Genomic DNA, 63,098 nt, shown 5'->3' with positions numbered 1-63,098 from the left:
ATTTCTGCTCCATGTTGTACGCGGTGGATTCAGTCGTGATTTTTACTTATGCCTCTGTGTTCTCTTTTCGAGTGGAAGCTCCTAGGGGAAAAGTGTCAAGACATTCTAACTTTCCTCATGTGGCCCCAGCACCATGTCAACGCAGGACAGCGCATAATAAATACCGTCTGATGCTGTTCTGCCCTTACGTTTGTAGCCCCGGCCCCTGTCTAAGATGCAACGTCGCTCACTGAAGCACTCTCGCTGAGGGTTGGGTCCAGAGAATACAGGGCTCTGGAAAACGCTGTAAAAGCTCTCTTCTTTAATAAGGACCCCATTGTCCTGTGATGGATGCTGTAAAATCTGGAACCGGACGGTGTGTTCGTAGCCATGTGGGCCCGTTAACAGCGTCTGGTCCTGTGGTAACGTACTTCATATCCAAAGTGCAAAAGCGAAAGCATTTATTACAAATAACATGAGGTGACCCTGGAGTAAACACAGCTGTGCCCTTGTGATGTCTTGTCAGTGGTGCTCCCTCAGTAGATTAAAGAAACCCGTGTTTTATGGAGCCGTCACTTATTCTGTATATAGACAGGAGGCTGTTTTGCCATCAACCCGGAGCTCACTGCATATAAGGTTTCAGGCCCAGGAATGATATGAAGCTGAGATGCTTCATATAAAACATTTATGCTTGCATGTTCTAATATTTTCAATAGGGGACGAGGGTCAGTTCCTATTTGTTCCTAAATGATTTACACAATGCTTCAGGCCTGCACAACTTGTAGCTGCCCTTGTGATTTCTTACAGACTCCTCCATGCGCGCCCAGCGTCCCCCCCTACAGCTGGGCTGGTGGGATGGCGTGAGACTTTATCTAGGAAGGTTTGGACCCAGCTCTGTCATCCACTAGCTGTGGGGCTTGGGACTATTCCTTTAACTCACTGAGCCTTATTTTTCTCATCCTTAAATGTGGGAAAATGAGCTCTGCTTCCTGGAATTGTGCTGAATTAGATTGGTAGCCCCCAAATTAGGGGGCAGAGTGGGAAGAGAGTGGTAGTACGCAGTAAGACCCATTAAGCTGTTGGAAAAAAATTAGAATATATAAAAATATTATTATATTTACATATTGTGTTATAGCAATATTAATAAATATAAATTTTTGCTAAATGTATACATTTAAAATTATGCAAGGATTATATATTATACAGTTGACCCTTCAATAACAGGTTTAAACTGTGAGGGTCCACCTATATGTGGATTTTTTGCAACCAAATGCAGATGGAAAATACAGTATTTGGGGTATGCAAAACCTGTGTATAAGAAGAGCCAACTTTTCACACATGTGGGTTCTGCAGGGCCAACTGCAGGACTTGAGTATGTGAGGATTTGGGTATACTCGGGGAGTCCTGGAACCAATCCTGACGTATACCAAGGGACAGTTGTATATGCATATGTAGGAGTGTGTGTGTGTGTATAAAACCTTTGCATGGTTTTATATATATAGCATAGTAGTATACACATAATTTATAAGTAAGAACTACACACATATTGGGGTGAACTGGCAGGACCACTGAATGGCTAGTTCTAAACTTGCACTGCAGTTTGTGGTGGCGAACCAATGACCATGTGGCCGTTTTCTCACAAGATTTCCATCACTTCTCCAACCGCTTTCTCCTCATTGGTCAGAATTAGATCCAGAGAAACTATATCTTTCTTTGTTTTTTCTGCCTTCTACAAACTGAGATGCTCAAGAACTTTCTGCAACAATGAAGAGGATGATCCTGACTAAGGACTTCCCTCCTCAGGGATTAGGGAGGAGACTTCCCTAATAAGGTGGGTGATGTGTCCATATTCCACACAACAACTGGATTTTTGTAGAAAAAGCTGTCACTGAAATGAAACCAAATTCTTGAAGGTTTTTTTTATACATGAACTTGGTTGCCTCTCTCCTCCATTCCAAAAGAAAAAAAATCATATTAATATAACTTACTGAAATAATGCAGTTTTACTGTCACAAGTTCAGGGCCACTGAGTGTTTCCCTTGTGTTTGGGGGCCCACTATGTGCCAGGCGTGTTGCTAGACCCTGGGAATTCATAAATCTCCTCTACCCATCCCTGCCCTTGGGGCGCTCACAGTGGAGTGAGGAAGATGGAAGAGTCAACAAATGTCTTAGCCTGTTTTCTGTTGCTTGTAAGAGAATATCTGAAATTGGGTAATTTATAAAGAAAAGGAAATTTGTTTCTTATAGTTATGAAGGCTGAGAAGTCCCAGGTCAAAGAGCCACATCTGGCAAGAGCCTTCTTGCTGGTGGGAAATCTCTGAAGAGTCCCGAGATGGTGCAGAGCTCACATGGTGCTAATGTGCTCAGGTCTCTCTTCTTTTAAAGCCACCAGTCCCCTTCCATGATAACCCATTAATCCACTAATCCTTTAATTCATTAATCCCTAAGGGCAGCCTTCGTGTTCCAATCACCTTGCAAAGGCCCCACCTCTCAATACTGCCACACTGGGCATTCAGTTCCAACATGACTTTGGAGGGGACATTCCAACCACAGCAACAAAGAATCACAGAACATGTGTCAAGCCATGAAACACGTGTAGAGTTATGAGCACAAGTAATCTGCCTGGGAATCCAGAGGCGGCTTCTCAGAGGCTTTAGCTTCCTAAAGAGTGAGTTGAATTTTGGCAGATAAGGAAGAGCAGGGTGGATGGGAGCTGGGCACTGAGGACAGGGGATCCTCATCATGAAGGTGTGGAGGTGTGGAAGAGACGGGAGGATGGTGGGGTGCATCATTCCGAAGGACGAGTTCTAGAATAGAAGGTGTTGGGGAAGTGTCAGGAGGTGACCTGGTAAGTTAAGCAAGGAGCAGTTGTAAAGAGCTGTGTATGATCTGACTTTATTTTATAAGCAAAGGAGAGGGATTGAAGACTTGTAAGTAGGAGACAGGAGTGACCATGTAGTGGTCTACCCGACCAAGGACTAAACAGGTATTTTCTCCTTTTTCATCAACAAGAAACGTGTCAGAAAACAACATTGGGTTTATCAAGGTAGTCTTCCCGTGTGTGTAACCTGAGGACTATTGTGGCCTCCCTAAGAAATAGAGATATGAGGCCCCTCAGGAAGCCTCCATTTGAAAAGGCCCAAATGCCCTGGCACCACTGAAGATAGCCGGCGCTGGACGCAAGGCAGGGGCCGAGGGAGAGAGGGGTGCAGAGGCAGAGGAGGTCCCGTGTGTGTTTGGAGAGGTGGCCCTGCTGCTTAAGGGAAGAGAGTGGGGAGAGATCTCAGTGGTCAGGGGCTGGTAAAGCAACAAGTCCTGCTCACAACTCCTGGACTGGCCTATAGGCCAGGAGGAATTGGCTGTGCATGTGAAATGAAAGGATAATTCTTGCAAAAGGCCTCATTCAGGTGTCTGTGAAAATCGCGAGAACAGAAGACCCTTTCAGACAGGCTTTCAAGGCCAGGAGCTACTCAGTGTCAGGGGATCCTTCGCATCAGCAGGGCCAAGAAGGAGAATTGACCTGGTCTGAGCTTCGCCTTTGAGACAATTACAAGCTACTTCTCATGACATATAATGGGGATAGCATGAACATCAGCAGCTGAGGGACGTGGTGTGTGGAGGAGTGAAAGAATTGGGGTAGACTAATTTTTTTTATTATTTCAATCTCTTTGTTATTAATTAACTTCTCTGATAGGCTTCTGAATTCCTTCTCTGCATTGTCTTAAAGTTCACTGAATTTTTTCAGGACAGCTATTTTGAATTCTTTGTCTGTAGGATCATCTGTCTCCATCACTCCAGGATTGGTCACTGGTACCTTATTTAGTTCATTTGGTGAGGTCATGTCTTCCTGGATATTCATTTTTCTTTTTTTCTTTTTCTTTTTTTTTTTTTTGAGACAGAATCTTGCTCTGTTGCCCAGGCTAGAGTGCTGTGGCATCAGCCTAGCTCACAGCAACCTCAAACTCCTGGGCTTAAGCGATCCTCCTTGCCTCAGCTTCCTGAGTAGCCAGGACTTCAGGCATGTGCCACCACGCCTGGCTAATTTTTTCTATTTTTAGTTGCCCAGCTAATTTCTTTCTATTTTTAGTAGAGACGGGATCTCACTCTTGCTGAGGCTGGTCTTGAACTCCTGACCTCAAGCGATCCTCCCACTTTGGCCTCCCAGAGTGCTAGGATTACAGGTGTGAGCCACCGCGCCTGGCCTTCCTGGATGTTCTTAATGCTTGTGGATGTTCGTTGATGTCTGGGCATTGAAGAGTTAGTTATTTATTTTAATCTTCACAGTGTGGGCTTATTTGAACCTGTCCTTCTTGAGAAGGCTTTCTAGATACTCAAAGGAAATTGAGTGCTGTGGTCTAAGTCTCTGGTCACTGCAGCCATGTCAGTATTGGAGGTGCCCCAAACCCAGTAATGCTGTGACTCTTGCAGACTCCTGGTGGTACCACCTTGGTGAGCTGATTTTTGGTTCTTCTGAAGGTGTTTGCTTACGTGGATATTTGCTGAATTAGGTGTTCGTGCAGAGGGACGATCACTGGAAGGTTCTATTTGGCCATCTTGCTCCGTCTCCCCCACCCCCAGTATAAAACTTTTTAAAAACCACTTTCTTGAGATATAGTTGACATATCACAGAATTCATTCATTTAAAGTGTACAATTCAGTGGCTTTCAGTTTATAGAGTTGTGCAACCAGTACCACAATCAATTTTAGAACATTTTCATAACCTCAAAAAGAAACCTCACCTCCCTCAGCCATCACCTCCCTCAGCCAAGATCTCCATCCCCTTCTGCTTTAAACAACCATTAACCTGCTTTCTGTCTTTGTAGATTTGCCTATTCTGGACATTTCATATAAATGAAATCATACAATTTGTGGTCTTTTGTGGCTGGCTTCTATCACTTAGCATAACGTTGTCTAAAGTCATCCATGTTGTAGCATCTATCAGTACTTCATTTCTTTTTTGTGGCTGAATAATATTCCATTGAAAGGATGTGCCATTTTTATTATCCATTCATTGGTTGAACACGTAGTTTTTTTCTACTTTTTGGCTATTATGAACAATACTATTATACTATGAACATTTGTGTACAAGCTTTGTGTGGATGTATGTTTTTATTTCTCTTGGGGGTATACCTAGCAGTGGAATTGCTGGAACATATGGTATACCTACATTTAATATTGTGAGGAACTGCCAGACTGTTTTCCAAAGCAATGGCACCATTTTACATTCCCACCAGCAGTGTACAAGAGGAACCTATTCATTTTAATGTCAAATTCCCCTCTGGATAGAAGGACTGGCTCTTGGCCCTTACTCCTGAGGGAAGAGCCAGGCAGTGGTTACAGTGGCAGCCTTTGCTTTCAGCCCTGCTTGGAACTTTAGAGTAGCTAGGCCACCCCTTTTGTTTCAGGCAGCCTTGACCTCTGGGACATCGGAATGTAATGCTTATTTTCCTCTTTCTTAGGAGTGTTTTTAGGAGAGAAATTCTTTGGGATCCTTGGAATGGAATGGTAGGATTTTATGAGGTCTGTTGGTGGTGGTTGCCACAACAAAATGAATAGCTGTAATACTTAAAATTATTGAACGTTAGCCCTGGAACGGATGGTAAAGAGACTATCTGGCCCAGGCATGGGGAGCAAGCAGCAGCTCACAGAACATCTGATCAATTGTAGGTGCTCAGGTTTAGGGAGCTCTGTGCAGGCTCAGGAAAAGGACTGTGATTGATTAGCCATGTCTGTCCTGGTGACAGGAGGACATCAGTGGTGGCACATATGCTACCTACTTGCTCTCCCTGATTGAAGCCAGCCATGGTACCCCTGAGGAAATGAGGTGAGGAAGCACCCAAGGTCACATAGCTGGCTAATGACAGAGTTGGAACAAGAATCACTGCTATGGTTTTTTCTCTGCACCGCATTGCCCCGAGTTCTGAAAAGTGCCTCATAAGGGAACTGTTTGGGGAGAGGAATAGGGCAACCCAGTCAGGTCAGTTTCTATCCTGCTGTGTTCAGACAGTTCTCATCAGCCTGCGGGACTCACTCCATCAGGGTAACTAGTTAATGATTATAAAGGCTTGGTAAATGCTAACTAATAAACAGGGGCCATTTCCACCTGCTGAACCCTCATATTTCCAGCGTCCGTGTGGAACGCCCTTTGCAGTCCACAACCCTGATGCATTTGGACATTGGGACGCTTGAGGGGAATGGGTTTGGACTAAAGAAGTTAAGCCCCTTTTAATCTGAAAGGGAACAACTGTGTGTGTGCGTGTGTGTGTGTGTGCGTGTGTGTGCACGTGTATTTATTCTCCACTTGAACAAAGAGAAAAGAAGTTCCATATTCAGCCCTTAGATCAATGAAACTTCATTTTCCCAGAAATAGTAAGGACCAAAGTCATTCTGGGAGAGAAAAATGATTGTTCTAGAGGGGAGAAATGAATATTGCCTATAAAAGATAGCTATTTTTTGATGGTTGCCCAATATTTTAAATGTATTTAATACCATTGAACTGTATAGGTGGCTAAAATGGTAAATTTTATGTTATGTGTATTTTACCACAATAAAAATTCTGGGGAAGAATAATCATTTTTTTAAATCCTCAAATCTGTTTGAATTTCATTAGGATGTGAAATATGCCTGAGTTTCTCCTTTTCCACTTTATTAATGAATGAAACTACATACCAACAAAAAGTTACATAAAACTCAGAGACCTCTTGTAGCTAGTTCCTTTTATTTCTTTTAAATGGTACGGTATAAAAATAAAAAATAATACAAAAAATGATCTTCCTTTTTCCCTTATCCCTCTATTTTTTTCCCTTCGCATCGTCACTTGAGCACCTACTATATGCCCTCCGTTGTGCTGTGATTCCAGTGAGATTCAAGTGAGCGAGTCACAGTCCCTGCCCCAGAGGAGCTCACAGTCAGTGGGGTCTCTGCTTGTTCCCTGCTCAGGGGACAGCCACAGGCTGCACCACAGCCCAGAGCAGGAGGCAGAGACCAACTGCCTCTGAGGAAAGGTAAGGTGGGGGTGGGGAGGAAGGCTCTGGAAGACAAGCACATGGCCACTGGGCAGAGAAGCAAGAGAAAAGCATTCCAGGGTCAGGATGCACATAGGCATGGAAGAAGGTTCCAGAACAGCAAAATGTTGACAATCTGATGCATAAAGTGGATGTGGAGGAGGGACATTGGAGGAGCATACGGATCTCTCTCCCAGGCCCCAGGAGGGAGCCTGGCTCCATATCCCTTCTGAGAAGACTTCTGGTTTTTTCATTAAACTGTCAAAACTAAACTATGAATGCAGGCCAGTGAGTATGTGCGTGTGTGTGCATGTGTGTGTGTTTGTGTGCACATGTATGAGAGAGAGAGAGAGAAACAGAGAGAGAGGAGCTTGTGATGAATACATTTGTTAAAAATTGGAATTCATGTCTAACTGTTCCCTCAGATCTCCTGTTGCCTAAGATATCATTTATTTAATTTGACAAGCTCATGACATCAACCTCAAAGGTGAAGACTGCCTCTGTCAGCCAGAGATTTGTTTAAACCTTTCGTGAGCGACATCATTATATTTTTCAGATTACGCCGTCTCTTGGATGACAATGGGATGTGTAAATTTTCCACCAACAGCACCCTGTCACTGTCCCCTCTGTCTGCCCCAAACCCACTTCCCTCTCAGGTCAGTGAGTGTCCCCTGGCTCTAGTGGGCAGGATTTGGGAACTTACCAATGAAGCAAGTGACAAGCCTGAGCAGGGTGGTGGGAAGGAAATAGTCTTCGAGTCACTGAATGTCATGAGTGTTCGGCATGGGTTCCTTCTGTTATCCACCTATCTCCTCCCTTTTTTTTTTTGAGATACAATTTCCATACCATAAAATTCACTCGTAAAAGTATATAATTCAGTGTTTTTTAGTATGTTCACAGAGTTGTACAACCATCACTGCAATCAATTTTGGAACATTTTCATCACCCAAAAAAGAAATCACATATCCATCAGCAGTCCAACCCCCTGACCCTTGACCCTAGGCAATCACTAATCTACTTTCTGTTTCTGTAGCTTTGTCTGTTCTGGACATTTCTTATAAATGGAATCATATACTATGTGATTCTTTGTGATTGGCTTCTTTCACTTAACGCCTTCAAGATTCATCTACATTGTAGCACCTATCAGTACTTCATTCCTTTTTGTGGCTGAATAATATTCCACTGTGTGAATAGACCACATTTTATATACGTATTCATTCTTTGGTGGACATTTGGGCTGTTTTCACTTTGGGCTGTTATGAATAATGCTGCTATGAACATTCATGTACAGGTTTTCATGTGGCCCTGTGCTTTCATCTCTCTTGGTTATAGGTGAAGTGGAATTGCCGACTTACACGCTAACTGTGTTTGACATTTTGGAGAACTGCCAAACTGTTTTTCCATATACCCTTAAAGTCTGAATTAAAAGGTAATTTTAAAACTTCAAAACATATAGCTTCCCTCTAACAGCTGTACACACCAATCTGGGCTCCTCCATGGTCATGTGTTTATTTTATTAACAGGACATCATACTTTTACCTGCTCACCTCAGAGTTGGAGCATCCTGGGACCTGGGCTGGCCTAAGCCTAAAGGGGCGCCATCCTTCTCCCAGGAGAATCTCAGGATAGTATCTCAGTCTCGTGAAAGAACAGTTTTCTTCCTGTTGATGGAAGGCTTGATCAGTCTCTTAAGTGCTGCCCTCGCCTTCCCCCCATACATTGACCAATGTCTACAGGATCAATTAGGTTAAGGGAAAAGGCCTAGATAGTTCTGGGGGTTCTAATTCCCACAGCAATACAGGCAAGAAAGGACCAAGTGAGACACTCGTCATGACCAGAAGGCATAGGCAATACTTCCTGGACTGGCTGGGTGCCAGCAGCCCAGACTGCAGAGGGCAGTGGGATGAAGAAGGGTGTCACTGAGCCAGGCAGCAAGCGGTGGGGGAGAGCCTGGCCTGCCGAGCTGATTGCCCACCTACTACATACCAGCTGGTCTAAGTCTGGCTCCTTATTTAACCTCACCTTTACAGAGAAGGGCTCAAGAACACTTGCCTAGTGCCTCACAGCAGCAGAAGGCAAAACTGAGCTGAAGACAGAGTAGGTCCAAGTCCCCAGATTGGCCTCAGTCCCAAGTCACCCTCCCCACAATCCGGAGCCTAGATGCAGGGCACAGGCTCGGCTCCATTTACCTGGACATCCATTCCATGTCATTTGGTGGCCTTCAAACACCAACACCTAGCCCTGCCCAGCAGAGCAGCGTCACTGCTATTTTGGAGGCAGTCATATATTTTTAATGACCTGCAAAATCTCCCTGTGAGAAGGGAGGGGGAGTTGAAATTACAGCCAAGCAATTTGAATTGCAAATCAAGTTATTCTCCCTCCTGCCCTCCAAGAATATGCAGAAATAAATGCCTCCTAATGAACCCTGGGGGGCTGAGGCTTTGATATGAATTCTGCTGGAGGCGGAAAGAGTTCTAGCCAGACTGAGACCCAGCATGAAGTTGGAGCAGGAGGGCCAGGGCAGTCCCTTTCAGCACAAGGGAGAAAGGAAATTGGATTATCTTGCTAGCAGTTGGTGTTTTTCTATTGCCTAGAATGGCAGGCTCCCTTCCTTAGATGGGGGGAATTCGATTTAGCCCTATTTGACCAGTGGGTGCCTCACCCCTCTCCACCTTCTCTTCCCTGGTCTCATGAGCCCTCACTCCCGGGGCTACAGAGAGCAGGAGCTCCAAAGCCTTTGTCTTTCCCAGGACCTAAGAAGACCTGTTAAAGATAGATGGATGGAAGGATGGATAGATACATAGACAACGTTTCTATCTGAAGTCAGGTAACCTTTGGTTCTGGCTGCCACCCGGAAGACGCCAGCCCTCCCCCTCCCCTTGGCCTCCAGGGTCTGTGTTTATTCAGCACAGGCAAGTGTGTGCTTGCAGGGCTGAGCTGTGTGGGGCTGGGTAGAGAGCCTGGTGTGGGTCTGAGGGCATGTGGATGTGGTTTTGTGTGGGTTGAGAGTGTGTGGTAATAATGGTTTGTGAGGACTTGTGAAAGACAGGGGTGGGGAGGCCTGCTCGCTGCCCCCCTCGGGCAGTGTGGGAGGACGGGCAGAAGCCCAGCGTGGACAAAGGGAAGAAGTTCCCAGCTCCCCGTGGGCGATGCCTCTGGGCTACCTCCTTGCCCTAACCTTTCCTACTGATCAAGGTTTCTCCTCCTCCCCTGATACCCCTTCTTGAGAGGAGCCTGGGAGCCCAGCAAAGCCCCTGCATGGAAAGGAGGGCTTGCGTCGAGAGGCAGGGTCTCTTGGTGATTGTGCAAGTGGGTGCATCCATCAAACACCTGGATTCAAAACCCAAATCCACTGATGAGGATGAGTGGAACAGACTCTTCTATCCCTCTACCTCCTCACTTGTGAGCTGGGGATAGTGAAGGACCAATCCTACTGGCTAACACTTCTTATGTGCTAATAAACGTAAGTTAGTATTGGGGCGAATGGATTAGTAACTACTCAGCACTCTAGGGTCCCATCATTGCAACCAGTGTTGCACAAGATGACTTGGCCTTCTTAAGGCCTCTGTCTGCAGGACAGTGGGCAGAGCCTGGGGGTCAGGGGCCCGCCCCAGGGAATGACAACGATGGGCCCTGGGCCCGTGATGGCACAATATACATAGGTTTGGGGAACTTGTCTGCACCAGGATGACCCTAAGAAATAAAGAGACAGAGAAAGGGGGACTATTAGAGATTTCTTTTTAAAAATCCTATTAATCAAATGCAATTAGGAGCACTGATTGGATGCTGATTTAAATGAATGAAATATAAAAGATATTTATGGAACCATGAAGAAAATTTGAACATCAAGTCAATATTAGATAATTTTAAGGAATTATTTTTTTTTTTAATAAAAATAATTGTATTTACTTAGAAGCATTCAGAATGTCAACAAAACAGCTGCAACTTTTTTTTTGCAATTACAGAGTGGTATTCAGTTAACAGAACAACAATTATTTCGTATAAGCTGCATCAGAGACAACTGAAGATGAAAAAACTACCATCCCCATATATAACTAATTTGTGCTGTGCACCAACAAGAACCTGCTTTAAATTTCCATGCCAATTTACAACCCCCATACTGTACCAGGCAAGGTTAGTGGCTATTGAAAATACCAGCAGGACAGGGCTAGCTAAAGACACATTCGGTAGTGTGTTAACTATACAAAAAAAGACACTGTACAGTTTAAAAACAAATCTTACACAGCCTTACATTTCAATTTTTTTCTTTAAAAGGAGTGAGTTGTGTACAGGGGGGTTAAATGCTTTATCGACAAGAAAAAAAAACTGCGCTAGAACCAACTTATTCATCATCATCATCTTCTTCATCTTCATCTTCTTCATCTTCCTCCTCCTCTTCATCCTCTTCATCTTCTTCATCTTCCTCCTCTTCCTTCTTTTTCTTGCTTTTTTCAGCCTTGACAACTCCCTTTTTTGCTGCATCAGGCTTTCCTTTAGCTCGGTATGCAGCAATATCCTTTTCATACTTTTCCTTCAGCTTTGCAGCCTTCTTTTCATAAGGCTGCTTGTCGTCTGCAGCAGTGTTATTCCACATCTCTCCCAGTTTCTTTGCAACATCACCAATGGATAGGCCAGGATGTTCTCCTTTGATTTTAGGGCGATACTCAGAACAAAACAAGAAAAAGGCCGAAGGAGGCCTCTTGGGTGCATTGGGATCCTTGAACTTCTTTTTTGTTTCCCCTTTAGGAGGGATATAGGTTTTCATTTCTCTTTCGTAACGGGCCTTGTCCGCCTTTGCCATATCTTCAAACTTTCCTTTCTCTTTAGCAGACATGGTCTTCCACCTCTCTGAGCACTTCTTAGAAAATTCTGAGAAGTTGACTGAAGCATCTGGGTGCTGCTTCTTGTGCTCCTCCCAGCAAGTTTGCACAAAGAATGCGTATGATGACATTTTGCCTCTCGACTTCTTAGGATCTCCCTTGCCCATGTTTAGTTATTTTTCCTCAGCGAGGCACAGAGTCGCCCAGTGCCCGTCCGGCTCTCACTTGCCCCGGCGCTGTCTCTATGGAGCTCAATGTACTGCCAATTTTAAGGAATTATTGTTAACATTTTTAGATGTGATAATGGTATTGTGGTTATGTTAAAAGACCAGATAGTCTTTATTTATCTCTTAGAAAATATACTGAAATATTTATGGGTGAAATGATACAATGTTTTGGGTTTAATTTAAAACAATCTAGCTGGTGGGGGCAGTTTGGGGAACAGGGAGAAGCAGATTAAACAAGATTGGCAAGGTGATGGTTCAAGGCGTTCCGTTATACCATTTTCTCTAATTTTGTATGCTTGGCCATTTCCATCATTAAACTACTAAAGAGGGGGAAAAAAAAAGCGCCCTCTGGAGCCGCCCCTTAGAGGGTGTCTTCTGCCCTCCCACAATGTCACCAGGGCAGCACTCGGGCCCTTGGACCGAGGGAAGGGCCACAGCTGAGCAGCGCTTTCTAAGCCCTATAAATCAACAAGCACAGCTGAAGCCATTTAGTAGGAAGCTTGTTAATAAGAAAAATCTGGTTTAAATGGGTCATTTTATTGGAGAGAGGGAGCGGAAGATGATGGAGAACAGGGCCCCCTGGCAATGAGGAGGTTTGTAAGTGGTGCCAAGCTCTCCCTCACAGGAAGAGTTGGATTGTGTTAACTCTGTCGTGCCTCAACCCTTCTCCAGGAGGATGGGGAACCCAAGGTGGGTGCAACCGGATCGGGGATGGGCCCAGAGAACGTGCAGGGGAGAGCACCCCTCGGGTAATCTACCCACTGTAGATGTGTGGGTCCTTCGAGGGGCAGCAGGGAGCTTTTGGATTCTAGGGAGACCACATCCGGGATACAGCACAGACTCCATGCACGACCCAGGGCAGAAAAATGAACAGTCAACCTGACAGTCAAGAAGTTTTCCAGTAGGGTGGGTAACTTGAGCCACAGAGAGAAGGAAGACCTCCTGAAAAGATGGGACTGTGAAGGAGAATCTTAGTGGGAAAAGAACCCAAGAAGGACTCTGAAAAAAAAAATAATGTAGCCAAACCAAGGTGAGGACAGTGGTGGATAAAATGCACTGGCAAGGGTTTTTGGTGATAGTTGTCTTGGAGGGTCATGAGACTCAGCTTCCTCAGCCCAAGGGCTAAGAAGACCCGAGCACCTGAGTTGAGGGATTGGGTAATGACAGACCAAGGCAAGGAGCCCTGGAGGAACTAATTTAACTTGCCAGTGACTGGGGACCACTGCAGGGGTCACACGAGGAACACTGAATTTGTAGTCAAAAGACCCAAGTTCCAGCTTTGCCATTTCCTAGTGGTAAAACTGTGGGCAATCAGTTCCTTGAACTACCTCATCCTGTTTGCCTGTTGACTAACGGGATGAACAATAGCCATTTCACGGCAATGCTATAGAGCCCTGTTTGTGCAATAAAAAATACACAGGATTTGGAGCCAAGTTGCCCTGGAGCCTTAAGTGCAGGCCTCACCAATCATGAACACTGTGACTTCAAGCCTCTGAGCCTCTATTTCCTCATCTGAAAAATGGGAGAGGAACACCAGACTCTAGCACAAAGGTGGAAGGAGAAAATGTAAATAATCATCTCAGCACAGTGCCTGGAACATGGTAAATACCCAATAAATGTTAGCAATTAGGATTATTGATAGAAAATATAAGAACATCAATGAGGGTAAGTGTGGGAAGTCAATAAAAGAATGGCACGGAGAAAGCACTCTGGGGTTAGAGAAGGAAGCTCAGATCTTTCTAGACTTCTGGTCAAGGTGGTACCTTCCTCATCTCAGCATTTAGCTTTTGTACTTTTTCTCTTTTCCACTGGAGGACAGGGACTGCCTAGTTTTAACGCAGGTGCCCTTCTGCTTTGACATGCAATGGACGCACTAGTGTCTATTAGGTCAGTCAAGACTGCGAGTTGATTGAGATCTTTCTCCATACAGGAAAATGTACAGAAACTACAGCATGGGCATGATGCGAGGTTTAGGAGAAGAGAAAGGGAGCTTAGAAGTTGGGAAAATAAAGGCAGAATTGTTGTTTTTAATCTTGTGTTTAACTGAGCAGCTTCAGCAAAAATTTTAATATGAACAGTGATTTGTAGGCCAAGACTCTTAGCACAGAAGCAAAAAAAGAAAGAGTCCTATTTGCATTATTAATACTCATGGATATATATGGATCTTTAAATAAGGGCATGCAGACAGTCATCCTTCCCAGAGTTTGTACCTTGCGGTTGCTGAAGAGACAGTTATGACACTACCCTTGCTAAATTAGACCTTGTCCACTTCACCCACATTTGTTCTCAGCCTCTGCCACGGTAACACCCTTCCCTCCCCCGGCCCTGCTCGCGCCCTGGCTGGCCCCCAACTCTCCCACGGAGCAGGAGGCGACCCCAGCCGGATCGCGGGATGTTTTCCTTCCCGTCTGACCCGTTGGTCCCCGTATGGTAGACGCCCAGGGTGTGAAACTGCACACCTACAAAGTAGGCCTTCTGCTTTGGGAGACCTCAAGAGGAAACCAACAGTCCCTCCATTTCCTGTGGATGAAGGATTATGTGATTGAAACAAATCACCCCCTCATTCTTCTTCCCAAGTCACACATGCCCAGTGGCTGAGAGTTAAATGAGCAGGAGACACCACATCAAGGCTGGGCTGAGACCCCAGAGTTTAAAAACAGTGGGCCCCATCCCTACATTTCCCTCCTGCTCGGTCCTCCTCTGGGGAAGGCAGTGGGCCAGACCCATCCCCTGTGTGCAGAAAGGGTTAATTCTTTCTCAGGTCAGTTTTACTACAGGCACTTGCTTGGTTCCTATTATTTTTCTTCCACTTTCTTCTCTTCTCTTGCAAGCCGATTAAAAGCTCTTTGGGTTTGAAGGGGTTTGTGTCACAAGAGCTCTGCCATGCCGGCTGGGGGCCAGGCAGGAAATATGTATCGCATTGAAATGGGACAACACAGGCCAGGGTGCCTGGAAGGGCCCAGAGGGCTTTTTACATGGAGATGAGCTGCCACTTGGCTCCTTCTGTAGCTAATCACCACTCTTGTTGAAATATTACTACTTCTGTTACAACCACTAATGCCCCAAATGAGGAACAGGTGCTTTGGGGTAACAGCAACTACAGAATGGTCACTTTTCACTTGGGATCTCCTTGCCCTCCCAGTGAAGAGCCAGGGAACCCCAGTTTGATTTCTGCCTCTGTTCGCTGAGTGGGAGCAGTGCCAGGAACTGTCTCCTCTTTAAACCAGAGCTTCCCTGATGATGTTTTTGGGGTGCAGAACCTGAAAAGAGACTTACAGGAAAGTAAGTGCAAAGAACATGAGCCCCAGAGTCACTCAGCCTGAGTTTGAGTCTTAGCTCCCCGCCTCAGTAGCCATGTGACCTTGGACCATTACCTGCTCTCTCTGAGCTCCTTTCCTCATCAAAGAAATGGATATACAAATAATATTGGGGTTGCCAAGAGGGCTCAAGGTAATGTGGCTAGGTGGTTAGCACCCAGCAGGGGCTCCCGGATGAAAGCTATCATTGTCGATCTTGGTGTCTCATGCCCTTCATAGGCTGATCCGCTTCACACAGCCACTGCCCTCAGCAAGGTAACTAGCTATGATTTACACCTCTCCTCACTGGCACGGGGTCCTGGGAAACCAAGTAGAGATCACAGCAATGACAATGACCAACCTTTGCATTCCCCTTCCTAGTGTATAAAGCACAAACACCCACACCCCACTATTTAATCCTCAGACCTACTTTGCAGAGAATATGTGTATCATTATGTTTTTTTTTTGTTTTTTTTTTTTTGTTTTTTCAGAAGAGAAAGCTAAGCATAAGAGAGAGTAAGCAAGGTGCCCAAAGTCATATAATTCACAAATGGCAGATCTGGGACTGAAGTTTGATGTTCTTTCTCCCACTCCAAACAGCACCTTGCCCAGGCCTAGAGTCTATTCCTCATTTTCCCCAAACAATGCTACCATCTCCAGAGGGCCCAGCTCTTTGCTAGGGAATTCACTAACTTGTCTGTGAAAATGTAGAAGCAGCTGTCAAAGGATTTCCCAACTCAGGTAAAATATTTGTATTTTGGTGGGTGTCTTCTGTTGACCAGGCCTTTATCCAAAGGGTTCAATGGGTATTTTCAGGTCATGTGTGGTAAATTACATCAACCCAGAGGGCTATTGCTTTTCCTTCTATGTATAAGATTTGGCACACACCTTGAGGCTATGGCCATAAGAGATAAAGGGGAGACATCACAAAATTGTAAAGTTGTCAGCAATCTTTAATTCAGTAGAGTGCAGCCCAGTGACTGGGCCATGGCATCCTACACTTAAGCCCATCTTCTCACCCAGCTAGACTCTGCCACCTGCTCTGGGCCAAGGGGGACCGGTTTAAACTTTCTGGGATGAGCTGAGGGAATATTGAGCTTTTCAGTGACATCCGTGTCTCCTTTGATCTTAAGAACCCAGTGAGGTTGTGTGTGGTAGGTACCATTTTCCCTTCCTAGAGGAGAATGCTAAGAGGTTCAGAAGGCTGAACTCAGGTGCCCAAGATCCCAGACCAGAGAGCAGTGGTGTCCAGACCAATCTCATCCAAGTAGTGCCTCTTCTACTTCTTCCTGCAGACCCTGCACTTCCTGGATAGTGAATGAAGAAACCACACGTTTATCCTCCAGAAGGCTAGGCACTGGCCAGTCCTTGATTCTACAGATGGGACAGTGAATCACGGAGACTGGTGGAACCCACAGGGACCACCCTGACTACCACCACATTGCATTCAGGTGTGGACCCTGGAACTCCACTGTGACATGGGTTTAGAGAGGGCCCAGGGACAAATCCCTCCCCAAATGGAAACTGTGCGAAGCCCTATCTGCCTTTATAGGGAGAAGGGAAGGAAGATAAGGGGTTAACCTACTTATACCCTCTAAGAATGCAAAGGGTTAACTGTGGTTACCATTTTTCCCTAGGACAAGGCAAGAGATTACGGTTTTAAGGCATAGCAGGAAGATTCAGCATAGACGTTAAAAGGAGCTTTCTGACCATGAGGGCCACAAAAAGCTGAAGTAGACTCATACGAAAGGAGAGGAAGCTGGTGCTTTAAAATTTATGGGGAAAAGGTTAGCTGCTGAGTAGGATAGGGTAGCCCATCATGGAGATGAGGAGATTGGAGTCTACACAAACTGCTAGAAGACACCATATAAACAGAAAGTATATCTACACTTATTTTTAATTGAATAATCATTGTTTCCAATTTGGGATGACTTCAACAATGGTTCTTCTTGTATTTCTATTTTGGCTCTCTAGGGGAAATTTGAAGTTTCCTGGTAATATATCATTTTAACCACAGTTTTCCTGAGGCAGTAAGTTTATATGGGAAAATAGTTCACTCTGAATCTTAAAAAAATTTTTTCTATGGTATAATTTGCCATCACACTAAACACACATGTCATTATCTCATAAGCTTATAATTGCTGACTCCTCTAACCCTGACATCTCCAGAACAGGTAGTTCTCCTTCAAAGAACACATCATTGCAATGCCAATACAAAATTTAAGTGCCCTTGTATGACAGGTAGAGAAGTGGGAGGGTAGGGGAAGGAACTGACACCAGGAATAGAGAAATAAAGGACACTGTGACTCTGGACCTCGATGTACTCTCCTGTCCTTCAGATATGCAGATGAGGGTGCAGACGTGTTCCCAGAGGGCATGTGCTCCACACCCTTTCTGGTAGGTGATGGGTTTACATGGGTCCAGCCCTCTCCCCTGTGTTTATGAGATGGCTCCCAGAGGAGCGAGTGTATCTGCGAGGCTAAATCACCAGCCTGCAGGGCTAAACGTGCAGCTACTTTACCCTTAGCTAGCCAGACAGCACAACAATGTAGAAACTGACCGAATCATCCATCATGACTACGTTACAGAATAGAGCAGCACTTCCCAACCTTTCTCACGTTGTGGCACAAAGAGAAAATGATAATACAACATAAGACACCCCAGGATAAACAAATGAGGTTGTTTGCAACTAACCAAGTGGCTCCAGCCACTCCAGGCCTTGCCTGGACACCCAGTGGCTGACGGGCCAATGCTTCGTGCCATCTATTGGGAGGTCTGGAGCAGCGCGGGCGGGAGGGGGCTCTGGAGCCAGATGGCTTGCATTTGAGTTCTGTTCACTCCCTTATGACCTTGGGAGTTACTTAATCTCTCCTTGCCTCAGTTTCCTCACAGATGGAATGGATCAATGATAGTACCTTTTTCAAGGGGCTGTTCTGGGGATTAAATGAGTTAATCCATGTCAAGTGCTCAGAACTGTCTGGCACAGAACGTGCACTGGATAAATGGCCACTGCTGCCGCGGCTGTGTTGACTCCCAGGGCCTGCTTCCCAGAGGGGAGAGCGAGTGTAAACCATGCTGTGCTCCAAATCCAGCCAGACACCGTAGTCAGATGATTCATTGCTTTCTCCAGATCTGTTCCTCTTCTGTTCTTCTCTCGCACTCTCTCTCTCTCACCTTCCTTAATGTGGCTGTGGACACCTAGAGGCAATAGTAAAAGAGGAAAGAGAATTGATCTGGGAGCAGGCATTCACATCCCAATTCCAGTTCTGCTCACTAGTGGTTCCTGCTGGGTAAGTCAACCCACCTCTGACTCAAGCGCCTCATGGGTCGAGCAGTTGGCCAGATGCCTGCAAAGGTCTCTTTCTGCTCTGATGTTCATGGCTGTTCTGTGTTGCAGAAGTACATGCCATAGGGTGTGTTTGTGTGTGTGTGTGGTGGTGGCTGGTGCCTGAAACCACAGCACTGATGTCCAGGACAATTAACACAAATCAAGTTAATGGTTAATGTTTTCTGTGAATCAAAACTCGCCAACACATCCCCCGTTGCAGTAAGAACACACCTTCGATTTGCCGATGTTGCCCTCCAATTGCTGCATTCTAAATTGGAGCCTTTTCCACCTAAAGAATAAATCCATATAAATATGTCTCCTAGGTAACATCTTGTTAGCTTTGTTACTTAAAGCTCTTGAAAATAATAAAACTGCCTTACTTTTTTAAAATAGTAATTCAAACATCTCGCTTAGGCCTCCCACCCGGCTAGCCTGAATTAGTAAAGTATGTTCATTTCTGCTCACATGAGGACATTGGATAAATATATACAGACTTATATTCATCCATAAAAATACATTTTAAAATGCCATTTCCCAGCATCTGGGGTTATTCTTTCCTAACTCTATTTTATTTAGAGGTAGTTATAACATGTACATCCTTTTTTTCTTTTTCTGTGAAGCGGGGTGGGGGGGCGGTTGTAAGGAGGGGTGCTCAGTTTCCTTGTTTGTGTTTGTTGAGACGGAGTCTCACTCTGCTGCCCTGGGTAAAGTGCAGTGGCATCATCATAGCTCACTTCAACCTCCTACTCTTGGGCTCTAAGCGATCCTTCTGCCTCAGCCTCCTGAGTAGCTGGGACTACAGGCGTAAGCCACAATGCCCGGCTGGGTTTTTTTTTTTTGCTTTCTTTTTGGTAAAGACAGGGTCTCATTCTTGCTCAGGCTAGTCTTGAACTCCTGAGTTCAAGCAGTCCTCCCCCCTCGGCCTCCCAGAGTGCTAGGATTACAGGTGTGAGCCACCCAGCCCATGTACATCCTTCTTGCTATTAAAAATTAATACTTGGCCGGGCGCGGTGGCTCACGCCTGTAATCCTAGCCCTCTGGGAGGCCGAGGCGGGTGGATCGCTCAAGGTCAGGAGTTCGAGACCAGCCTGAGCGAGACCCCGTCTCTACTAAAAATAGAAATAAATTATCTGGCCAACTAAAATATATATAGAAAAAAAAAAAATTAGCCAGGCATGGTGGTGCATGCCTGTAGTCCCAGCTACTTGGGAGGCTGAGGCAGGAGGATCGCTTGAGCCCAGGAGTTTGAGGTTGCTGTGAGCTAGGCTGATGCCACGGCACTCACTCTAGCTCAGGCAACAAAGTGAGACTCTGTCTCAAAAAAATTAAAAAAATAAAATAAATAAAATAAAATAAAATAAAAATTAATACTTTAGCCCAAATAGTCACTCATAAACAACAGCCAGAGCAACATCTCTATTTAGTCCTGATCCTGGTGAGAACTCTTTCCCACCTTCATGGTTTGAGGAGAATTTTCTCTCCATTTCTTTCTCCCCCGTCCTCCAGAGAGGATGGTCCTCTGAAGCCGTTTCTCACACCTCCTGGAAACCAGCTGTGGTACTCTTGCAGTCACTCAAGAATGTCCTGGCACAGCCAGGAAGGGAGCTAAGGCAGAGCTGTGTGGCCTGAAGGATTTGGCAGAACAAAGCCCCAGCAATGAGGACCCTGCGGTTTCATGTTGTTTTCACTGACATAATGCCCTTCCTCTGCGAATCCCAGCCCAGGCCTATGTGAGACACACTTTCCCGGAGCCTGGACACCTACCACAGGCTCACATGACTACCCGGCGAGTAGGGCATAGTCTTTGAAGCTTTGGAGAGAGCTCTGACCTGCCCCCTAGGGATGGATGGACCGACAGCCTGGAGTAGAGCCAGCCAACAACTGGGCATCCTCACCGGCTTCATGTGTCAGGCTGCAGGGGCCCAGGGCCAGCAGCAGTGGCACTGAGTCTGCATCCTGGATGGGGACAGGAGGACAAGATGAATGTGGCCAGGACTTTTGTTGCCTGCTGCCTTTGACAAATGACAACAGTTAGGAGAATGAGTTCACCAGAAAAAAAAAATACAACTCACAGTGCAGCCATGGAGCCCTTTGAGCAGAAGTGCATCTCCCTGGTGGCACAGCCATTGTCAGGGCAGAGAGAAACAGGCCCCTGAGGGTGGCCTGGACCCGCCAGGCTTCCCCATGACTTGGTGCCTGTGGCAGGCCGAATAAAGGCCCCTGAAGCTACCCAGGTCCTCATCCCTGGAACTGGTGAATGTTACCTCATATGGCAAAAGGGATGCGGTAGATGTGATTAAGCCAAGGATCTTGAAATGGGGAGATTATCCTGGCTTCGTCTGGGTGGGACCTACGTGTAACCACGAGTATCCTTATAAGAGGAAAACAGAGGGAGATCTGACTACAGAGGAGATGGTCATATGAGGCCGAGGTAGAGCTTGGAGTGATGCACTTTGAAAATGGAGGAAGAGGCCAGGAGCCAAGGAACACAGGCAGCCACTAGAAACAGAAAAAGACAAGGAAGCAGATTCTCCTCCAGAGCCTCCCGAAGGAACCAGCCCTGCTGACACCTTGACTTTAGCCCAGTGAAACTGATTCCAGACTTCCATCTCCAGAACTGTAAGAGTATAAATTTGTATTGCAATGAGTCACTAAGTTTGTAGTCATTTGTTCCAGCAGCCTTCGGTAATGCAGACAGTTCCCAAGTGCGGGAGGTGCCCCACTTGCAGGGCCTCCCTCAGTGGCAGACAGACTCTGAGGGACAAAGGGAGCCCGGTGCCCTCTGGGCAGATCTGCCCACAGACCTGCATCTTTGGCCAGTGCCGGAAGTGGTCAGGGCAGGGATAGGGGAGGAAATAGACATTTATTGAGCACTTACTATATGCTTCACAGTTCAATACTCTTATTTAACAACCCTCACAGCAACCTTGTAAGACACATGTGAGCACTCCATTTTCTGATGGAAGATAGTGAGCTCAGAGACTTCTGGCCACCTGCCCAAGGTCACACAGTTGGTCAGAAGCAGTTCCCCCGGGGAAGTTTATCTGTGGCTTCCCTCCAACCCTGCCCTGTGTACCCCTTCCTTAGGAATCCTCCAAAGTGAGAGATTGGGTGAGGCAGTTACTATGGCTACAGTTCCAAGGAGTTCACTCATTCATTCACTAAACATTTAGCCAGCACCTCCCAAGTGTGAGCCCCTGTGCAGTGGGGAAAGGGCCCATCCTGCCGCAGGTCACACACAAGCCAGGAACAGACTTTTACAAGACAAGCTCTGTCAGCATTTCCCTCTAAAAGTCCACAGCCCACCTTGGATAAGCACAGAGCACAGAGGCCTACGCACAGTCACAATGAGAATTATTTTATTTTACCAAGGAGGAGCTAAAGCTTGGCCTTGTTGGTAACTTGTTGGGACAGAAGGAAAAGGGACTGGCCTTCTTCAGGCAGAGGGCGATGCTTCTGGCTTTCCAGGAGGTGTGCGCAAGTTCGCACTGGGCCCCAACACTCTCAGTCTCCTCCCTGCACACCAAGGGCGAGTACTGGTTAGTGCATGGCCGGTGTGTGAGTGCAGGCTCTGGCCTGTAGAGCAGTTCTGCCAACCTTCATCCAGGGTTTATCTTGGACTTTGCTTCTCACACCTCACCCTCTGTGGAGGCAAGAGCAGGACCTACTGCTTGCGGCTTTGTCAGCCGCTCTGTATCTGGGTAACAGGAAGGCACCCCTAGCTTTTGACTGGGTGTCCCTTTTTTATGTCCTCTCCCAGCAATGATGCTGACTTTGTGTCCCATTTGGCTTTCTATTGTTGGCTGTTTCGGAGAGGATGCTTTTAGTTGCAAATAATGAAAAATTCAATGCAAACTGACTCAAATAATCAAGGTGTTTATATGAGCATCCTCTACCAGGGGTGGGGAACCTGCAGCCTTCTGGATCCTTGAGTGCAGCCTTTTGACTGAATCCAAATTTTACAGAACAAATCCTTTTGTTAAAGGGATTTGTTCTGTGAAGTCTGGATTCGGTCGAGGGGCTGCACTTAGGGACCTGGAGGGCCACATGTGGCCTTGAGGCCTCAGGTTCCCCACCTCTGCCAGCTAAACTAAAAGTCTAGGAGTAGGGCTGGCCTCTGGGGAGGACTGTTCTAGTGCCCAAACAGGGCGACCAGGCTGGGTTTTTTTCTCTCCATTTCTCAGCTTCATTTCCTTATCAGGCTCCACCCACATGAGGTTCTCTGCTCAGGACCCAAGAGCGCTGCCAGCAGTCCCCAAAACCGAGTCTTGGCCCAGTTGGGCAGACCAGGGTGGTGGTCCCGCCTGGGAGCCAATCAGGAAGGCCAGGAGAAACAGCACTGATCGGTTTTTGTTTTGTTTTTTTAGCACCGACCATGTGGTCCCTGCCTCCCACTGGGGGAAAAAGGATGACTTCCTACAGGACTTGGGAGTATGGTTAGGAAGGGGAAGGGGAGAATGGATAGATATCGGAGAGCCAATCAATAAATGTCTACTAAATATCTCAAAACCCAGAGGGTTTTGTTGTTGTTTTGATCTTAAATGAACAAATTTTCTCCCCTTCTTACGACTTCCTCGGAGTGAATAATCTTGCAGGGGCTTCCTTAATTGGGTACTTAGGATATCTCACACTCCTGAACACTCTGCTGAACAGATTTCTTCATTAGGCTTCGGGAGCTTGAGATGCCAGCTCTTCCCTGTGTTTTCTGTCTGTGCTTCCCCTAAAGGAACCAGGGCTGCAATATTGCCCTTGATTAATCACAGGCTAATTATCTAGTTTGTGGATTATCACAACCCCTCCTTTTCTTTCCACATCCTGCTGCCTTTTAGCCACCCCCCTGCTCATTAACAAGCTGCCTGAAAGGAGGAGACGGGGTGGGGGTGGAGTGGAGTATGTAGAACTCCAAATCAGTCCATTTAGCTCCTTACCAACCCTGGCAAAAATTTTTGGGGAGGAAATTGGAAGGGAATGGTGGTTTGAGATGATCTTGAATTTCCATTATCTGTGATTACCTGATTGACTCCTGCCCCACACCCCTCCCCCTATCCCCATCCTCCTTAGAGATGTTGAAAACAGCTGAATCCAGAAAAGGCACTTTCCTAGACACACAGACATTTCGATGGTTTCATTCCTGTTCTCTCATTTCCTAGGTATGTCAAATAACTTTTTATAAAAACCTTTTCTAAAAAATTAAGACAACTGTTTTTGAGACCTGTTGATAACAGCTCAACCCCACTGTCCAAGCTGAGAACTCAGATCCCGCCTCTCAGTTTCCCAGTGGGTAGGAGTCAGAGAAGCACAAAAGCCCTTGCTACGTCAGGGGGTTGGGGACAGGGTGGATACACACATCCCTCCCAGCAAGCCGAAGTGCTTACATCACCTTCACTGAGCAGTGATCACTATTTCCACCCACCACCCACATTGAACTAGATTCCCCCTAACTCTGGCATAGGCTAGACAGGAATTGGTAATGACCTCCTAAGTTTTTGATCTCCTTAGTAGAATTCAAACAAAAAGGAAAGGATATCATTTCTAATTTTTAGAGAGCGATGTTTTACTCCAACATCTAAAAACAAAGTCCATTTCCCTATAGGTTTGCCTTTCTCCTCACCATACCTGGTGGAACAGAGACCTCCACCTCAGCTACTAGGCGAGAGCAGTCAGGGTGGTTATTAGAGAAACGCAGCTCTTTCATGGCGTCCTATGAGAGCAGCTGAGAGGCTTTAGGTTTAATAACGAACCTGGGCTGGGCGTGGCCGCTCATGCCTGTAATCCCAACACTTTGGGAGGCCAAGGAGGGAGGATCCCTTGAGCCCGGGAGTTTGAGGCTGCAGTGAATTATGATGATGCCACTGCTCTCTAGTCTGGGCAACAGAGCGAGACTCTGTCTCAAAAAAAAAAAAAAAAAGTAGGGGTTAGGGGCTGGCACTTCCTTTCACCAGCAACATGGCCTGGCCTAAGTGACCTGCATGTTTAGAGGTAGAGAGTTAAGTTAAGCATTGACAACCTCTCCCAGCAGTGTTTAGAAGGGTCATAAGCAACCTGTCCCCCCGGCAATGCTGGCAATGACTGTTCTCATGGCAGCATCATGCAGTGCTGGGCTGAAAAACAGAAAAACTGGGCTCCAGATCCCACTCTGCTCCTAGCCCTGTGGCCCACGGAGGCAAGTAACAGGGTTTCTGAGCTTTAGTTCTCTCCTCTGGAAATGTGAACCTCAACAAACCTCACAGGGTGGTTTTGAGGATCAGATGCACTGCAGTAGTCTCCCTCACCGACTGTTTGGCTTTCCGTGGTGTCAGTTACCCACAGTCAACCATGGTCTGAAAATATTAAATAGAAAGTTCTGGAAATAAACAATTTACAATTTAAATTGCACACTGTTCTGAATAGCATTATGAAACCTCCCGCCACCTTGCACCCTCCTTCCCAGGACGTGAATCATCCCTTTGTCCAGCGTCTCCACACAGTACGTGCCCCCTGCCTGTCAGTCACTTGCCCCAGTAATAGGCACCAGGCACTGTGCTAAGGACTGTACATGCACAACATTAGACGATCCTTATCTGTAGGTGATATCAGAATAATAGTTGTTGCTGTTATTATTACCCCATTTTTACAAGGAAAGAAACTGAAGCCCAGAAAAGATTAGTAAATGTAACTTTCCCCAAGTCATATAGCTAATAAGAGACAGTGCCAGATCTCAAAACAAGCGGGACTGCCTGCATCATCTAACCACTGCGCTTTCCTGCCTCTCCACTCCCTTTCCCAGAAGGCCCTCGGGGGACAGTCAGGCCTGCCTTTTCTAGAGAGGCAAAGCTGTGGAAAGGCTAGAGCTTCCTTCCTGGATCTGGGTGCTCCCTCCTTAGAGTGGTGTGGTTCTCTGAGCCCCATAAGTTTCACTCCGGACCTGTAGATGACAGTCTGCTCCCCACGACCAACAGGTTCACAGATAAACTGATGCCCAGGAGGGAAGCAGACCCTTCCATCAGCCAGGTCTCAGAAACCTGAGGATTAATTGCCCTGCAAGCAGCTTGTTAGAGGCTGTGTTGGCAGATGAGGAGAGCAGCAAAAGAACCAGCCAATTAAGCAGCCAATGGTGCTGAACTAAATGTGACCTCGGACTTAATTGTGGATGTTGTTTCTCAGCAGTTTCTCACCAGTCTGGGTTTGGGGGAAAGAAAGAGAAGAGTGAGGGGAGGGTGAGTGTCAAGGGGAGGGTCCTGTCTGTAGGGGCGCAAGACTCCCATTTCTTTCTTAAGGGGACAGTAGCATCAAAGATTCAGGGATTTCCGGCACAGGAAAGTTGAGGACAGGTGGCCTTCTCTCTGCTGTATCCCCGGGGCAGCAGGCAGGTGGAAGGCCTGGGCTTAGATGACAAAGGGACAGGTCCTTGTCAGTTGAGTGAAACATTTCCAGACAGGCTGGAGACCCAGACTCAGGGTCACGTCTCTAATGGGGAGGAGGAGACCCAGCTAGAGGCAGGAGCTGGCCTACACTTTACAGAGAGCTCACACAGTTTCAGAAAGTTTTCTTTCCTCTCTACTCCTGCCACCAGCTTGGTGATTAGGGAGCCCTAGGTCCCATCCGTACTCTGTCAGTAAAGTACTTGGAGCACCATGTCCAGGTTGTGGGCCTGGAGAATAGTGGGACTGGGGGCTCAGATGGAGATGGGGACAGTAACGCCTCCATATCTAGGGGGACCAGCCAATCCGGCTGCTTCCCACCGCCTTTGTGCAGCTGTGGGGGTGTGCTGCTTGGACCTCCCCTCGAGAAACAACCCGCCGCTCAGCTGCAGTGAGCTGACAGCCTTCAGGACCCAGCCCAGCGCTGAGGCCACGTCTTCCCGGGGAGCCCCAGCCAATGACTGGGTGTGGCGGGGTGGGAAGCAGGGTGGGGTGTGAGGGCCGAGTGTCTCTGCCAGCGTGGAGCTCCCCATGGGGTCAGCTGAGAGTTCGTCAGATCCGCAATGTGTTCTGAGACTCTCCCTACCCAGTGCTGCTTCCTCACCCGTTTATCTTTCACGGGCATTACCCCCAACGGACCTCTCACACTTGACTCTGTCTTAGCGTCTGCTTCCCAGGGATGGGGTTTAGGACACGCTACCCCAAAATGTGGCACCTTGGCACTTGAGGAAACAGCAGGAAGCAGGTCATAAAGCCTAGGAAGGTCACTCTCACCTTCCTTTTCACCCTTCGCCCCTGAAGCAGGTCGTAAGACTCTTCTCAGAGAGGTGCCTGCCCTGTACCTGGGGGAAAAGAAAATCCTTATCTCTGAAGACGCAGAGACACAGAGGAGAATCTGACCAGACAGGCCTTGCTAAGGTCCCCCCAGTTTATTACCATTAGATCAGACCACCCTTGTCCAATCATCCTTCTCCATGACTCCACCTCTTCATCAAACTTAGCATAAAATATACAAGTTTGCCTGTTTCTTTTGGTCTTCATTTCCTTATGAAGACTCTCATGTCACATAAAGCTTATCTTAAATGAATTTGTCTGCTTCTCTCCTGTTAATCTGTCTTTGGTTATAGTGTCTTCAGCTATGAACCCAGCAATGGGTGAAGAAAGAAATCTGTTCCTCCCTTGCACAGAACGCCCAACTCACACAGCCTCCTCCTGGGGGTGTGTCCCAAACCCAAACGGCTGTTTCTTTCTCCCCTGCTTCTCAGCCCTATTCGGATTCCACACAGATGTCCCCTCCCTGCTTACTCTTTCCTGTGTCCTACCGAGCAGGCAGTGTGTGGCCTGGGGCTCAGCCAATCAGTGCCTGCCACGTCTTCTCCCAAATCCCAGACACAGAAAATCAAATAGGTGCCAAAACTTGGGCACTTCTAGTCAACAAAGGGGTAAACATCACAAGCTGGAGAAAGTGTTTTTAGCTTTTAAAGGCGAGACTCGGAGTTTGCAGTCATCGGACAAAGCAGACATTGACTGAGTGCCTCCACAGTAAGTAAGGCACAAAGGTAAGGCGAGGAGCCTGACTTTGGAGGAGACAGCACTGTGCGGACGAGGGTAGGTGCTGCGGACACATGGAGAGTAGGAAGCACCAGAGGTACAACAGGCCAGGGAACCCAGAGCAGCGAGAGAGTAACTCAGCTTGTGAGGACCCTAGGAGGACTTCTTAATACGTGCATTTGGGTTTGGCCCTAAAAGACAGGAAGGGTGGGGCATTATAAACAGAGAGGGGGCAGAGATTCAGGGTCAGGAGAGGACAGGAGGACTCAGGGCACAGTAAACAGCCCAGCGTGCCTGGAGCACATGGTGTTTTGAAGACAAAGTTAGAACGATAAGGTATATTTAAATAATGGAGGACCTTGAATGCCTAGGATATTTGAATTTTATTCTGTTTGTACTGGGGAGCCATGAAGATATGCCAACAGAGGGGTGATATGATCAGATCAGGGTTTTAGAAATATAGGTTGTTGGCAGGACAAAGGGATAGAGCTTGGAGATGGGCAGAACAGTTAAAGGCTATTCCATCAGTGAGAACAAGAATGATGAGGGCCTGACTGGGTCAGAGAAGTGGCCAGCCATGGTAAAGAGGAAAAGGATTGGAAATTTATTGCAGAGAAGAATAACCAACGAGATTGGATATGGGGCAAGCAGTTGAAGAGAAGACACAGGAGTCACGAGTCTGAATGATCTACTGAAGGACCTCAGAACAGGGTTGAGGGTTGAGGGTGGGAGGAAGAGTATGGGTTGGCACTCACTGAGACTGAGATGAAAACAGTTGGGCCTGGAGTTCTGGAGTCTTGGAGAAGGACCAGATCAAAGACACAATTCTGGAAGTCATTCCCACTGTCATCTTCACACTTCTGGTTCAGGTGCTGGAAAGGAGACAGAGAAAGAGAAAAGAGAAGAGAATCCAAGACCAGCTCATGTCCAGTAAATGGGACAGCCTCCAAGTACTGGAGCATGAGTCCAGAGTGACTGACATGAGACCACCGGAGTGCAGTGGGGCAGAAGCTCTGAAAAAAGCTCCAACTGGAGGGCATGGTCGGCAATATCAGACGTTATAGGAAGTCACGAGGGATGTGGACCCTTGACAGGCTGCCACGTGAAGAGCACGGGTGGGGGTGGCCTTGGACAGAGTAGCTGCAGCAGAGAGCTGCCGGCAGAAGACAGCTTAGCTGGGTCGAGGCCTGAGCTGAAGGCAGGAAAATGAGGTAGCAAGTGCTGACCCCTCTTGTAAATAGTTTGTTGAGGACAAAAGGAGAGGCGTCAGTCTTAAGTTTATGTAATAACAAGTTCCAAAGAGTTATTTATCTAAGAGCATAATTTTTTTTAACCTTTTATTTAAAAATAATTTCAAACATGCAGAAAAGTTGCAAGAATATAAATTGTACATAGAACACCCATCTACTTTTTACCCAGACTCATATTTTGCCCATTTGTTTCGTCATCTAGTCTCTTGCTGTCTCTGTTCTATATAGATACATACACATACATATGCAAATATATGATTATACATAGCTCTACATGTATATATATTTACATATATATGTAAAATATTTCTCTGAACCATCTGAGAATAAGTACAGTTGACCCTTGAACAACACAGGGGTTAGGGGCATCGACCCTCTACATAGTCAAAAATCTGCTTGTAACTTTTGCCTCCCCCAAAACGTACTTACTAATAGCCTACTGCTGATTGGAAACCTTACTGACAACATAAACAGTCGATGAACACATTATTTGTACACTATATTTATTATATACTGTATTCTTACAATAAAGTAAGCTAGAGGAAAAGTGTTGTCAAGAAAATCATAGGAAAATGTGTTTACTGCTCATTAACTGGAAGTGGATCCTCACGAAGGTCTGCATCCTCGTCGTGTTCATGCTGAGTAGACTGAGGAGCAGGAGGAAGAGGAGGGCTTGGTCTTGCTGTCTCAGGGGTAGGAGGGGGAAAGGAGGTGGAGAGGAGGCAGGAGAGTCAGGCACACTTGATGTAACTTTTATTGAAAAGAATCCACATATAAGTGGACCCACACAGTCCAAACCTGTGTTGTTCAAAGGTCAACTGTATATACTTCATGACCCGAAAAAATGTCAGTGTGTATTTACTAAGAATAAAGAGATTCTCTTACATAACTACAGTGTATTATCAACTTTATTAAATTTAACATTGTTACAGTCTTTTTTTCAATTGACCCAATAATGTTCTTTATAGTAAAGGAGAGAAAAAGTAACATATTTTCCTTACTCATCACAAGGTTCATGGCCAAGGCCTTTATAACAAAAACATTAACAAGAGGAAAGCATACAAATTTATTTAATGTAAGTCTTATGTGACAAGAAAGCTTTCATAAATGATGACCCAAAGGAACAGGGAAACCTGTGTGTTTTTATGCTTGGGTCTGATGAAGAGATGGTGGCCGTGGAGAAGTATGATTGATAAGGGGAGTATGATGTCATGGTAATAAGCTGGAAGGAAACTTAGCAAGGCTTGTTTGTTCAGATCCTTTTCCATGTCCCTGTGTCTTCAGAAATAAGGACATTTCTTTCCTCCAGGTATAGACCTCTCAAATGCAGGTCTCGTGGCCTTCCCCAGAGAAAGGCCAGGGAATTCTTTTACGGCTTGCTTCAGGGGAGAAGGGCAGGAGAAGGTCAGAAAGACTTTCCTCTTTCTGCTGTTTTCTCAAATTCCAAGATGCCATATTTTGGGGTAGTGTGTCCTGAACCCCATCAATGGCATTTCCCTGACAAACAGCAGTGAGTGTACAAGCTGGTCTTTCTTCCTAGGTTCTTAGCAGTTGTAGCCCCTGGGGTTGGTGGGCAGGGGCATGGAGGGGGAGCTTCTTCATTAGCAGCCACTTAAACCATATATCAGTTGCCAATGGCCCTAGTTCCTGAGAACAAGCACAGGATATGGGTCTACCTAGGAGGTGAGCAGACATCACAAAGCAGAATTGTGAATAGGTTAAGCTAGGCTGAACTTCCTGTCTGCTAAACTCAGGCGTGTTGATTGGAAGAACTTTCTCTTTCCCTTGCCAGATTTACACACACACACACACACACACACACACACACACACACACACAAATTGTCACTCTCCTTAGGCTTGTTCAGCAGAGTAAACAGCACTTTCCTTTACATTGGTCCTGTATTCTCTTTAGGCAAGGTTGCATTTCAGAGTCTGTGTTAGTACATCCATATCAATGAAAATGGACCCTCCCTGGAATCCAAAGCCATCCCAAGGACTTTATCATTTGCTTAAAGGAACATCCCGTTGAACCCCTTCTAGAAGGATGGTTGTTTCCCCACCATCCCTGGCCATGAGAAAGGTGTAAGGTTTTCATCCTTCTTAAGGCTGTTTACTTCCTAAACTGTTTATTTCTAACTCTGAGCCAGAATATACCTGGTACTTTATCCACTACAGATATAAAAATCAACCTGAAAGGAGACACAAACAGGGGTGTTTCTGACCTAAATACAGTTAGTAGGATTATTGGGCAATACAGAAGTTTGTTGTCCTTAACATCTGTCTTTCTGATCTTGGCAATCCCCCTATCTCAGTTGATATGCTTCTTTTTACCTGATGACAATTATACACGTATCCCATTGTATTTCCTATCTTGCCTTGGCTGCCAGAAAGCTCAGAGTTAAATTTAGTATTCAATTACAACAAATATATTACCACAGATTTTTCTTCTATTTACATCTCCATATTATATCTCTATGTGTCCCTATGTGTAGCTCTCTATTTACATATGGTTTTATTTACATGTGTTTTTAATATTAAATGTCCTAAAATCATTTTTGGAAGCAAATGGGGTGTGCCTCATAAATAGGAAGTTCCTCTCAGAACACTTGTCTCATGCGGCTACTTATTTACTCACCCGTTCCATATATAAAAGCAAGTCCAAGACATTTTCTCCCGTGACTGTAACTACCTTTCCCGGTCCCAACTATAAATGGCCTTGACACAGAAGACAATTTGTTAAAATAGAAACGTCTCTCTTTGGATTACATCCCGAGTCTTGGTGTTTATTTAATTTCTTCTGAGGAATTTGGGTCTGATGCTGACAGAAGCCAAAGAGAATGCTGGTCCGGAGATGATGATTTTTGTAAGAGAGGAGAGAAAAACCTGACCTGGGGAGGGAGGTGCTCCCCCAGCCACACCAGAGAACGGGGCGCAGGGCAGCGGGCAGCGTTCCTCACGCGTGACCTTCGCTTTAGCAGTGTGGACTCCTTATTGATCGCTGGCTCAGGCCTAAAGAGTGGGGCCAAGAACAAGGACAGACAGGTCTGTGAGGAACTTTCCAGCCGTTTCCTCTGTGGCAGAGAAAACATCCAGAGTCAGGGAAGACACTCTGATGGCTGGTTCTGGAACTGCCACTTGCACTTGCAAGCTAGGATCCCCAAACTTTCCCCGTGCTTTTAAGATAAGCTAGAGAACTTATAAAAGAGATCTGTTAGTGGGGTCATGAGTAAGAATAATAACATCTGACACTTGTATGAACCAGCCAGATGCCACGTGCTGCTCTAAGCACTTACACACATGCCCACACGTATACACACAAGTATATATCTATCCATAACGTAGGCAGATCAATATTATCCCCATTTTACAGAGAAGGAAACTGAGTCCCAGAGAGGGTAATTTGCCTAGAGTTACACACCAAATAAATGACAGAAGTGGCCCGTGTACTTCAGAAGTCTGGCTTCAAAGTCACATCTTTCACATGGCCCCGCCCCAGGTGAGCAGCAGGATACAGACCATCTGAGTCTCAGGTAAGATACGATACTGGTTCCAAGCCCCTGAGAAGCCCAGAGAAGACCTGCTCAGCCCATTGTCTTCACCATGGCCAGAAATGATAAAAAATGTGCAGATTGAGAATCTAGTTATGTCTCTTTTGAAGAATCTCAGAAACATTGCCCTTCAAACTTCTAAGAATCAGGTGAGGAGGCTTCAGAACACTTATTCACTCAAAACACATTTATGAGGGGCCTATTGCATGCCGGTTCTAGAAGTATAATGACTCAGACCCGGTGGGCCCTGCACTCAGGACACTGCTAGTCCCACGACATGAGGAAAGGGAGAGGAGAGGGAAGGACGCTTCTCCCAGCATGGGAAGGCCTGAGCTGTGGTCCTGTCCTGCCATTAACCGGCTCGTGGCCTCACTTGATTCCTCTGGACCTCAGCTTCTAGAGCTGAAAGTGAGGAGTGGGAGGAAGAGGACAGGACCTGCACTTCTGGCTCTAAAATTTGATTCTGGTGGTGGTTGCTGTTAATGCTTTTAACTAACATTTACAAACATCTTCTTTGTGCCAGGCATTGAGACAGGTGCTGTCACATACATCTCTAAGTTTTCAAACAAGTGTCAAAGACAAAATATACCAGACAATTAAGATTTTTTCTTTGTTTGTTTTTAAGAGAGAGTCTCACTCTGTTGCCTGGGCTAGAGTGCCGTGGCATCAGCCCAGCTGACAGCAACCTCAAACTCCCGGGCTTAAGCAATCCTCCTGCCTCGGCCTCCCAAGTAGCTGGGACTACAGGCATTTGCCACCATGCCTGGCTAATTACTTTTTTCTCGCTCTTGCTCAGGCTGGTCTCGAAGTCCTGAGCTCAAACGATCCACCTGCCTCGGCCTCTCAGAGTGCTAGGATTACAGGCGTGAGCCACTGTGCCCGGCCCCAAGAAGATGATTTTATTCAGGCTGTTGTAACAAGGAGAATGTTCATTAATGAAAAAAGAGTTAAAAATATACCACTCTTCCCTTTCACAGGGAGGTGCCCAAGGCTAAGAAGGAAGCCAAAGCCACAGCAAAGGTTTTGAAGGCCAAGAAGGCAGTGCTGAAAAGGGACCCACAGCCACCAAAAAGATCTGCAGTCACATTCCGGCAGCCCAAGACACCACACCACGCCTCCAGAGGCAGCCCCAATGTCCTCAGAAGAGCGCCCCCAGGAGAAACAAGCTTGACCACTATGCCATCCTCATCTGACCGCTGAGTCTGCCATGAAGAAGACAGAAGACAACCACAGCCTCGTGTTCATTGTGGATGTCAAGGTCAACAGGCACCAGATCAAACAGGCTGTGAAGATGCCTATGACATTGATGTGACCAAGGTCAACACCCTGATCAGGCTGAAGGAGAGAAGACACAGGAGACTGGCTTCTGACTATGATACTTAGGATGTTGCCAAGAAAACTAGAATCATCTAAACTGAGTCCAGCAGGCTAATTCTAAGAATGTATCTTTTCACCATAAATAAATAAATAAATACCTGCAGATGTGAGCTCACTCTGACCTTCCTTCTGTTTCTTAAAAGCAGAAGATGAAATTCTCACGTTGAAAGACGCCCTCCCTATACTAGGAGAGCAACATTCTTATTATCAAGGTCGAACAGTGAAGACCTTATTAAAATAACTCTCATCTTTAGCTTCCCCACATAATGTAGCTGCTTTTTCACAACTTACTATTCTTTGTCCAATTCAGTATAGAAGTAATTGACACTGGCTGCTTCTTTGGGTCTTCATTTCCTTAGGAAGTCTCCCATGCCACGTAAAACTTGTATTAAATAACTTTGTATGCTGTTCTCCTGTTGATCTGTCTTATGTCAATTTAATTCTCAGGCCCAGGCCAAAAAAAAAAATTCCTGACAGCGTAGAGGTAAAATTTTTGTCTCCCCATATAGTATCAAAGAAAAGGAAGGGGACCTGGGGTTTTACAGAGGCAGGTGGGCAAGGGAGTCACGTGGAAGGATTATCTTAGAATATTCAACAGCAGGGTCCTTTGCAGTTACTCATTTCCAGAGCACAAAAGGTTGGGGAATGAGGATTTCTTAATTGTTGCTGTTTTCCAAGAACACAGGGCTTAGGTAAAGTTCAATGTTGTCACAGGGGACAGACGCATATTTCCAGGGTCACAAATGGATAACCAGGAGTATCTAAAACCACAGCATAAACATGGAAAGCCTTCCCAAAATATTCTAGTATTCAAGTATTTTTACTTGAAAGTGTGGGGGCAGAATCATTATTTTATGTAAAACAAACACTTAAAGAAAAGAATGAAAATATTTATGATTTTAAAGATAAAATCTTCAAAGGAATTTCTAGTTCCCTAGGGCTAAATTTCTAGCTCTGCCTCTCTTAACTATTTGGGGGTACCTATGTACCCCCAAAAGTTTTAGAAGCACTGATCACTTATTCTGTTGAATTTTCATAACGACTCTTTGATATACATATGCTTTTTATCAAAGCTTCATGGGGACGATGTCATCTTTTATGTCATGTTTTGTTTCTTCGTGTGCCTCCTTAACTGTCTTTTTTCTAACCTCAGAATTGGTTGGTTTTTTTTTTTCTTTTGCTGCAGAAGTTTTTAAGCTAGTACAGAGAGTTCCTGTATACCCTCACCTGCACTCCCAGTTGCCATTAAACTTAACATCTTACATAACCACAGCATATTTGTCAAAATTAATAACATTAACATTGGCCATCGCTATTAACTAAACTACAGACTTAAATTCCACCAGTGTCTCCACCGATGTCCTTTTACGGTTCCAGAATCCAATCAGGGATTCCACTTTGCACTTAACATAAATGCCTTTTGATCGACTGAAAGAACCTTTCGTGAGACCTACTAAGCACCAGGTATTGCCCCATATCCTGGGGAAGCCAAGAAACCAACAGTCCTGGGTTTATGAACATACAAAGAAACGCCAAGGGGCACGTGGCTTGTCTGCTCCGTGCCACAGCGGTGTGAGGAGAGGCCCCTGCACTGGTGGCAGCCCCAGCTCCCCAAGTCCGGGCAGCGTTCTGAGCCCGGACGAGACCCCCACCGGTCTCCCGAGGTGGGCTGCCCCTCTGGAGCCAGGGCTGGAAGGTTAGCACCTTTGAAATCAGATAAAGGGCGTCAAGCCACAGCTGTGTTTGTTTTATAAATTAAAGGGCAAATCACTAAAATGATTGTTTTCCTGAAAACAAAGAGATTAAATAGGTCTCCCTTCTCCCCTGCTGCCTCCCTGCTTCTTTTCCAATTTGTCCCAAAGGACTCCAGCTTCGCGTTAAATAGCTCCGTGCCAATCTCGGGCCTGGGCCGGCTCCATAACAATTATAATCTCTTATCTGAACCTGCCGAATTCTTTCCAGTATTAACCGCCATTCAGATTCAGATGGCGAGGAGGAGAGTCATTGAGCCTGTTCCTTAACCTTGGGGGCCCTCAAGGTGATTCTCAAACTTTCCTTAGGTACTTTTCCCTCGCCCTTTTCTGTGGAAGGGTTGGAATGATCGGTGTATGCTGGAAATTTAAGATTTTAATACAGGGAGTGGGGCAGGAGGGGAGAGGACAAAATAAGCTGTGAGAACTCCCTAGAAAAGCACCTGGCCTTCACTAAGTACTTAGTAAACGTTAGTGACCATTATTATATTTAAGAGGCCTGTGAGAGGCATTTGTTCTTAATTTGGAAGACAATGGGGAACCGTGAGTGTTTTTAGGAAGATGAAGTAGTTGGATGGAGCGGTGATCCTGAGGAGCTTACAAACTAGTAGAGGCTTAAGTCCTGCACACATCAGAAGACATAAAGAAGTGAATAAAGCAAGTGCCTAAGAACAGTGTACAGTCGCGCTACCTGCGTGATGCCATTTCACCCGCACATCAGGCCTATCTGGTAACCATTATTTTATCCCCAATTTATGGATGGAGAAACTGATTAAGGAAGATGTCCAAGGCTGCACAGCTAGAAGCAGCCCCACAGGGTGGTTTTGACCCTTCCCTGCCTCCCGGAGAGACAGGGAGGGTCCTCCCCTCCCACCCACTCCACACACAGCTCCAGCAGGGCAGCGCTGGAGGTACTGGTGTCTCTCTGTGAAACTGGGAGCAAGTTTAAGAGCAAAGTCCACGTCCTCTCCTCTGTGTGCCTCAAATGGCTAGCACAGAGCCTGACTGTGTAGAATCTCAATAAAAAGTGCGTTAAATACACGAAGGGACACGAATCCCAGGCATCCCTGCCTACAAACGCCCTCCATCTATTGACTGATCTCATGCTTCTATTTCCTCTTCTGGGACAAAAGGGTGAACCTGTGATCTATTTAACCAAAACATAATGGACAATTAGCAATGGGAACTCTAAAACGCTCAGAGAATGCAAAAATGCAGCCAATGTAATTGTATCAGTTCCCTGAGCTCTGTAATGGAAGAAGATCCTTAATTTTTTTAATGGGAAAATAAAGAGTTTTCCTCTTCAAACTAGCATGGAGGAGAGGTTGTATTCCATGAGAAAATGCTGAGGTAGCCCAGGACACAGGCTGAGGATAAACTTTAGGCTTGGAGGTTTCTAGGGATGATCTGGAAAGACAGTGGGCTATGAGGGCATTCCCGTGCCCACATGAGACTTTCAGAATGGAGGTAAACCTTACCCCCTGCCTCTTTCCCAAAAAAGAAACAGAAAGTGACACAATATTAACACAACAAAACTTGTAGCATAGCAGTGTACAAGAGAAAATGAACTCCCTCAATCAAGACTAAAAAAATGGACTCTTCCAGTCTGCATGTGGAGCCAGCATTGAGCCCCTGCAGGCCTCTGAATTGTCCACCAAAAAAATCCTTAGGCAGAAATTATAATAATAAACTACACTTTTGATTCGAAATTGGACATTCCGTATTTAATGACCTAACAGACAATGAGGAAAATGACTAAGGCCACTTTGTATGGCTAAATGGCATCAAAGCCCTGCGTTTGAAAAGTACTAAGTGGGTTCAAAGTGAAAAACCAACCAGCCCTCAGAAAAGTCCAAAGAAAGAGACTGAGGAGGGCCAGCCTTCCCTGGGGACAGGTGGCCCTGCTGGCAGCTGGGTGGGAGCTGGCTGGGGTGGGAGGGAGCCAGTCCTTCTTCCTTTCCACCCGACATGTGATCCCCTTCCTGCAGTCTATATTATTTAATGAAGCAGAACTTCCCTTTCCCCTAAAATTGAGATCAAGCTGGGCCATTTCTGGTTCCCACAGGTGTGTGCAGGTTTGAGCCACTCTGGCTGCTGGGAAGGCTTCGGGTGGGGGTGCTGAGGGAACACAGGCTGGGGGGCAGCTGAGGCTGAGGGGCTGCTCTGCTGTGCCCCAGGAGAAGCCCCTCTCTAGTTCACCCTATCGCAGTTGCCTACTGCCCAACAGGTTGGTTTTAGCTGAGCACTTAACATTTGTTTGCTTCTCAGCTTATCTCATGCTGACTTTTTAAAAATGAAAAATATCAAACATACAAAAAAGTAGAGAGGATAATACAATGAACCCCCATATACACCTCACCCGGATTCAACAATCATCAGAGTTTTGCCACATCTGCTCTATTTGTCCCTTTTTCCTTTTTTATCTTTGCTGAAATGTTTTATTTAAAACAAAGTCAAGATATGCTATTTCTACTCTACTTTTTCGTTTGTTTGTTTGTTTGTTTTGTTTTTTAGAGACAAGGTCTTACTCTGTCACCGAAGCTGGAGCACAATGGCATGATCACAGCTCACCGCAACCTCAAACTCCTGGGCTCAGGCAATCCTTTTGCCTCAGCCTTCGAGTAGTTGGGACTATAGGCGCGCACCATCACACCCAGCTAATTTTTTATTTTTATTTTTTATAGAGACGGGGTCTCACTATGTCCACCTAGGCTAGTTCTGGCCTCCAGTGATCCTCCTGCCTTGGCCTCCCAAAGTGCTGGGATTACAGGTGTGAGCCATCACACCCAGCCTACCCCGTAGGTTCAATATGCATCTCCAAAAAATTTACAGACATTTTCTTACATGACCATGACACTATTATCATGCCCAACAGAATAAATAATCCCTTGGTGTTCTCTGATGCTCAGCATCTCCCTTTGACTATAGGAAATGATACCTCGTGGTTAGAATCAGGGCTAAGGAAAAGCCTCCCCCGGTGCTGTTTAAGAATGGAATAGGCCTGGTTCATTCATACTAGCCCAGGTTCATTCATACTAGCCCAGGTTCATTCTCCAAGCTTCAACTCAGCATCTTTGCCTAGGATTTTGCAGGGTGGACATTTCCCATAAACATCTACCTTTTATGTCACGCAGACATGGTATTATTCTTCCATTTCCCAACCCCAAGCCAGCCTCCAAAACAAGAACTTGGGCTTTTCAGCTACAGGAGTGTCCTCAAACTGTAGAGTATATTAGAATCACCTGGAAGGCTTGTTAAATTGCAGATTTCTGGGCCCCACCCCCAGAGTTTCCAATGCAGTAAGTCTGGGGCAGGCCTGAGAATTTGCATTTCTGACAAATTCCAGATGATGAGGATTCTGCTAGGCCAGGGACTATACTTGGAGAGCCACTAAACTATTAGGTCATTAAATATGAAATGTCCAATTTCAAATCAAAAGTGTAGTTTATTGTATCTCAAACAAGAAGCAGTACAAGTAATGAAAGTGTGCGCCTAAACTATCAACACAGTTTTGCCATCTTAACAGTAGCTTATGCCAGCAGCAAAGAAGCCTGGAGAGTGAGTGACAATGAAATCGTGAAAGGTGTTTTCCACAGCTTGTTGACAATTCAATATTTTTCCTTGCAAGAAGTGGTCCAAAGCCTGAAAGAAGTGGTCAGTTGGTGCAAGGTCTGTGAATACAGTGAATGACAGAGAGTTTCCAAGTCCAGCTGCTGTAGTTTGAGCAGCGTTGTTTGTACAACATGTGGTCAAGCATTGTCTTGCAAGAGGATTGGCCTGTCTCTATTGACCAATCTTGATGGCTTAATCACAAGCATCCTCATCATTTCATCCAATTGGTAGCAGCAGACACCTGCTGTAATCAATTGACCAGGTTTCACAAAGCTGTAGTGGATAATACTAGCACTGGACCACCAAACAGACATTAGGTTTTTCTGATGAATGTTTGGTTTTGGATTGTGTTTCAGCATTTCATCTTTATCCAACCATTGTGCCAAACGCTTGCATTTGTCAGAAAGAATCTATTTTTCATCACACGTAACAATATGGTGTACAAATGGTTCATCCTAATGTTGTGACAGCAAATAAAGGGAAGCTTCAAGATGATTTCTCTTTTGATGCTCCTTTAATTCATGCAGAACTCATCTATCCAGCTTCTTTACCAATTTCTTGCCAATTTGTTTCAAATGGTCCAATATTGTTGGAATAGTAACACCAAACCTTGCTGCTAATTTACACGTAGATTGAGATGGATTCACTTCCACTATAGCTTTTAGCTCATCATTATCCACCTTGGTCTCAGGTCACCCATGTGGCTCATTTTCAAGACTAAAATCACCACAATGGAACTTCTCAAACCATCCAGTACTGTGTGTTCATTAGCCACATCCTTCCCAAACACTTCATTGATATTTCGAGCTGTCTGTGCTGCATTAGTTCCACAACAGAACTCATATCTGAAAATAACACGAATTTTTGACTTATTCATGGTTTCACAAAAATTGCTCTAAAAATTTTTTTTGAAAGATAATCACAAGCCACAGCATAAGTTTGCAAGACTAAGGATGTACCTTCACCATAAACGTAAAACAAGAAGTGTCAAAGTGAAATGTCAGAGATATCAACTGTCATACTTAGTACTTAAGAGAATCGGCCATTTAATACTTAATAACTTAATACACTAACCCATACAAATGGGTCTCTTTTGGACCAATCTGGAGCCTGCACTGCTGAGGCTGTTTAACACCTGCGCACGGTTTCAGTACCACCCTCGGCTCGGGGCCACCTGAGTGGCGGTGGGTGCTGGGGACCCCTTCATTGTCCCAGCATTACTCTCAGTGCTGACATACTTGGGCCTTGATATATCAGTTCCCACTAATGAGGTTTCTGTTGCTTTGTTACCCAGTGACTGGGACCCAGCTTTGCTCTCCCAGGACGGGGCTCCTTGCCTGGTACCCCATTCCCTGAGGGACCAGAGTTCTCATCCTCCAACCTCAGTCTCCTCCAGTCAAGTAGCCTCACACCAGACCCTTGACTGACCTTCTCCTGTCCCCACAGGGGCATCTCCAACACTTATGAGACGTCCTTTCCTACCAGCTGCCCCAAGCAGCACCGTTTTCTAATTCACAAAAGGTGCTGTGCCAGGCCCTAGTCTGGTCTCTGCCGGTGGCTCACTCACCTTGACTCCAGGCTGAGCCTGGGCCTCTGGATAAGGAGTCCCGTCTGGCTTCCACCCGCCTGCTCACTCCCCTGCCCCTCCCACCTCCGACACTTTTCTGAGCCTGCAGTGCCGGTGCTTCCAGGCAGGCCCCTTCCCAGCCTGGCCCCCAGCGGGGCCGCCCACCCCTGGTCCTGTCAAGGCCCAGGCCTGAGCCAGGGGCGCTTCCTGAAAACCCACAGCTGCATCCACTGCCTGGCTATGACTTAAAGTGAGATTGGCAGAGGCCGGAAGGAGTTGAACCAAGTTGTCTCCATCTTATCTGCCCCTAAAATGTAAGTACATTCAAGAACCAGATCCCAGAGCTTATTAAAATTAAAGCCAACGCATGAAGGTTCATGAACCAAACGGCCCCTCCCGGGCAGGTCTGGTGGCTCTCCCTAGATTGGGAAACTTGCTCCAGGACACGCCTCACCCCAGCCGCCCTGGCTTTGTTGCCCAGAGCTGCGGCTGCCCCGAAGCAATGCTAGGCTGGTTTTCCTGACTTCTCGTTGCTCTTGGGCCTCTTTCTGCTCCAAAGTTGACCAGCCAGCTGGTCAGCCAAAGCTACTACCCCTACTAGCCCCGAGAAGGGGATCTATGGACAAAGACTGAAAAATCAGGTGTGAGGGCCCCAGCTTGGGAGAGGGATGGGTGGGCACATTCATCCATCCATTCAGCAAACACTCACTGGGGCCTAGGAGGGCCGGGAACTGTTCTGGACACTGGGAACACCACAGCGACCAAATGACAAAATCCTCATCCTTGTGGAGGGTACATGCCCAGTGGAAGAGACAGACATAGCAAATAAATTAGTGGAAATAAGTAGTAAAATAAGACTCTAACATAATACTATAGTAGGGTCCAAAAACCTCAGCAGTGCAAAATGTGGGTTATTGTGAGATTAACAAAATGTGGGGTTGAACACACTTCAATGGCCAGATTTTCTCTTTGCTCGAGTTATTGTTGGTGTGCTATTACAGGGCCCTGCTGTATATTAAATAATTTAAGAAGAAAATTCTAAGAAAAGAACTAAAGCAAAACAGGAGGATATAAAATGTTGGGGGTGGAGGTGAATCAAATATTAAATAGCTTGATTTATATAATAAGTGGAATGTCTCACTAACAAAGCAACCTGGGGTGGAGGTTACGTCCCCCTGTTGAGAAACCCGGAAACACCGAGGCACTGGAAGGTGCAGAAAATAAAGGTGGGGGAGAGGGACTCTCTAGAGAGCCTGCAGCAAAGGGAGTGGAGTGAAGAGACCAGACTCAGATCCTCTAGCAACTGATGATGTACTTTCTGGCCTCCCTGCAGAGAGAAGGCAGAGGACACTCCAGAGAGGTGGAAGAAGACAGGAGATGACTCAGAGGTGAGAGGAAGCAAAGTATTTTCCAAGGATAAATTTTCTTGCTTGGATCATTGAAGAGCAAGAGTTATGTTGAGCCAGATAAAAGGACTAGGGCATGAAAAGCATGAAAATACAAGATCAAGAAGAACAGTTTTATGTTGGGCAAGAGGCCCTTGGATGCCATCGCAGGCTTGGAGATGCGGGGAGCCCCCCCATCTGCTCTGGAGCCCTCCTGTGCTGCGCAGAAGCCCTAGGCCAGAGCTGGCAAGGCTGCCAGGGCCAGCGGGCAGGAATCGCGGGCTGCTCTGGCTCCTTTGTCTCTCCAAAGACGTGTAGAAGGCACAGAGGTTTCCTCAACTCCTGAGCAGCTCTGGTTCCTGTGCATTCTTCCTCCTTTAACCATACGATGAGCACACGGGCCCAGAGGAGCCAGGAATGAATTAGCCATTCGGCTCACTTCAGCATTAGCAGAAGCCACGGAGGGTCCTGAGCAGGTAGGTGTGGGCTGCGTGTCTGGGGAGGGCCAGACGACAGGGCCACACGCACGTGTGCCCTGCCCTCCTGGAGCCAGCGAGTGCCCTGCTATCACTGATGGCCAACAAGGGACATCGTGGTTAAGGCTGCTGGGCAGTGGAGGCTGGCGTTCAGACCACCGGGGAATAAAATGCTCCACTCTTCTTTGGAGGAAAATAGGAAGGTAGATTCATTTCCTCTTTCATTGTTACTACGCTTGCTTGCTTATGGCAGAGCCACAGGCTCCAAGGAGAGACTGCTTCAAACCACTGCTTCCTTTTCTAGGTCTCCGCACCCCCACCCATCACGGCATGTGTGTGGGCCCCGCCCCCACCCCACGCAAACCTTCACTCCTAACCAGCTAGGCCTAAAATCCTGCTGTCTCTCTTTCCTGCGGGGTCTCCTGCTGTGTCATCTTTCCACGGTATGCTGTGGAAACCCCCTCCGTTGTCCTTCCAGAGGCTTCAGTTCCCCCTCACCTTAACCCAACGCTGCACAGGCCAGTCGACATCCTGCCTCTTGCTGCCCTTCCTACCGAATCCTCCCCTGCTCCCAGGGTGCTCAATGCAAAGGGGACAGAAAGAGCACGACAAGTCTGTGCCGTTTGGTCATGCCAGTCAAGTCCTTACCATCTGGTCACACCACTTTCTCCAGGTCCCTGCCAGTTTCTGGTTCACATTTTCCCCCTTTTTCCTGTGATCCTCCTTGATGACCTCAACTTTCATGTCAATGACCTGTCCAACACCCTGACTGCCCTCTGCTGGGCCCTCCCCATCACTGATGACCTCTGTCCCACAATATAGTGACCACAGCTGGACCACATTACACGGTTCTGCCTCCTCTCCAAGACTCCAAGAGTGGGTGCAGACTCCAACCTGCTCACACCTCTTGAGCCAGTTCTTTGTTGTCATTCCTTGACCCTTTATAACTCAGCCTATTGTCCCTCTTTGGTCTATGTTTTCAATACACAGACACACAGACACACCATGCCTTCCCTCCTGGGTCCCCTCCTTCCCTACCAATTAGCACTGCTGGGCCAGGCGCGGTGGCTCATGCCTGTAATCCTAGCACTCTGGGAGGCCGAGGCAGGTGTATCGCTTGAGGTCAGGAGTTTGAGACCAGCTTCAGCAAGAGCGAGACCCCATCTGTACTAAAAAAAATAGAAAGAAATTATCTGGGCAACTAAAAATATATAGAAAAAAAATTAGCCGGGCATGGTAGCACATGCCTGTAGTCCCAGCTACTCGGGAGGCTGAGGCAGGAGGATTGCTTGAGCCCAGGAGTTTGAAGTTTCTGTGAGCTAGGCTGACGCCATGGCACTCTAGCCCGGGCAACAGAGTCAGACTCTGTGTCAAAAAAAAAAAAAAAAAAATTAGCACTGCTGAGCCAAAGGAAGGAAATATTTGCAAAATGACCTTCCCTTCCATGGTGGTAACTACATGTATTGTGCACTTACTATAGGCTAGATAGTTCTAAGTATTTTGTGTGGATTATCTCCTTTAATCCTCACAGTAACCCATGAGGTAAGTACAGTTATTACCCCCATTTTACATATAAGGAAACACAAAGCACAGAAAGGGAACGTATCTTGCCCAGGGTCATGCAGCTGGAGGCAGGATTCAAACCCAGAATCCCATATGCATTCCTGCCATCATCATCAGGTTTGCTCTCACTCACCCCCCAAGTCGCACAGAACAGGTGTTGGTCTGCTAAGATTTTAAAGACAGTGTTCCTGTACCTAGAAAGTTCTTATGATTCATTCTGACCTGTTTGGTGCCTCCTACAGTGGAGAAACTCACTGAAGTTCATGAAGTGAGCTCCAAGTGTAAAATAGCTGAAAAGAGGGAAGCATAGATTAAAATTGTAAGCCGGCATACTTAAAAAAAATTTTTTTTGTTCTTCTTTAAACTTTGAACTTGTTTTGTTCTTCTTTAGACTGTGGATAACACTGTAATCTATACTCATTCAGATGCAAATGTCTAATTGTATTTACATTCATATTTTTGAAAAATCAATACTTGGAATAAACAGCCATGCAAATATTATCAGAAATTTCTTAAAGTCCTAATTCAGATTCTTTTTTTTAATTTATACTTTTTATGTGGAATTTTTAAAATTTATTTTTAACTGACTGACAAATAATAATTGTGTATGGTTATTCAGTTCAATATGATGTTTTGATCTATGCATACATTGTAGAAACTTTCAATCAAGCTAACATATCCATCACCTTATCAATTTATCATTTTTTGCGATGAGAATGGAATGTTAAAAACCTATTCTTTTAGCAATTTTGAAATATACAGTACATTATTATTAACTGTGGTCACCATGCAATGCAATAGATTACTAAAACCAACTCAGATTCTTAATGTGATAACAGACGATGTGATGTGTTCTGTGTCTCTAAGAACTGATCCCTGGAACAAGATAGCCATGGATAAAAAACCCACTGTTACCATAAACATATAAATATGGGTTTTCATGCTGAGGCAAAGGCTACCTGAGAATTGTTTTGGCTGTGGTTTACCAGGTAGTTGTCATTCCCACTTGCCTTATGGAACAATGGCATAATGACATGTAGAGACTGTATCATCACACTGAAAAAGCCCCTCAGCCACTGTCTGCAAAATAGGCTTTGAATTGGCAAAGTAGATACATGTCTAAACATCAGCTTTGTCTCACAAGCTAATTCCTCCAACATCAAGGCAATAACTATTAAACAGCAGCTGCTCCAGGTGACAGGGGACCGGTGTGGCTGATTCCTAGCATATCTCTGTGACTTGGTCAAAGACAAGAACCAAAACCAAACAAAACAAAACCAAAAAACCCACAAAAACCTTCCAAGATATTCTAAGGGTAAACTCAAGAAATATGAGGAATGTGATAAGAGGTGGCTTAGCACCCTTTCGAGCACCACAGAGTAAGGACAAGGCACATTACTGTGTGTGCATCGACAAAAGGAAGCGAAAGAGCCACCCAAGCAGCAGATTGTGAATCAAAACTCAAGTTCCAGAGATTGTGGCAGCTGCATCTTTAGCAAAAGCTGTCAATCCCAGATTGGCTTCAATCGTCATTGAAGAACAGATGTTTTTTAGGAGTCAAGTATCTGAAGGCAATTAACTAATACTAACTCACTGGGCCACTGAAAGCATGTCTGCTTGGCAAACAGTAAGTGCTTCCCAAAAGGGTGGTGGCAGAGTACAATGGAAAATGAGCTGGATGCCAGAGAGGATGTGGGGAGACTGGGTTTCCCACCCATTGCCAGGGAGTGTGGATGCCACAACATTTTTGGCAAGAATCAGGCAGTGCAGATTAAAACTTAAAATTCATATGCCCCTGGTACCAGCAGTCCCACTCTGGGTACTGTATCCTACAGGAATAAAAACACTCGGGCAATGGTATGTGTGCAAGGCTATTTATTGCAGTGCTGCGTGCAGGAGCAAAAACCGGAAACAACCTGAAGGTCTCTCAGTACAGGAATGACATTATAGAATGTGAGATGGCCGTCTGCTGACTGTCCACTCAACATCATCTGTCCCCTCCTTCCTTACAAACAGAAGCTCGATTCTGCTTAGGTATCCATTTGTCACAAAAGGAGACCTGCAGGCCCAGCTCCAGGGGAAAACCTGTGTTAATCTAAAGTGAAGTAGGCTTGAACTGTACTGGTCCCACCACCTCCAAGCTATATCACCTGGCTGTCACTGCATCTGCCTGGGTCCCAGTTTTCTCAGCTGCAAAATGCTCATTCCACACTTGCCCCGCCTGCATGGTTGTAGAGTAGGACTAAAACAATATTTTAGTTTGTTTGATGGTGACTTGTTTTTTGCTCTTAGCTAACAGCCAAATTCCGCTTCTGTACACAAAGCTTGCTTGCTTATTGCTTGATTACGATAAAGAGCTAAAACCATGCTCAAATGCAGTTAAAAAAAAGAAAAAAACCGCACCGCAGGTGGCTTCCTGATAGGGAGGCCGGCTGTGCAGGGCGAGTGTCCTTGGGGAGAGAATCTCCTGGGAGGGAATCTCTTGGGAAAGAGTCTCTTATCAAAAATAACTAGCAACAGACTCCAGCAAAAAGAAGTATAAAAGCTTTGTTTTTACCCCAGGGCGGGGTCCTGGTTCGTAAAGAGACCACTGCGTTGGTGCTCTGGGACCTGGACCCTAGCTCGAGCTAGTCAAAATAAAACTCCTTTGCCTCTGCAGCCTCAGTGACTCTGTCTTTCTGTTCCCAGGGCTGAGGGGAACCGGCTCTAACATGGTAAGGTTTTTATGATGTAAAAACGTTTTGAAAATGCTTTCTAAGCATTCTACCAATTTAAACAAGGATGGGTTTTGGAAGTCGGCATCTGTGTGCGGATGTTGTGTCTGCATTCCCTTCCAGGCCGCCTCCTCGGCGGTCCTGCGCACACCCCGCGTGGCAGCCGGCTCCCACTGCCCCGTTTCCAGCCAACGCTGCGATTAACGTCTAACTGGAAAATGATGCCGGGTGTGGGACCTAGCTGCTCTAGCCTTAGATGGGATTTCTCTCCAGTTTCCTTGCTCATGACGCATCACTAAGAGGTTCCATCCATATTCATATCTTTCCAAGGAGAACGTGGAAGATCTGCTTTCCCGGACCGGTCCACTCTCACGATCACACGTGCTGATTTAATCAGAGGAGACAGAAACATCTGCTGGACTTTCTCCCTTCATTCTCATCCTTCCATGGCTATTCATCCCCCTGACACATACCTCTATGATGTTCCACTTTTCTTGATGCTAACTCTCTCACCCACACTGCCCTGTGATCCCTTCATTTCTCAGAACACTCAGTTTTCCTAAAATGCAGTTTCCCATTTTCTGGGCATAGAAAACTTCTTGCTTCTTCTCCAGTGGGATAGGAATTAGCAAAATTTGCTTCCAAAGCTGCTATTTCATTTTCTTTTTTCCAAATAGAGAAATGCCATTGGGGAGGTTGGTGCATGTGTGTTTTTAAAGACCCAGCGCTGAGTCACTTGGGGGATGAGCTGGAATAATAAGCTTGCTGAACTAAACCTAACCCATTAGGTTATAACGAAATGAGTGATTTTGAGGCTTGGACAGAGGAACAACATATGAGGGAACAAGTAGAGGTGAGAGGAATTCCAAGGGGACCTGGAAGACATGCCGGGGTGGCCCAGAGTTAAAGGGGAGCTGGCCCATGTAGCAGGTGCTCCCAGGCGGCTGTTTGGCATTAGGTACCCAGGAGCTCTAAGGACTCCTTGCCTCAGGTCCCCCTCAGCCCCTGCCTGACTTCACCATCCCTCCAGAGTCCAAGGCAGAGGACCACAAAGAAATGTCACAGAGAAGGCGGGGCACGGTGGCTCATGCCTCTAATCCTAGCACTCTGGGAGGCCGAGGCGGGAGGATTGCTCGAGGTCAGGAATTTGAGACCAGCCTGAGCAAGAGCGAGACCCCATCACTACTAAAAAAAAATAGAAAATTAGCTGGACAACTAAAAATATATATAGAAAAAATTAGCCAGGCATGGTGGCACATGCCTGTAGTCCCAGCTACTCGGGAGGCTGAGGCAGGAGGATTGCTTGAGCCCAGGAGTTTGAGGTTGCTGTGAGCTAGGCTGATGCCACGGCACTCTAGCCTGGGCAACAAAGTGAGACTCTGTCTCCGGAAAAAAAAAAAAGAAATGTTGTAGAGTTAGCAGACCTGGGTTTGAATTTTGACACTGTCCCTTCCTAGTGCTATGACCTTGTGTAAGTTACCTCTTGGCCCAATGGCCTCCTCTGTGAAGAGGGAATGAGGACCAAAGAGAACAAGTGCATATGCAGGCCCCTGCTCCAGGTGTGGGCCTCTGTTGCATGGGGCCTACGAAGAAAGGGTTTGCACTAGATCAAGAGAAGCTCATCTTGAACCCAGAGAGAAGATTAGTCCCTTTGGGGGAAAAAGAGAAAGCCCTACGTAATAGGTATTAGCTGCAGCCCCACAGAGACAAGATAGAATAGCTAGGTGACATAAATCTGCCTTCAGATAAGTTTGCTCTAATTTTGGCAAGTTCTAGTCTAACCCTCTGAGGCTATGTCTGTTTCTCCCTGGATGTGGAGCTATTTTCTATAAAAGAAGAAAATGATAAGTCATTTGTCACTTGGTACACATATAAGCAAGAGTGAACCATTTGTCCCTGTCCACATTATAAACAGGGCCCACCTTGACGCCAGTGTCCTCAACAACTGCCTCTGTGTTACCTGAGGATTTACATGGTGCCCCGGAAGGGAGATCTTGGCCCTAGTCCAGATTCTGACACTGCCTGTGTGATCACAGATGGTCACGTATCCTCCTTTCAGAGACCTGTTTCGTTACATGGAACGAGATGTTGGAATCAGGAGCTGCCTATGGTTTCTCCCATCTCAGACACACTGTGACCTGGCCCTCAGGGCTAAGCCTGCACCTTAGCTCCCGAGCTCCCAAAGCTGAACTCCTCTCCCAGGCCTGGGTCTCCCCAGGGAGTCTCAGAGTTCACTATGATAAGTTCTGAAGAACAAGAGTCCCAAGGCCATGGCCACCACAAGGGGAAGACTCTAACTTTCCTGGAGCTCTGCAGATGGATAGCAAGGCCAGTCTTGGTGGTGGTGGGAGGTGAGGACCATCCCCTCCCCACCCACATCTTGCCCAGTGGGCTCCTCCATACGACACAGGAGGCCTAAGTCTTGGTGGCTCCAGGTGGAAGAAGCTCCTCCCTGCACACAGCAATTCCTCATTGTCCACAGACACATCTCCTCATAATGACTTTTGTGAATGTGCCCCGAGGGCAAGGTGATCATGTACTCTAGAGAGACAGAAATACCCTCACCATGCCTCCCGAGGGGGTGGGGAAGGCCAGGACCATTGTGCTCCTGCTGGCTCCATTATAAACAGAGACAATGAGGTCAAGGTATGCAGGAGTCCATATGTTCCCCTGAAATTAGCCACAGGCCTCCCTGCAGCCTGGTCTCATCCTGTGGGTAATATGGGCAGACCTCGGCATCCCCTTTCTCTTTTAGAACCACAAAACTGCTAGCAGGGCCGATACCGGTTGTGGCAAGAAAATGAGATGAGCACAGTGTTTTCACGGATCACAGGTGAGGGGGAGAAGGCGCTTCTACTCTGTTGTGTGCTGACAGCTAAACTAGCCCACCCCACCACCCCTCAGCTGGTCCCACGACCCGGGCCTCTGTCCACGGCCCCTTCCCTTCAATAGTCCGCATTGTGCAGGGAATCTCTTCCTTTTGTTTTTCCGCCCATTTATACCTCGGCTCATTTGTTTTCCATTCTTGGGAGCAATTCATCTGCTCTTGGGCCCCACCATGTCTTTCTCCCCTTGATTCCTGACAAGCTGCTTGGACAGGTCCATTGTCTTAACAGTGGCCAACTCGCGGTATTTAGTAAAAGTTGTGTTTTAGAAAGAAAAACCAATGGGGATTCCAATTTTTATCCATGGTAACTTCTGGGAAGTTTGGTAGTGGTGCTGTTGCTGCATGGTGTGGCCTTTGTCCTCTTGTCTTCGTTTGGATTTCAGGGTATGCCAAATTCCACAGGGAAACCTGGGGGAAAGTCCTGTGATGCCAAGACAACAGGCAGAGTTCTTCCCTGTTCCTCTCTGCCATCCTGGGACATTGTAAAATTATACTATTGATAGAAAGAAGGAGAAATTGTATCTTTCCACTGCCCTGTGGACAGACAGTCCCTTGTGGCTATTTAAGAGTAATGGATAAGGAGGAAGAGAGAAAAAGCCAGTGAGGTTCAGAGCAGTTTGGGCCAAGGCAGGCCCATATCTGGAAGGAGTCAGAGGCTCAAAGAAGAGGTGTTACAAAGACCTGGCCTGGAAATCCCAGAAAGGGCCTTGCACGTCCTTTTGTCCATAAACTCCCAGACTTTGCTCTGGGTGCGCCAGAGAAATTACTGTTGCTGGGATCATTATGGGTGCAATTATCCCGGTTATTAATACACCAGCAAACGTGGGAGGGGAGGGCGTGTCCAGCCCCCTCCATGGGCTCCTGAGCTGAGCACAGGAGGCCTCTTGGTGATCCACAGAGTTGTAAAGATAATTAATAGCATCTTTTGGCTCCAAAAAAGACTTGCACAGAAATATAGACAGCAGTAATGCCGCTGAAGAAGTTGTTGTAAGATTCTTAAGGCTTGGATCTCCTTTTGATCAGGAATAAAATGAAATCAACCCAGAAAGTAGAGGGAAGATACAGCTCAAGGGGGAATTATTCTTTTCCTAAAAAGTGTGTACACTTTTCCTAAAAAGTGTAAGTATTTCCACACAAAGCTTTAGGGTAGCATTAAAAGAGTCAGACTCTCTCTCTTCCGCACAAGCCTCAGGTCTCATGATGCGAATGTGTGTGTACATGCACAGGAACACACGCGCGCACACACATGCCCCTCTTGTACATGGATGGAGAATGAAGCGCCTCTGCTCTAGCTCAAGCATCCACGCAGCAGTCAGGGACCGCCACAGGCCCCGCTGATGTGTAAGGAGGCCTCTCGTCGAGCCAGACAGCACAAAATACCTCTTCAACATGGCGGCCGCTCAGCACTCTTGGCAGAAACACTTGGCACTGGCAGGAAATCTCAGCAGGGCGGCTTGTTTCCGCTCATCAAACACCAGTAGCTTTCACCAAGAGCAGCAGAAAATGGAAGAAATGTGTCTGATCGCATCCGGGCTGTGTGTCAGCACTTTTCCAAGGCAGAGTTAGCTGGATTCTAGCTTTGAAGAAAAGGCTATTACACTCTCCTTCTGCCCCACGGGTATCAGCCAAGGAAACAGTTGACAGGAACTTACCTGAAATCCAGCTGCCCTCCCAATTCTCCTGGAGTAGCCTGAGAGGGTCAGTTATTGACAAGCAGAAACTAATGACAGAGCTCACCCTCTCCCTGCTGAACACGGGGCTCCCAGCTCCTCAGGAGAAATGAAGGCCCAGGAACAATCTCCTGGGCCCCTCTTGTGCCTTCTCTGTGGCCACCCCCACCCAATAGCTTCCTGTTCACTTCACTCTTGTTGGTCCCACATGTGGCTAGGCAGGGAGGGGGAGCAGGGTGTAGACCCCACACATCAACATGACTTGTACATCTCAGCAGCTCCAAAAGGAGGACTGGTGAGGAGATGCAGTCTACAAGTTGCCACCTGCCCAGGCGTTTGAGAACACCCATGTGTCCCCCAGCAAGGAGTTGTTTTTGTAACATAGAACCCCCAACTGGTCCCTCACAAGACAGACGCAGGGAGTAGAACAGAGACATCCTCAACTCCATTCTTCACACCACAATTTCCTACCCAGACTAGAGAAGGGAGGGGCTATTTGCAAGACGGGATTTGTGTGTTCTGCACTTGGACTCACTCCTGTAGGCCACTCATGTGTCCAGAAACACAAAAGGACTGCTTTGGAGAGTGCGAAGCCCCACATTCTTCACGGTGCTGCCTTGGAAGGTCAGAACTCTCAAGAAAAGTGAATTTAAACAGGTTGCCAATAAGGTTGAAAGACTCTCCTGCGCATCCTGAAGTCAAGAAGAGTAATCCCACGGAACCATCAAGACATGTGATTTAAGATGGTAGGGGGAGGCAGTTCTTACCCTGTTTATGGCTTTGTTTATTTTATACTTTTTACTTTTTCATTTAGGTGGAATATATAAAGTACACGAAGCCTAAGCAGACAGGTTGATGAATTTTTAGAGACACAGGCGCACATATGCCCACCACCCAGATTAAGCCAGCAGCCCTGGAGGCCCCGCATGTCCTTTCTGAGTGGATGCCAAGCACGTAACCACTCTTCTGGCTTCTGGCACCACAGACTGGCTTTGCCTATTCTAGGGCCCCATACAGTGGGGTCACACAGCACATGCTCTTTTGTGTCTGGCTTCTCTCACCCAACGTTTTGCCTGTGACACTGACTTGCGTTGTTGAATGGAGGGGTAGTTCAGTCTTGTTCGTTGTTGAGTTGTGGCATAAGTGACAGAGAGCAAGGCATGGGGAAGAGGACATGAAAGGAGAAGGCTGACCACAGAGTCCTCAGAAGGAAGGCAGGGGCCAGCACGGCTGTCTTGGGCCATCTGTCCTGGGCACTCCGGTTGAGCAGGGAAGGGAGACGTTAGCCTGCCTCCCTCCCAGCCCCCAGCAACAGCTGACTGCTCCCAGGCCATCGCCACCCCCCCCAAAAGCTGGCTCCCCAAGGACAAAGGGAAACCCAGAGATCTTGAGGCTGCTCCATAAGCCAGTGTGAGGAGAGGCCCTTTATTTTCCTGGGGCCCTCTGGCCGACTAGCCAAACCAGTCGAGCATGACAACAGTCTGCCCATTAATGCCGGGTGCCAGCCCCAAGCATCTGTTTCTGTTTCTCTCCTGTTTCCCGTGGGTGGCGGGTGGGAGCTCACTTCGGCTCCTTTCCACTTTTTTCCCCTAATCACAGTCATTTGTTTTAACAGGGCTGCAAGCGACTGTGGCTAAAAAACCCAGGCAGCGCCTGCACAAAGCCAACAGGCACCAGCCTTTCCCACATCCCCTGGTTAGCCTAAAGTGAAATTAAAACAGCCCGCTCTGCCATTATCCTCTTTCCTGCTTGTTTTGCAGGGCCTCCGGCTACTTTTAGAATCATCCTACTGCCTGATGTGGCCTCCAAATATCCGACCATCCCTCCTCTGGTTTCCAGCGACAAATGCCAGGACCTAGTTTACACATACCCAGTGCCTTAAAGGTCTGAAGACCAAAGAGCTGGCCTTTGCAAGGGGGCCTGGCACAGCTGCCTTGGCAAGGAGAAAGCGTCGCTCTGGGTGTGGGCTGAGTGAGCTCTGGTCTTAATGAAAACCGAAAGGAGCTTTGGAAAATGTGAAGGGGGCAGAGGAGCCACCCACAGCCGCCCGTGGGCACCCACTCTATCTGCCCTTTCCCACCCCAAAGCTAAGGGTCCTAGTCTCCACCCAAACCCCCAGCCAGCACCAGGTTATCAGCCTCCAAGCCTCTCTCCCTGGATGCTCCCCCCAGCACCCCCTACACACACTCTGGCCCACGAGCCAATGCTTTACCCTTGACCTCAGTCTTTCCATTCATCCAGAAGTGGAGCTGCTGCTGGTGACTCACACGTGCGAGCTCAAGAATGGCTGAGTGTGGAGCGCTCGCTGCACTTGGATTCATAAGACCAGCGCTTGACCTGACTGTTGCTCACTGTCCATGTGACCTGGGTTCAGCCCCTGCCAAAACCCTGTTTCCACATTTGTGAAATGGGGGTATCAGTACCTTCCCAGCCCCTTCCATCAAATTGTTTCTCACTACAAAGTAATTTGTTTGTTGTGGCAGATTCAAATAATCCCAGCCATAAGGGGCTGGGGTGTGAGTGGTGGAGAATCTGCACTCATCTCAAATCGCTGCTTTTTCTCTATTCCAGGCCCAGGGTGCTTCTGCCTGTGCAAATCCCTCCTTGCCCCATCAGGGATTTGGATCTAAAGGACACTCCCTGACCATCCAGGGATAGCAGTCAAGGTCCCAGGGGTCAAGCACTTACTGTGTGCCAGGCACTGTGCCGCGTGGTTACCTCCTCGTCTCATTTCATCCTCATACGAATTCTTTGAGGTAGATATTTTTTGTCCCACTGTACCCAGGAGGAAACTGGGGTTCAGAGAAGCTAAGCAACTTGCCCAAGATCACACAGGTAGGCAATGGAGGAGCCAAGATTTAACTTCAGAACGACTTCTCTGCACCACCAGGCTATACTGCTGTGGCGGCCTGAATTGCTGCCCCCCCACCACCACAGTTACCCTAGTGCCTCAGAATGTGACTGTATCTGGACACAGGGCCTTTAGAGATGCAATGAAGTTAAAATGCAGCCCTTGGGGAGGGCCCTCCTCCAATACGACAGGCCGGAGAGACCCCGCGGGTGTGCGCGCACACAGAACAGACGGCTGAGGACACAGGAAGACGACGCTGTCTGACCAGAGGCCTCAGGAGAAACAGAGCTGCTGATGCCTTGATTTGGACGTTGAGCCTCCCGAACTGTGAGGAAGTGAATTTCTGCTGCTGAAGCCACCAGTCTGTGGTATTTTGTTGCGACAGCCTGAGCACACAAACACAAATTCTTCCTTCTTTCTTCCAAGAATGGCCCAAACCGGGTCATGGCTGGCCCCGAGGGCTGACCGGCACCAGGGGAGTCAGGGGGAAGTCTGGGAAGGATAGCAGGAATAGAGGGAGGGAGCCACCCATGATGCCAGCCCAGGCCCCCCTACTGTCCTAAGCCACCTTCCACCAGGTGTCCCTGGGCCACACTGTCCCCTCGTCCACCCTGCTCAGTAGTACAGTCTCCCCTGAACCCCTGACCTCCCCTGACGGAAGAGGACCATAGATGCACACGGCCACTTGGGGACAGGCAGCGCGTGGGGGTCCGCACTGAGATAAATGTCCTTGATGCAGAGCGGACAGTGTCAAGTCCTGACAGAGGGTGAAGGAGGGGCTGCTCCGGGCGCGGGGAGGCATCTGGCAGGGCGGAGGCAGGAGAGCTTACCTTGGGCCCGTGGAGGTGGCTCTGAAGAGCAACAGGCTTCAGAGCTGCCCAGGTGGCCCCCTTTTCTGCCTTCTCAGACACCTCTGGCCTCCCCCACCCCTTCCCCACTTTCAGGCCTTGGCCTGAGGCCCTAGAACCCAGTGACCTTTGACCCAGTGCAGCCAGGTCAGGAGCCAGCACCTACCCCTGCCCAGACAATCCTTCCAAGACCCCGTCCCAGGCCCCTTGTATTAGTTCCCTGCTGCTGCCTCAACAAATTACCACATATTTAGTAGCTTAAAACAACACACATTCCTTCTCTTCCTGTTCCGTAGGTCAGAAGTCTGACAGGGGTCTCGCTGGACTGAAACCGAAGTGAGGGCAGGGCTGCGTTCCTGTCTGGAGAGGAGGACCTGCTTCCTTCCCTTTTCTGGCCACCCATGTCCCTTGGCCCATGGCCCTTTCCTCCATCTTCAAAGCCAGCAGTGGCTGTCGAGTCTTCTTCAGTCTGTTTTCTGACTCTGACTCTCCTCCTCCCTCTTTCTCTTCCAACCCCAATCCCTTGCAATTACACGTGATGCCCCCAGGTAACCCAAGAGTACCTCTATGTCGGAGTCCACTGATCACCACCTGAATTTCCCGTTGCCATGTATCCTGGCATATTCCCTGGTTCTGGGGGTCAAGGTCTGGACATCTCTGGGAGGTTATTATTCTGCCTATCACACCCCTGGGTTTACATTTCTGGGTTTTCTCACTTCCCAGGGAGGATAAAATACTGTATAAAATGCATTCCACCCCCTCCCTCATCCTTCTCTGCCCCCTTCCACCCCACTTCCCCTTCAGGATAAGCCCTTGTAGCTCAGCCCACCCAGCATGAAATAGTATCTGCAGACTGAGGTGTCTTTCTGGGCCCGTTGAGCACTGTCTCCAGGCATCCGTGCCTGTGGCGTGTGCTGTCCAGACCCAGGGCTGGCCATGGGTACAGATGTCTGCTGCTGATGGCTCAGGAGGTCTGGCCGTTTCCGCTGGCCTCACCTGGAGGGCATCACTCTGGGTTAAGGATCTCATTTCTCAACCCTGGTGACCACGATGCTCCAATCACCTGGAAGTGATTGGTTCCTAGAGACCTAAACCCACTGAAATGTCAGGTGGCTCCTCCCAGATGCAGGGCACACTGGGCACATGTCAGAATCCCTCTTTCCCAATAGAGAGCCACAGGCTGTTTGGTGAGCACAGAACCATAGGAAAAAGAATTTAAGTTGTCTGGAGGGGATGTTTCCATCAAATCATGAAAGCTCGATGACTCACATTTTCCCAGCATGCAAATATTCCTGTTAAGTGGCCTGCAAGCATTTTAAATAAATGCTTCATACACACCCAATCTCGCCTTCACAGCTCCAAGATGACCCCAAATTTGTGATTGCATCCTTCCTACCCTGCCTAAACACCCTCAGAACAGCCACCCAAGGGCCACATCCTTTTATGCAACGCACACACTGAAGCTTCATCTACCCACAGGCATCTGAAGGAGCTGCCAGCTTCCGGTGTGGGGTGCAGGGGGAGGTGAGAGAGTCGGGGAGAGTGGGGAAGGCACATCCTCCTGGTCCCCAGCGGAGAACTTCTCTTGGGTGCCTCGAGATAGAACTACAGAATGAGTGGGAAAGCTAGAAGTTGGAAGAGGGACCCCAAAGTTTATCTAATTCAACTCCATCATTTTCCAAGTGAGGAAACTGTAAAGATAGCTTTAAAAGTTAAAGGTTATATGTAATTATTACTGTTGTCAACTTCATCACCGTCACCGCCACCGCCACCGCCACCACGATTTGGAAGCCTGGATTCCACAGTCCACTCATGAGCCACTTTGTTGAGGTCTTTTCTAAGAGGCTGGTCTTTCTCACATCCCCTTATAAACTCCTATAAACTCCTTCTCGCTGTTAGAAGGTGCTATGGTCCAAATGTTTCTGTCCCCCCAAAATTCATATGTTGAAATCTAAGCCCCAAGGTGATGATATTAGGAGGTGGGGCCTTTGGGGGGTGATTAGGTCATGAGGGTGGAGCCCTCATAACTGGGATTAGCGCCCTCATAAACGAGGCCCCAGGGATCTCTGTCACCGCCTCCACCATGTGCAGATGCAGCAACAATGTGCCAGCTCTGATGCAGGGAGCTCGCACGAGACATGAAATCCACAGATCTAGGCAGGCTGACCTTGATCTTGGAGTTCCCAGTCTCTAGAAACCGTGAGCAATAAACTCCTATTGTTTATAAATTACCCATTCTAAGATATTTTGTTATAGCAGCCCCAATGGACTAAGTGGGAGAAAGTGGGTAGCCCCCAGTTCAGGAGCATCCGTGTCTTCTGAGAACGCTCTCTTGGGCAGGACCCAAGCCTAAGCGCAGCCTCCCTCCCCTCGACTGTGCAAAGCTGGGAGGGGAAGGCTACGTGCTCCAGCGAGCAGTCTCTCCGGGGCATTCTCTCGACAGCCCAATTGTGGCACGCTCTGCACAGGGAGTGTAGAGAGTTAGTTGTAACCGATCACAGACACACGTGGGCCACACTGCACTCCGGACCCCAGTGTTCTACAGGTGTTCCTTCATTTGATCATCACACCGACCACTCATAAAACGAAGAGCCCAAGACACAGAGAGCATGAGCAGCCCGCCAGCATCGAGAGGTCGGCAAGTGGCAGTGCCCAGATGAGATTCCAGGCTCCAACCCCCCACTCCCGACCACTTCTGATTGGATGAAGAACATTCTGGGACCCTATTTTCCCACCCCTTCTCCTTTTTCTCTCTCATCCCCAATCTTCCCTTCCCCACCAGCTGCCAGGATGGTGACTCACATCCACTTCTCTGCCCGCCCCCAAGCCTGGGGTGCTATTTCTGAAGGGAAACTATCTGGGAAGGAGAACCAACCAGAGAGGCTGTTTTCAATTCTAAACTCTGATGCAGCCAAAGCCAGCACCCAGCACAGGGCCCTGCCCTCCTGGTGCTTCCTCAGATACGACAACACAGATGGTGTCGGTGGTGATGACAGTCAGAGGAGAGCAGGGGACTGAAACGCTGGGGACAGGGCAGGACAAACCAAGTAAGACTATAATTTGCTAAATCCTACACCAAAATCTTTGCCAGCCACAAAATTGCTATGCTCATGCCCAGATTTCCATCCAACTCAAATGATCTGTGCAGCCAGTGCGGGGCCTTCCCAGGGTCCTGGGTATGGTGCCTCAGGTGGCTCCCACTCCCCCCACACCCACGGGGCTCCTGACGCCTGGAGCGTGGACGCGGCTTCCTCTGGGAGGGTCCAGGGTGCCTGGAGTCAGAAGCAGAGAAGCTTTCAGCCGTCCCCACCCCTTGGACCAGTTTCCAGCTTGAGACAACTCGCTTGTCAAAGCCCCTTGGAATTGCCAGGGTAGGTACAATCTAAACATTCATGTAGTTACAGGATAATAATTACACCTTCCATGTACATAACACCTTTCTTCCCCAGAGCAGCCGGCTTCTCACATTATCTCATTAATCCTCCCATCCCTGGGAGGCAGGGAGGACACACAGTGAATCCCCACATTTCCCTGAGGGAGGAGGGAGGAGGAGGGAAAGAGAGAGGGAGAAGGGGCTCGCCCAGGGTCATACTCTCAGGCACAGTGTAGGGGTAGGCTGTGCTGGGGCTGTGGCCAGAAATCAGAAACGTAATGGCTGCCCTCAATTCAGCGTTTTACTCAACTGACACCAGGCAGCCATGGCATGGTTTCCCTCAGTCCTAGCAACCGCCTTGTGAGGCTGGGATTGTTCTGGTCTCCATTTCACAGATGGGGAAACTGAGTTCAGAGAGGTGCAGCTCCTTGCGGAAGGTGTCAGAGGCAGGATGGCTGCACAGATACTTCCCTCTTTCTCCAGCAGACACCTAACAGTCTGCTCCCGAATCTGGTCTCCCTCCCACAGCAATAATAGGTAAACAAAGGCAGAGCAGGTTAAGTGGGGGAGGGTTGACCCCTCCTCTGGCCCCTGGGAGGTCAGGGCAGTAGCTGAGCCACCAGGATGCTGAAAAAGCAGCTCATTATGTAGCCTTATGGAATCTATAGAAAAGGCCTAATTCACTGGGAGATGCACCCCACCCCCTCCCCTCCCCCAGTCCCAGTCCTGTTTCCTGGCTCATCCTTTTGACACAGGGACAATTACTGCTATTCATGCCCACCCTAAGGCCACCTGCCACTGACCCATTCTCATGCACATTGAGCTAAAGATCAGGCACAAAGTGGGCCAATCTGAAGTTTTCTACCAGACCTGGGAGGGGACTCTTTGTGCATCCCCTACACCCCTCACCCCCACCTCCACACTCAGCATTCAGGGCAGTGAGGCCTCTGCAGATTACGGGATCCCGTGGCTGGGGAGACCCAGGCAAGGCACTAGACGCTGGAGACTGCCCAGGCCTGCTCATCCACACCAAGGCCTCATGTTTGTGCCTGGAGGTCCAGCCTGGAAGAATCTGGCCTTTGGAATGAAGGTCCCTGGGGTGATGGTCCTGGGCAAACACATGCTTTGGGAGTCCCAAGTCCTGACCCCATACAGGGTGCCCCGGAAGTGGCTGGCTGGAGCTGAGTGTTCAATTTTCAGGAATTTTTCTGAGATGGTTGATGCCACATTGGGAGCTTGAAATCAGCTAAGGTGGGAGTATTTGTACCATGTTAATGACAAATGCTACACATTGGCTCCACTTTCTCCCCAGCCAGTTGTTAAACATTTACCTGCACACCACTGCCGGGGATCAGATCCAGCAACCTTCTGAGAGCACCTGAGTCTGAAAACCTAAGGCCAAAATCTCGTGGCAGCCAGGCAGGGGGGTGGCCAGCAGCATGCTTCTTTACGGCACATACCTCCTTTCCTCTTCCTGGGTTTCTTTTTTTTTTTTTTTGAGACAGAGTGTCACTTTGTTGCCCTGGCTACAGTGAGTGCCGTGGCGTCAGCCTAGCTCACAGCAACCTCAAACTCCTGGGCTTAAGCGATCCTACTGCCTCAGCCTCCCGAGTAGCTGGGACTACAAGCATGCACCACCATGCCCGGCTAATTTTTTCTATACATATATTTTAGTTGGCCAGATAATTACTTTCTATTTTTAGTAGAGACGGGGTCTCGCTCTAGCTCAGGCTGGTCTCAAATTCCTGACCTCCAGCGATCCACCCGCCTCGGCCTCCCAGAGTGCTAGGATTACAGGCATGAGCCACCCCGCCTGGCCCTCTCGCTGGGTTTCTGGGCATACTCTGCCACCTCCGAGAAAGGTTGTCCTCTAAGCTCCTTCTGCAAAAGCGGTGTTACCTGGACCACAGAATGATTTCTCATCGGGAGGGGCTGTGACTGTCAGACCTTTCTTTGTGCTGTCACTCATACTAGCCCAGGCACAGAACCATGCCTGCTGCACGATTATTGCTAAAGTTTGAATTAGATTGAACTAAATTATTTTTTAAAAGAAGCTCTATTTGCTCTAGTTGAATCAACCTATAGGTGTCAGGGGCAAAGTTTTATACGGAAAGTTTATCCTGCCGAGTATAGTTCAACAGCTGCCTTTGAATTGGCGGGAACTGCAAGGCCTTTCCCCGCACAGCCCTGAGAGCACTGCCTGTAGCTGCGACTTCCTGATGGCACTCAGAGAGCTCCTTAGGATGCTTCTCAGAGCGGCATTAAACAGCACAGCTGATTTTATCAGAGCAATCACAATCTCTTCATGCAGAGAACGTGAGGGTAAGAGAGAATCCTCCACGGGTCGTTTGGGAGGTAATTTTCATGGTGAAATGCCTTGTGAGTGAGCAAGACTGAAGGCAGCGACAGCAGCGGCTGCCTCCTCAGGGACGTGGCTTTATGCCTGAGTATAAAGTAACTAAGGATGTGCATAAACGGCAAGCTACTGCCCAAACTCCAAATGCCATCCGTTAAAATGTTTCCACGGCTGTCCCCTTGGGAGACTTTTTTTTCACCTTGCTCATTCCCAACTCTGAGCCTTCATTCCTGTAGAGCCCTCACTTCCCCAACCCGGATCCCAAAGGTCCCCACAGCTCCCACTCTCCGTGGCTGGAGGCGGAGCCAGTGCTGGCTTTCCTCGGGCCTCCCTCCAGGACTCCAGGTCTCTTCAAAGTCTCCCTGCTGGAACCTCCTGGAGCCTTTGCTCTGGGCTGCACATCTGCACATCTTTATCTCGTCAGCTGGGTCAGTGATGGGTTTTCAGTGGACAAGTCACTTGTTAAACAAATATTTGTTGAGTGGCCACTGAATGCCAGGCACTATCTGGGAGGGCTACCCTAGACTGGGTAGCCAGGAAAGGTTTTCTGAGGAGCTGAGACCTGAACTACAAGACCAGGTTTATGGGGTGGTAAAACCTTTAATTCTTACAATTATCTGTGAGGAGGGATTAACTGATCCTCATTTTACAAGTGAGGAAATGGACTCTCAGCAAAGTTGCCTAAGGTCACAGAGCTAATAGTGGCAGAGAGTCAGTATTTCTGGGTTCAAACCCTGCCCCTGGCATTTATTAAGTAACCTTGGCCAGTGACCTCATCTCAGAGTCCCTGCATGTTAGTGATGAGTTCCCCTTTTCTGTATCAAGAAGCATATCTAGTGATGTTTGTGCATTAAATAAATATGCATTGAGGGCCTACTATGTTCTGGGACTGTTCTAGGTGCTTGAGACAAGGAACAAGACAGTGCTTGGGACAGTGAACAAGACAAAGATCCCTACGCTGACAGAAGAGAAGCAGGGAGGGTTGGAAGTTTAGTTGGGGTGATCAGGATAAACCTGATGGAGGAAGTGTCATTTGAACAGACCCAAAGGAGATGAGGGAGTTAGGTATGCAAATATTTTGGAAAAGAGTGTAAGGCAAAAGGAAGAGCCAGTGCAAAGGCCCTGAGGCTGGAAGCATGCTTGGCATGTTCAAGGCCCAGCTAGGTCAGTGTGGCTGGAGCAGATCAAGGGCTGTGGAGAGGGGTAGGAAGTGAGATCTGAGAGGTGATGTGGAATTGGCAGGGAAGGGGTCAAGAAAGCTCACGTGGGGCCTTGTAGGATGTTGTAAAGACCAGTTTGCCTCTGAAGGTCATACTCTCAAGGCTCAAGCATCTAGATTCTCTGTCTAGGGTCCCTCAGAGCCCTATGATTCTGTGGTTCTATGACAGAGAATACATCTGTGCCCACCACAGACTGACAGCCAGGCTTCCCTCAGGACTAAGTAGTCTCCCAGGAAGAGACTCTGTAGCAGGCCTCAGACTAGAGAATATTAACGAATCGGATGCTCTCTGCAGCACACGGGGCCTAGGCTACACCTTGCTTCCTAACGCTGCAAGCTTCCCTCCCTAACTCTTAGAAAGTAGGTTGCCTTACAAAGCACCTGTTGGATTCAGGACTCATGTAGAGAAGCATCAAAAGTTTTTTCAAAATCTTGATATTCTGGAGCTGGGCATGGTGGTGTGCTTTATAGTCTCAGCACTTTGGGAGGCTGAGGCAGGAGGATCGCAGGTTTGAAGTTGCAGCAAGTTATGATGACACCACTGCCCTCTAGCCCAGGCAACAGAGCGAGACGGACAAAAAAAAAAATCTTGGTATTCTGCCAGACTCACCTGGTTGTGGCCCCATCCTAGGGTGATAAGGGTACACTGAGAGGCAGGCCAAGGTCCAGGCTGCTCCAGAAAGACCCTGAGGATACCCTCTCCACTCTAGTGCTTGGCTGGGGAGGGCTGAGGAGGGGCTAGAGGGGGACAGGAAGCGAAGCTTCCAAACCACTGAGACAGGTCTGACACTCACCACCCCCCCACCCCTGTTAGGAATCTAATTTGTTCTGCCTCTGGGCCTTCTGGGGTTTTTGTTTGGGTGATCTATTTGTTCTTTTTATTTCTTCTACATCGGTTTCTGAGTCCCTCCTGTTTAGTTCTTTTGCTCTAAATAGATCAGTAATGGCCTCAAATGGTGTATGGGGCTGTGCCTTAGAACACTGGGATTCCTAACGGCCTCCCTGGGGCTCCTCCTGTCTCCCTGAGAAAGTGGCTGAGGGCCC

At 47.5% G+C, this 63,098-nt stretch overlaps 1 protein-coding gene and 1 pseudogene across 1 annotated transcript; one reads left to right on the top strand and one right to left on the bottom strand.

The window, feature by feature from the left end:
* Nucleotides 1-10,866: 10,866 nt before the first annotated feature.
* Nucleotides 10,867-12,062, bottom strand: LOC123643883 (high mobility group protein B1-like). The gene has a single exon (XM_045559717.1). It carries the CDS (start codon nucleotides 11,968-11,970, stop codon nucleotides 11,326-11,328), a length of 645 nt encoding a protein of 214 aa, XP_045415673.1. The 5' UTR covers nucleotides 11,971-12,062; the 3' UTR covers nucleotides 10,867-11,325.
* An 18,427-nt stretch (nucleotides 12,063-30,489) lies between these two features.
* Nucleotides 30,490-33,818, top strand: LOC123644105 (annotated as a pseudogene).
* Nucleotides 33,819-63,098: the final 29,280 nt, after the last annotated feature.

Source organism: Lemur catta, chromosome 8, assembly GCF_020740605.2.
Source record: "Lemur catta isolate mLemCat1 chromosome 8, mLemCat1.pri, whole genome shotgun sequence".
NCBI classification, from domain to species: Eukaryota; Metazoa; Chordata; class Mammalia; order Primates; family Lemuridae; genus Lemur; species Lemur catta.
This window is presented reverse-complemented; position numbering and strand designations above follow the sequence as displayed.

Coding starts and splice junctions, on each gene's coding strand:
- LOC123643883 (XM_045559717.1), bottom strand. CDS start 11,970: ATGGGCAAGGGAGATCCTAAGAAGTCGAGAGGCAAAATGTCATCATAC.